Source organism: Silene latifolia, chromosome X (assembly GCF_048544455.1).
Source record: "Silene latifolia isolate original U9 population chromosome X, ASM4854445v1, whole genome shotgun sequence".
NCBI lineage: Eukaryota > Viridiplantae > Streptophyta > Magnoliopsida > Caryophyllales > Caryophyllaceae > Silene > Silene latifolia.
This window is the reverse complement of record NC_133537.1, coordinates 346,181,862-346,253,950: the sequence shown is the minus strand read 5'-3', so window position 1 is coordinate 346,253,950 and position 72,089 is coordinate 346,181,862. Positions and strand designations below refer to the sequence as shown.

The window sequence follows — 72,089 nt, the reverse complement described above, 5'->3', positions numbered from 1 at the left end:
CTCTTCCTCTGTCGGCAATACCCTTTGTGATCGTCTCAACTCGCGCAAATATTTCTCTATCTCAGGGTTTAATGGTACTAGTTCACCGCCCTGTGACCTGCGCATAAGAAGAAACTACAAAAAGAATATAAGAAAAGTTTAAGGAACGGATGTCCCTTAAACTAAGAAAGACTAAAAATAAAGACAACTAAAAATTAGAACAATTGCCTCCCCGGCAACGGCGCCAAAATTTGATACCCGTCGTTGTGAGTACCAAAAATAAAATTTATATTTCCTATTAAGACTAACCTAGGCTAGTGGTAACAGGGTCGAACCACAAGGAGGCAAATGTAATTTATAGCTGTCTATTTCTAGTCTAAGGTAACGATTGTGGGGGTTGAGTTGATTTGGTCTATACTAATGGCAATAAAAGACAATAAACTAAATAAAACGGATTAAACAGATAAAGAGGGGGTACTAGGATGGTCGGTTCGTTATAGTTTCGGCGGCAGCATACTAAGTCGGTCTGAATCAAACACATGTGAGGCGGGAAAACAAGAGGTCCTCTCGGTCCACTCTTAACAAATAACATCTTTCGATCGCGCTATAAGTCACTAATATCACTAATACTGACTCTCGTCCGGAAAAGTGACTAATAATCTAAACTTTACCTATCTCTCGATCTCAGCATAGTTTAGTCATTTTAATTGTTGGTCTGACAACTGTCCCTATCTTTCGATCTAATGGGTCAGTCAAATAATAAGCATCTAACTAGTCGCATGCATTCTATTCGTTAAATACAACATTAAAATCAATTAAAACGAAAGGTAACCTCACGTGGTCGGTCGATCGACCAGGTATGGCAGTCGATCGACTGACACGCGATTTCAGTCTAAAAAATTCTACGCCGCCTACGCTATAATTCCCCTACATCCTAGCACAATTAATTTAGCTACTCATGCTAAGGGTGATAACAACAATAAAACTAATGAAATAAACAGAAGAATTCATGCTTAAAGTAGTAGAACAAACAATTAACATAAACGATGAAACGGCTTCGGGAAACTAACTAGCAATTCTATGCTAACAATGAGATAAGAATAAATCGAAATACGGCAGAAAGAATACCGAGATTGCAAAGGAATGATTAAGAAATAAGAACGAAATTCCAATGCTAAACAATATTCCAAACCCTAATGAATGATAAAAACTGAATATTACTGTGTAAAACTTGGATGAAAATCCGATCCCTAAAACTGGTGTTCTATGTTACGTTATATAGCAAACATACGTAACACTTATTATCAAAACCTAAACTCAATGGGCTTGCGCTTCCTCGGTCTTTTAATTCTCGTCTGGGATAGCAGCTTGGTCGATCGACTAAGCATGGCAGTCGATCGATCGCTTCTTCCGTATACTGAAGAGTTTCGAACCCGCAGGTTGGTCGATCGACTGAAGGTAGTGGTCGATCGACTGCTTGAGCTGATACTTGGCTTCTATAATCTCGTGGATTTGTCTTTTGGGCCTTGAAATGCGCACCAAGCTCGTTCCTTAAGTGAATACTTCACGTCAAATGCAATGCAGGATAGTCAGGGACGGATTTAGCTCAATTTCCGTTGGATTCTTCACCTTTCTGCAATAAAGTACAAAAATACGAAAGTAGACGGAAATGGGGGAAATGGAAGCTTAAACTACACAAATGAGCTCTGAAATGCGTGTAAAATGAGGTGTAAAACATCATATAAAAGACACGCATCAGTCAGTACTAATCACACAATTTATATAACTCAACAATACAATAAACAACACGGCTCAATCGTCACAGATATACTCCGAACTCCATCATCAGCTTCACAATACTGACTACACACTAAAGTGTGTAGCCCTGTCAGAGTACCCATCGCAACAGGTTACTCCTCGCCGCCAATGGGGGACCGCAGCCATTCCCACCTAAACCCCGCTCATCTCCGTCGAGCGATAAACCCAAATCCATTAATGTGCACATCCCTTCTGTGGCGGGTTCCACAGAAGGCGAATAATGGGCGTGCAACCACTCCCGCAAGTGACTCCACTCAGCCAGGGATGCACCCCGAAAAACACTGACAGATACAATCAACCACAACTACTATCAACAATCAAAACCAACAACCGTCATAATAATCGTATGATAATATTCAACAATCACAAAGCACAACCAACACATCATGTGACTAATACTGAGTAGGGAAACCCTACCTGGAATGCAATATAATCAGACGGTCTCAACAGCTATTATCAAAAGGCCTCCTCTACGAATCCTCCTCCTAACATATGATCATACAATTACTAACAATCATAAAATACAACAAAACCCCCAAACCCCCAAATTAGGGTTTAAACAACCTTAACAAAATACCATAAAATCAGTACGTAGATCTTACCCTCGACGCAAGGATCACAAGAATGTAAAGAATGGTGAATTCCGACCTCCCAAGCTCCGAGATTTGTCAATAATGCGAAGGATGCGAAGTACGTAGGTTGCAATCTCTTTTAAATGTAATTAGGTTTGTAAAATCATTTTATGAAAGTGACGGAAAGGTTTAAATACTAATTCGCATTATTAACAAAACCCGACAAAACATTACCAGTAAACCGGGCTACTCGGTCGCGTAACTGGCGTACTCGATCGAGTGCCGCCTACTCGATCGAGTACCAAGGCTACTCGATCGAGTACCCTACAATTCATAAACTATTTTAAAATGCAAAACACCCATACTCGACAGAGTAAGACCCACTTGATAGAGTACCCAGACGCTCATAAAACCGTAGTATTACAGTCTTCCCTCCTTAAAAAGAACTTCATCTCCGAAGTTCTAAATCACAACAAAACAAAGACATACTACTACACTCCCGACACAACAACCAAATCAAAACTCAACATAAAAGCATGCTACTAACCAAACTCAACCCGACTCAACCACAACAAACATACCGACACAGCACAAAGAGGGTGTAAAAACTCTTAAAAACTCTTTGCGATCATCTCCTACCCCCCTAAAAGAAACAAGGTTACGTCCCCGTAACTATACATACCTGATAAAAAAAGGAAAGGGTAACGCTCTCTCATGGCCTCCTCTGCCTTCCATGTTGCTTCCTCAACCTCGTGGTTAGACCAAAGGATCTTAAGCAAAACTGTTTCACCACCCCTAGTCTTCCTAACCTTCCGGTCAAGAATCTGTTTAGGCACCTCAAGATAAGACAAAGACTCATCTAGCTCTATGCTCTCTGCCTCTAACACATGTGACGGATCGCTCACATACTTGCGCAATTGAGATACATGAAACACATTATGCACTATCTCCAACGCAGCTGGTAAAGTCAAACGATAAGCAACCTCTCCAACTCGATCTAAGATCTCATAAGGTCCGATGAACTTCTGACTCAACTTGCCTTTCTTCCTAAATCTCATAACCCCACGCATAGGAGACACTTTCAGAAGAACCTTGTCCCCAATCTCAAACTCTATATCCCGGCGATGTAGATCTGCATAACTCTTTTGCCTATCCTGAGCCGCTCTCATCCTTTCCTTGATCATCTTAATCTGCTCAACCATCTCATGTACCATCTCTGGTCCTAAAACCACTGGCTCAGTACTGTCGTCCCAACAAATCGGACTCCTGCATCTCCTCCCATATAAGGCCTCAAACGGTGTCATGCCAATACTGGTGTGATAGCTGTTGTTGTAAGAAAACTCAATCAAATCTAATCTCTGTTCCCAGCTACCACCAAAATCCATCACACAAGCTCGTAACATATCCTCAAGAGTCTTGATTGTTCTCTCAGTCTGACCATCTGTCGCAGGATGAAATGCTGTACTCATCTTCAAAGTTGTTCCCAAAGATTCCTGCAACTCTTTCCAAAACTTTGAGATAAACCTCGCATCTCTGTCAGACACTATGTCCTTAGGAACCCCATGTAACTTTAGCACATTCTTCCGGTAAGCCATAGCTAATTGTGCCTTAGTCCATGTATCTTTCATTGGCACAAAATGAGCTGACTTGGTCAGTCGATCCACTATTACCCATATCATGTTGTTACCCTGTTGACTTTTCGGCAAACCCACGATAAAATCCATAGAAATGGATTCTCACTTCCACTCAGGTACCTCTAAAGACTGAATCTTACCTTGTGGTCGTCGTTGTTCCCCTTTAAATCTCTGGCATGTCAAACAACGGGCCACAAACTCAGCTGTCTCTTTCTTCATCCCAGGCCACCAGAACGTATTCTTTAAATCCTTGTATAGCTTGTCACCACCTGGATGTACCGAATATGTTGTACAATGTGCTTCTTTCATGATTGTCTTTTTCAGCTCATCATCATTAGGGACACACCACCTCCCATCAAACCTCAAACTACCATCTGAATGAATAGAGAATCTGGACACTGTTCCTTTATCTACTCTAGCTCTCCACTCCACCATCTTAAGATCCAACACCTGTTTACCTCGAATATCATCATAAAGATCATGTTGTACTCTCAAATTTCCCATGGCATCCCCTCTCTGCATCATATGTATCCCAAACTTCCCCACCTCATCTCTCAACCTCATCAAAGATAAAGCTGTACACAAAGAATGTCACTCAATACTCGAGCATGAGAAAAAAACCCAAAATTTAGTCTGGAGTCAGCCTGGATCGGTGGAGCGTGATGGGACCTACTCTTGGTGGTAATAATCTGTCTTTGACTGATTGATTTCACTTGCAATTATATGAAGTCTGACAACCCAATGAAATTCTGAACCTGGTTGAAAACACTTGAATTATGTTACGACTATGATTCAGTCCGCACTTGCATTAAGTAATTAAGTAATCACGAGCTGATTGTTTTTCTTAATTTGATGACCGCGCTGTTGAAGGAGATGATTAATCAACCAATTTCTAAACATGATTAAAAGCAGTGAATTGTTCTATAGTAGTGGTAGAATATGAAGAGTAGAGTGAATCAGGTAGATTTAGTAACAAAGGGTAATTTGCTCAGTTTACATCTTTTTCATTGGAAAAGAGATTAGTTGCCAATGTGATTTGAAAAAGTAGATTGAAAATGATGTTTTTCCTAACTCTTAAGTAATATTGCTTTACTAATGTTATGCCAAATAAGTCATATGGAGTTATTTTAAATTGAGCAGGCTTAAGTTATTTCGGGGTGGAATCAAAGTATGCTTTTTAATTAAAATTAAGCTAATTCGGATCAAGTTAACCGATTCTTGAAGTGGTATGCTTAGACAGTTGGTTCCAGATATATTGGGTAATCTGGGCAAGTCATGTGAAAGCTCAGGGAATGAGCGGCTTTTGAGGTGTAGATACCTGCCTAGGTTGTGAACCAATTCTTGAATTAGTAAGATGGATGAATTCTGTAGATACTAGATAGGGGTGTATTAGTTGATTGAGAATGCAGGTTGTATATAGTTTGCTTGTGTAACTGTGTTAGTATAGTGGTAGTGCCTATGACTGTTATTATTAGTATTATAGAGTGATAATCTTGTGAACCGTATTATTAGGTTTAGTAAAAGTAACAGTCAAATTTTAGAACTTTAGACAATATAGGTTCAGTCCTCTTATGCGAGTGGTCCTATGCAATAAATTTAGGATAGGCCTAACCAAGGCTGTGCAGAGTGGCTGTTTGAAGGTTAGGGGCCTTTACTAGGATAAACAATGTCATGTTCCGGACTATTGATTTGCTTAAGGTGGGTTTTGAGAGGTCCATTGATTTGCTTTTCTGGTGGTTGGTTAGAGTAATGAAAAACAGAAGAATTCTACTGAAAATATTCCTACCAAGCTCTTCTGGAGTTTACCTTATTCTTACTGATACGTGCATATTGTATAGTCTTTTTAGCCTATTTTAGCACGTATTTCTATGCACTTTTGTACTGTTTATATAGTATTATGCCCCGAATTGGCTACTTTGGTTCGTTTTGTCCGTTTTGTAGAAATGAACGCGAAAGTAGTGGAATCGTACCATTTTCTGTCCTTTTTGCATGCATTTAGAGGATACGGGATTTTCCAGAGTAATGATACTGCATTGGAATGCGTGAAGGCACGGTTTACGAGGCAGTCGGGCATGGATTTGAGCTGAGTTGAAGACAGAAGACTCGATCGAGTAGTTTTACCACTCGATCGAGTGGTTTTCATGGTCCCAGTTGGTCGATCGAGTACTTTGTTACTCGATCCAGAAGTGGTTTTATTCCACTCGATCGAGTGGTTTCTGCTTTCATGGGCTTTAATTAGCCCGTGAGTTGTTTTATTTCGATAACTTAGTTATTTTTTTACTTAAGCACGGATTAGCTAGGTTATTAGGGATATATCTTTTATTCATTACTTAGCTTTTATCTATCATTCAAGACTACGTTGCTTTTTGCTCTTCACTGTAACCTTACTTTGGGATTTATTTCGCTCGGATTCGATTGTTCTTTACGGCGGATTCGCACGATTGTAATCTTTTCTTATTCTCTTAATAATAATCATTCGTTTGTTTGCTTTAATCGTTTGTTTTACTTCGTTTATTCTTTTGCCCTAATTTACTTTTTACGCAATTTAATCATCGTTTTAATATGTTGAATGCTGGTTATTTATCTGCTGTTAGTTTCGATAGTATTAATAGCAACATGAGTAGCTAAACTTCTTTCATGTTGGGATTAGGGGATCTACGGTAGAAATGTGACGATGTAGTAAATAGTTTAGATGAATTAATTGAGAGACTCTGTCACCATAGCAATTTAATTGTATTTTACCGACTTAGTTGAGTGCACGCTTCTGAGTCATCCTTTTCATCTGGCTAAAATTAATCCTAGATCGAAAGATTGTACTAAATAGGCCTGCTATGAACAGTAGACCACCCTGATGAGGATGAAAGTTAAGTTAGTGGTAATTTAGGATAGAAAGTGGACCGAAAGGACCTTTTCCATATCCGTCTCGCATTAATTTATCTAAGTTATTTACAGTTGAGTCACTGGACTACCGTAGTGAACCAAAATCTTGACATGTCCCTTCTCTATCTGATAGTTTAATCCTATTTCCTGCTTTTATTGCTCTTTTCTCTACTTCTCTTCCTTTAAAACCTTTAGTTTAGAAAATAATTCAAACAAACCTCCCCATTTGTGACCAAATAGACGGACTTCTACAGATATCTTGCCTCCCTGAGGAGATCACCTGACTTCCCTAGCTATATAGTTAGTTTAGTTAGTTTATTTTTGATAGGTATACGACAGACGTATTAAATTTTGGCGCCGTTGCCGGGGAGGCAATTGCCCTCTCTGTCTTTGTTTCGTTTATTTTATCCGTCTCAGGGAATTTTTATTCCTTGGGGCAGTTCTTATTTATTTTTTTTCAGTGTTGTTTATGCCCAGGTCAGACAGGTTTGAGTTAGTTTCAGCTGATTCAGAGCCAGAGAGACTATTCAGGCATAGACTCCGTCTGCAGAGAAAATCACGAAAGGAAGACTTGAGTACTTTCGAGCCAGAGCTACATCATTCTCTTTTCGCAGAAGACATTCAAATTTTTGCCGATCAACAAGTAAAGATGCCAAAACTTTCCAGTCATTCGGTGCCTAAAGCATCCTCAATTCCAAAGGGTTTCAATCTCCAGACTGAGGATGTGAATACATTCGACATCCGTCCTTCCTACATCAATCTGGTAGAAAGAAATCTGTATAGAGGTGTGGCAGGTGAAGACCCGAGGAAGCACATGGAGGTCTTTACAGACTACTGTTCTACTATCCCCGCCACAAAGGGGGTAACTCAAGATAAGATTAAGGAGGTTTTGTTTCCTTTCTCTTTGACCGATTCAGCCAGGGAGTGGCTGACTGATTTGGACCGCACAGCTGCAGGGGTTACAGATTGGGAGTCTCTTGCTCTTGCCTTTTACAAGAGATATTTCCCTCCACAGCGCACCAATCAGCTGAGGGCCAAGATTACCAGCTTCAAGCAAGCTTCCGATGAGACTTTATATGAGGCGTGGTCCCGATTCAAGAAATTGGTGAGGTCTATTCCTCACCATGGTTTTGACCCATGGTTTATATCTAACCAGTTCTACAATGGGCTGTATGATGACCACAGAGCCATACTTGATGCGTCATCTAATGGGAGATTCCAGGAAAATACCGACGATGATAAGGGATGGGCCCTTATTGAAGAGACGGCGAATCATAGTGCTGAGTATGGAAACCCGAGGGATGGTATTAGGACAGTTCATGCAGTTGATAAACATGTTGTGGCTCAGCTGGAAGCCATAAATGTTAGATTTGACAAGTTGGAGTTACATTCTGCTGGGGAGCCTCAGGCGGTCCATATGCTTACTAAAGGGGAGACCGTTACATGTGAGAGGTGTGGGAGCAATGATGGTCACACTGCTATTGGCTGTCTTATGGAGAAGGAACAAGTCCTTGCCTTTCAACAATATAGGCAAAGAGGGGGTTCCTATTACAACAACCAAGGGGCAGTCCATCCCAATTTGAGGTGGACTAGTCAAAATGTGCTCAATCCTACCCCTCCTCCGCACCAGCAGCAGCCATATGTTCCTCCACATAAGAATCAACAAGGCTTTCAGAAGCCTCCTTCCTTTCCTCCTCCCAATCACGGTGCATCATCTTCCGGTGGGGTGAGTGAGATAGGTGAGCTAAAGTCTATGTTGCAGTCTTTTACAAAGCAGTGGTAGCTGAATGATCAACAGAAAGATGCATCCATTAAGACACTTGAAACTCAAGTTGCCCATTTAGCCACGAATCAATCCACAAGAAATCAGGGTCAATTACCATCTCAAACTTAGAAAAATCCACATAAGACGGTAAATTTAATCAATTTGAGAAGCGGTCGTTCTTATGAGGGACCGGAAATACTGAAATTAGACCCGAGGAAGGTAAATATAGCTGATGAACAATGTTCTGCCAAAGGAAATGAGCTGACGGCTAAGAAAATACTCGATCGACTAGTTTCTGGAGGTCGATCGAGTAGATCTGATGAAGAAAGTGCTCGATCGAGTGGAAATTCTACTCGATCGAGTAAACAGGAAAAATAAAGTGCTCGATCGAGTGGAAATTCTACTCGATCGAGTGAACAGGAAAAGGAAGTTGTTCGATCGAGTGAATTTTCTACTCGATCGAGTGATGCTATTGCAGAAACTACTCGATCGAATGGGAATTTTGGTCGATCGAGTAGTATGGACAACGGATAGCTTGGTCGAGAGCCTGCTAGTGCTCGATTAAGCTAGAAATCGCCTGAAAGACCTCGTTCGAGAGGTAAGAAGCGTCCAAAGGATACAGAACTTGATCCGGCTGACACATTGGAAGAGAGAAATAAGGGACTCGAGATACCCATCACGGTTCCCTTCCCGAGGCGTCTATAGAATACTAAAGCTAATCAACAATTTGGCAAATTCGCCGAAATCCTGAGAAGCTTGCAGGTCACTGTACCATTCGCCGAACTGCTGACACAGGTACCCTCTTACCTTAAATTTATGAAAGAAATTTTAACACATAAGAGGCATATTAGTGATAATGAGACAGTAGCTTTGACTGAGGTGGGGACGGCCCTAGTTCAAAATAAGTTACCTCCAAAACAGTCAGATCCGGGTAGTTTCTCAATTCCGTGTCACATCGGTACCCATTTGATTGATAACGCGCTATGCGATCTTGGCGCTAGCGTGAGTGTCTTACCGTTGTCTCTGGCTAAGAGACTTGGTTTGACAAAGTTTAATTGCACCAACAAGATTGTTCAGATGGCCGACCGTAGTATATCACGGCCACTAGGTGTAATAGAAGACGTACTTGTTAAGATCGGGAGATTCTTTATTCCCGTTGACTTCGTTGTACTTGACATCCCCGAAGATGCACACACCCCTATTATTTTAGGGAGACCATTTTTGTCTACTGACCGTGCAGTAATAGACGTCGGGGGCAAGAGTTTGACTTTTCAGGTTGGGGATGAGGAACTGATATTCCATCAGTCTAAGTTCCGGAGGGCTCCCATGCAAGCTCAACCTTGCAATGCCCTCTCCTTTATTGACCCTATTATTGACACTCCAATTGAAAATTTGGAGCATTGTGCTGCTATTGTGACCCCTCCGCCTCAATTTGAGAGCAAAAAGGAGAAAGTTCGTCTGTTTTCCTTGCTGCAGGTACAGATGAAAACAAAGAAGGAGCTGTTAAAGGGCATTGTGCAATTAAAGTCAGTCAAGCTGGAGGTGACAGTGCTACAGCCGATGAGAACGGAGCAAGGGTGAGAAAAGTTCGAGCATATGTGGATGTGAACTATTCTCCTCCAAATGACTTAAGTTCAAGCTCATGGAAGCTTAAGAGGACGATCAATGTTGTTGAGGTGACGTCCTCCAGTCAGGAGCCCTCCGAGGGGCTACTGAATTGCTTTGGGAAGTGAGCGGGGAAATGCCCCGTGTAACACCTTGTAAAAACAATTTTTAATTTTCCGTCAAACTTCTTTTATTGCTTTTAATTAGGACAATTAGATGTTAGACATTTTTTTAGCGTAGATTTAAGACTATAGACTGTTACTTTGCGTATTTGGTATTTTGGGATATTCTTGCACGTGTTTTTATGCAGGTTTGGAAAAATTTTACGCAATTTAGAGGATGAATGACGAATTCAGGAGCTTACACGAGAAAAAGAGCTCGATCGAATACGTTTTGTACTCGATCGAGTGGATTCTGGTCGATTGAGTGACTCTATTTTAGTCGATCGAGTAAAGCACAAAAGGGGAGTTCTCGATCGAGTAAATTTTTACTCGATCGAGAGGCTGGACTTATGAAGTCCTCGATCGAGCAGTTCTAAACCACTCGATCGAGTGAAATGGGAAAAGACACGAGGGAGTTTTCTTTAACTTCCTTATTTTTCCTTTCTATTTCATTTTTTTCCCTACTTTTCGTCATCCCCTCCCTAATTGCGATAAAAAAAATCCCCAAATCCCTCATATTTCTTGCTCTAATACCAAATCCGCCACCTACAGCTTGTTGCTTGCTAATTAATCATTCAAAGCCCCTTATTTTCCCTTGATTTGTGCCATTTTACACGGTTTATTAGCGGGTTTAGGGTTTGCGGTTTTCGATCAAAAAAATCGCCATTTTTGCTTGTTAATTGAAGATTAATTGCATTTTGTAGGTTCACTCTCATCAAGTAAGTGATTCCCTCACCTCATTGAATTTTAATTTCATTAATTTTGCATTTTTATGAGGTAAATTGGCATTAGGGGTTCGAAATTCACTGTTTAGTCGAGTTTTTCGACTTATACTGTCATTGCTTGCCCTTCTTTACCATACTTGATGATCAATCCCCATTCCTCATTGCTTTAACATGTTCAAATTCGAATTTTACGCAAAATTTGTGATAAGGGTGATTTTCAGTCGGAATTCTCGACTGTCATACTGGGTTTTCGACTGTCATACTGGGTTTTCATGCTTTCATGCTTAATTTACCTCAGTTGTTGTTTAATTGCTGCTGTTGATACTTGCTATCCCGCCCCTATCGCTGTTTACATGCTTTAATTCGAAATTTTTGAGGAATATTGGGATTTTTTGTGCTATAAGTCGATTTTTTTTTCGACTGGTAGGGGAACTGTCATGCTGTTACCATGCCAATGGTCATACTGTTTTCACGCTCTCTCTTATCAAATTCCCCTGCCCTTTGTATACAGGATGGATTCTAGCTCTGTGCCCTCCACTAGCTCGTCTTCTAGTCCATCCTTGACTGAGACGGTGGTCCCTACTGTTACCACCACCTCCACTTCAGTGAGTATCGCAGCCCTTGTGTTCTTAGTTTTAGCTGTCGGTACCGTTTTTACCCCAGCTAACACCGCTGCTAGCTCCGTTTCGGCTGCCACTTTCGTTACGACCACCACCACTGCTAGCACTGCTGCTAGCCTTTCTTCGTCAGTGGTGGCCACAGCAGCCACATCCTCTACTCCAGCCGCTGTTTTCACACCTGTGGCGGACTCGCCTGCAGTTGCAGCTGCCTTTAGAGCGGCCCTAGTCCCTCGCACCGTCACTGAGCGGGCTTCTACTTTGGGTTCTAGAGGCCGGGGCCGAGGTCGTGGACGTTCCCGTTCTGCACAAGCTCCTGTTATCTCTACTTCTGCCGCTCCCTCTACTTCAGCTGCTTCTCCTTCTGGCACGGTTACCGTCCGAGGGGACACCTCCCTCGACTCTCACCCCGACTATCCGCAGGTAATTTTTACTAACGCCGTACATCTTAAGAGGTTTTATCACCTCCTAGGCTGTGAGTTTGTTCCTTCCCGGTTTTTAGATAAACCGGCACTAGAGAGACTCGGCTTCTACGAGTCAGTTTGTGAGCTACTACGGGGCACGGGGATGGCCGGACTCATAATTATGAGCAGCCGTACCTTTCTGGAGCCGAGCCTTGAGTTCCTCAGCTCCTTCACCTTCTCCTCTGGGGCACACGATGCTGCCCCCACTAGTCCTTCTATGTCTTTCCGGTTGTTCAACCGGACCTTTCCGATGACTTTGGAGGAGTTTGGTAGGAGACTTGGCCTTTCCTCTACCGGCGACACTATCGCCCCTAGGAGGGTCATCCGTCAGCTTTGGAGGACCTTGGCCCAGACCACCTTTCCCGAGCGAAAGCTCGTCCAGGTCCACCTTCCCCCTGCCCGTTACTTTCTTCGATTGATGGGGAGCACCATTTTCGCCCAAAAGGAGCCGAACAACATCACCAACACCGAGCTCTCCATCCTGGGCGGTTACCTGAACATTGACTGTGAGGGTCCTTTTACCCTCAATATTGCCTACCTGACCGCCCGGTACTTTCAGGCCCAGGGGCTGAAGGAGACGGGATATATTGCTTGCGGTGGCATAGCCACCATTCTTGCCCGTTCCCTTTCCCCGTCTGGCCTCGTGACTTGCAGTACCTCGAGGGAGAGAGGTTACTGAGTCTGGATGCCATGCTTTCTCAGCATTGGCTGACCCCAGACTACCAGACATGGAAGGTAGACGGTTCCTTGTTTGTGGACTTACCCTGTGCCACTCTCCCCCGTCTAGCCCCTTTGCCTACTGTCGCTAGGGGCGACCGACTGCCACCTCCATCGGACTACCACCTTTCACTCTGACCGCCTCCCACTTTACCCGCCGTCAAGAAGCGGCGTAGACTTGAGAGGGGTCCACCCCTTCAGGGAGTGCCCAGCCTTCCACGGCCACTCCCATTCCGACCCCTACTCCCACTCCCACTCCTAATCCCACTCCCACCGACCAGACACAGGCACAGCCGGTCCTACCGGCTACTTTCGTACTACCTCCACCCTTTGTGGCGTCCGCGGTCATGGACCAATGGCGCCGTGACGGTTTGTTGCTTGAGATTGTAGAGAGACAGGCTCGTATGGAGAGGGACTTAGCTCTTACCTTACACCCTCTGTACGAGTATCACTTAAGGCGACACCGTCCGATACCAGAGGGTTGGCCACACCCTTCCCGACAAGGTTTTCAAAGGCTCAATCGATCTTGATCGTGTGTTGCACAAGAAAAATTGTTCCTCTTGGTAAAGATACATAAAAATCAACCTGTCATTGTTGGGGTGCATTCCAAAATGCCAGACGGCACATATCTGCCACCCATCATCCCTCTTGGTTTGGTTGGCATTGCCAGTGCCAGTGCATGTACCCTGAAAACTTAACTTCCATATGTGGGGTACTTGATTTGGGTCCATTTTCCAAACCATCAACGGAAATTTAATGGTCCCCTCGTACTTGTTGTAGGACGTAGACTGATTTCCGATCTTGCAATCATTATGTATGACAAACAGTTGCCCCGAACACTCTCTAAGAAAGTCGCCCGCAACTGGTAAGGATGGGAGAAGCTTAGCCTCAATGTCAGTCGTTGTCTGGTCTACATCCAACGGATTAAAAGTAGCCAAACCTAAATAGTGGTTAAGGTAGATGACGCCATTACAAACAACCACCAGAAATTTGTAACTACTATTACCAATTTCTGGGTTGTCCTTTTTTGATGAGGTTACATTAACATCAATTTTCTTCCATTCACCAATTTCTGAACAATAAACCACCACTTGTTTGCGAAATGTAAAATAATCCGGGGGTTCGTTCCTCACAAGCACAACCCTAAACTTGTAATCTTGAGAGTAGTAGTCATCACGCGGGTCGTGTTGGCATATTAAAGCAGCCCATGGTTTCCACCAATACCCAACTGGGGCTGGTGGCAGAGCAACCCATTACTTAGTCAGCGGATTCGTAATGTAATAAACCCGACCTTCATCTTCACTACTAGAAGAACATAACACCAAGTCCATACAGGTTGCATCAATAGCGAAACCAAAAGGTAAATATTCAAGTGAAAATTTAGGGGATCCGAATACGGCTTCGTTGCTGCTAGCGTTACCCACACGCCATACATTTTACTTTTCATCCTTCATACTTGTAATAAACGTCCATGCTGGCTCTTCTGATTCCCAAGGGACAGTAGTAATATTTTTGCTCCTTTTTTGATCACGAGTATCCCACAACTTTGGGGTAATGAGTTTCCTCTTGTGATTCGAGAAGTGAGACGCAAATCTACGGTCGGAGAGTAAGGAACACCAATGTTTGTTTACAGCCCTGCATACTAACGCCGTTGCACAAGAGTCAAGTCGTAAAAATATTTGAGTTAGCATATGCTCATCTAAATCTTCCATTGTTGTGTGCTTCATGTTTTTCTGTATTTTCTTTTTTTTTGAGATCTTCTTTTCTACCATATCGTTAGAATAATTGTAAATATCTACAAATACACACCAATATATATATATATATATATATATATATATATATATATATATATATATATATATATATATATATATATATATATATATATATATATATATACACAAAAATATGATGAGTTTCTCGTTTCCTATTTTCCTAACTGCCCGATACCTCCACGATTCAGTTTGAAATCTTTCCTATTTTCCTTCAAATAATAATAACGTTTTTCTAACATGTGTCCTAATGGCAAATGATAATCAATACATATATATAAAACAGAAACTTTTTGAGCGATAATAGAGAGTCTAACTTTTTTTGAAATCCTAGCAAAAGTAGATTTCGAAAAAAGTTAAATAAATAAAATTATCCTAATAAAAGTATATTTCTTAGTATTTAAAACAAATTTTAATAAAATTATCCTAATATAAGTAGATCAAGTATATTTTAATAAAATTATCCTAATATAAGTAGATCAAATATATTTTACTAAAATTATCCTAATATAAGTAGATTAAAATTATCAAATAGATAATAGAAATTCATAATAGTTCAAGTTATCGTATTTATTTTCCCCAACTTATGGTCTCATACATTTTTAGTTTGTATTCTCGCATCAAAATTCAAGAAGTTGGCGGATAAAAGATGAATTTATTTATTAAGGTGTTATGTTAAGATGATGTAGTGTAATCTTACGTAATTACACGAAGTATAAATTACGATTTCATCAAAATGTAATCATTAAATAATCATTGGAGTGTGTGTATAGAAATCATAAACATAAATGCCTCCGTGTACATTCAAGGTATCAATACATAAAACATTTCGCTAATCTATATATGTTACTATTTTTATTTAACTAATTTACTTTCTATAAGAATGTGGAGATCATTAGATGGAGGAATGAAACCGAGAAAACCTGAAGTAGAATTTGGGGGTGTAAAGAACTCAAAGCTTTTGTGTAACAATGGAACAATTCATAGTGTTATTCATATGATGAATTGATGATCGATTGTAGACTCACGCATTAGTAGTATCACCTAATTTCATCTACTACAAAATTTCATATAAACCGCCAGCATATATCCAAGTAATTTAACAATTACGAAATAGTAGGTGCTACATACTCAAAATACACTATGTAACTAATTATATGGTATATTAATGTCATACACATTATTCATATACTATATCTTATATTTCATTATAAAAATTAACTGAAACCTAAAAAACGAGCTTAAAAGATAACTGAAAATTCGGAACCGATCAGTTAACCGATTAAATAAAAATTACTTTTTAAACTAACCAAAAGAAAGCTTTTTTTTTTTTTTTTATAATATGGCATAAAAGGACATTGTAAGTATTCCATATTTGATATTATAAATTGAAGTATTAAAAAAAACAGGTAGCTTATTTCTCATATGCTTCGCTTATTTTGGTAAATAATTTATCCACCAAATACTTACAACAAAAAAAATAAATGAAATTTTGATTAGATAAATTTAAGCTTATTTTTTCGAAACAGAGCCTAAATATGAGATTTTTAATTTCATGATCTCTTGACCTTTATAATATCAAATTAATTTCTTTTTGATATTTTTTTTACCCATGTTTATTTACTTTTGAACCTATTGTTAGGAGTTAATCTCATGTTCCATTTTTAATTTTATAAACTTGATTATTAAAATAAATAGCTATTTGTTCAGAATAAATATTAGCAATGAGACATTGTAACACAAAGTACGTATATATCATAATCATGAGAAATAGAATAAATAAGCAATTAGTTCAAAATAAATAGCGTTCCATATAAGAAAATTGTTAACTCTACAATAAAAAAACAAACTTGATCAAAAGGAAAATCTATCACAATTGTCCAATTATATCTCTTTTGTCTTGGATGCAGCGAATATAAATAAAGTTTATGACTCAAACTGAATTTTAAATCATGTCAACCATGGGACATGGGTAAATAAAATATCAGAAATATTTGAAAACTATAGAATAAGTGATAATATAACATTTATATGGAACGAACGATTTTAAGATCTACACAAGTTGATCTATGGCTTTGAAAATTTTTACTTGTGACAACTAAGGGCATGTAATTTTTCTAACTAATAATATGGGTATGAGAAAGCCTATATTCGTCATGTCCCTCGCCCGTATGACATCCTTGCTTTTAGGAGTCATTTTTTTTATTTCCTATTATTCGAGACTTGGTAGAGTATTTTAGTCCCGTTAGACTTTGGGAGCAAAATTCATTATCTTTTAGGAATTTCACACTAAATGTACATCATCCTCTTTCCAATGATCCTATGTAGTATTGTTTTTGCAGAGTCGTCAATACATTAGTTTGACCATGATTTTTGACATATTAATAGTCAAAGTTATAAACGACGTTTGACTCTTGAGAAGTAATGGGAAAGATGTTTATTAAGAAGTGAAGGGAGTATACATGATGAATTTTTTAACATAACTCATAATGGTATGTTTTACCAAGTGTGTGGTATGTCGGTTATGTTGTTGAGGAACATCAAGTCCGTAAGAGGACTATCTAAAGAGACATTGTCTTATTATCAATCGCCTTGGGAAATTCGAAATAGAAAGGAAGATAATTACGGGTTCCAAAGTTGGCAAAAGGTACTGAACCGAGCATAGGAATGTCTTCCTCGAATACAAATATTTCTTTCGTTCTTAAGCGGAGACAATATACAATGAGGCTATGCTTCGCTAGACAATAAACAAGAGTCAGGGACAATCACTTAATCGTATTGGAATTTATGTGCTGAAACCAGTTTTTAGTAATGACCACCTTTACGTAGAAGCGTCAAGAGCAAAGTCATCCAAGGGATTAAGGTTCTCATCGTGATAGAGACCAAATGTATCAAGGCCAAACGAAAGACATTATTTACAAAGAAGTTTTCACAAATTTATCAAATTATGTATCGTATTACGGAGTATATATTTTGTATGAAGCTTTTAAGGACAAGTAATCTTAATTATAAATTGTCAAAGACTATTTCTATTAAAAATCAATGACGCGTGAGATTATAAGAATAATAACTCTACAATCCAATTATATCTGTGAGTGTTATACAACTGATATAGTCAATACCAAATGCCAACATTTTTGTTGCGTTTTTGTGAGGGGAACTGATGATTAATCTCTCCTCATCTAAATCAACTCCCAAATTTTTGTTTGCTCTCATTTTCAGCATGGTTTGACTTTTTATTAAATTTAATAGTTTTCTATTACCAGACTATGGTAACTTAAATCAATGTTTCAGCGTTGCCATAAAATACTAACTTTGTAACTCAACGATTTTAAATGATGTCATAAAACTAATAAATGATGTTGCCCCATGCATTCTATGCAATAGAATCACATATATTTTTGAATGTTGTTTAGAGACTAATAATTCTATTGGAATTCAGTTTGGATTTTATGTTGCGAGAAGTTTATAAGGAGCAAATACTCTTAATTGTAAATATATATAATCAAGGTAAAATTATGTTTAAGAGATCTAACATTTTCTTTGAACACACTATATATAATTATGATAATTGTTGTTTTACGTAACAGCATTCGGTTTTACGTAGTTGTTGTAGGTTCAAATAATTTACAAGACTCATAAACGTCTGTATCCGTTATTAAGGATTCATTTTGGTGAACTGCACCATATTAACAAAGAAAGCGTTTTTTATTGAATTAAAAACCAATTTGTGTTTGCAACAATGAAAAAGCAAAGTACATATTATAAATAAATCACTTGATGTTATAAGTACTATTAAATGTCAATTTTTTACGGTAAAAGCACTAATAATTATTCAATCAACTATACCAACCATTAAGTTTTTTTCATCCATGATTCAACATAGTTAGACTTTTTTTTGTTAACTTAAGAATATATATTTTTACAGATAATCCTAATAGAAGCCCCGTGCATCGCACGGGCTTTCCAACTAATAAGCTTAGTATGGAAAGATTTTCAACATTATTTCACTAATTATGATAAATATGAGTTTCAACTCTAATTTTATCATGAAATATTCTCAATAATATTTCCTTAATAAGATTACTTGTTTTCTATCCTATTTTCCTTCAAATTTCCTACTCCCTCCACAATTCAGTTTGAGATCTTCTCTTTCCTATTTTCCTTCAAATAATAATAATAATAATAATTTATATGATGCAAGTATACAAAGGCATGCTCGGAAAGGTTCATTTGTAATACGACTTGATTCGCTTGAAAATGTTACCGGTTTCATATGACTTTGGGGGAATTGCCTTTCTTAAATTGGGGAGAGAGAAGAAATTAAAAAGACATATACTTGAAAATACAAACAATAATTAATATTAGTATTAATATATCCCATTGAAATTAATTTTGGGAGTATTACACTATATGTTCAAGGAATGGATATACGGTATACGATGTACTTAGAAAATAGTAGCATCACAGTAACTGATAAAAATTAAGCACAAAGTTGATGCTCATCCAATGAGCGAACATGCTATTCTCTTTGGCAAGCCGTTTACCTCTTCGTGAGAGCACGCGCGACGAGGGAATTATACACTGTTATCGACGGTGGACACCCCGGTTTACACCAAAAATAGTCTTCAATTTCCCACATGCACATTTGTTGTATCGTGAGCGACACCAATCACAAATTGAGTAATGTTCTATTTCTTCATCCCGACTTGTATATTACTAGATCTCAAGATGTGTATTGTCGAGTGTTAGTAATATAACAAAAAATATTTTCCAAAATAACCATTTTATAAATTTAATTACCAAAATGACCATATAAGTTCTAAAGTTCCACACAATCCTTATTACATTATTACTCATTGTCATATTTTTTTAATTATCAATACTTGATGGATTGCTAACATTCTCTTATCATATGGTATGTTTGTATTTTGTTAGGCTCCATCGAGACTTGGTAAGAGGTTTTTTGAAAAACGCATACGAGCTAGTGAGTTACGAGGGGCAGATACACATCACCCACAAGACGACATATCCGTTTGATCGTTGGAACATTAGAGAATTGGCAAAAGAGGCAGGTATGGAGTATGTGGTGGAAACTGAATTTAATAAGTGGGATTATCCAGGGTATTGCAACAAGAAAGGTGAAGGCTATGGAATTAGATGTGATGAGTCTTTCCTCGTTGGTGCTTGCTCCACCTTCGTCATTTCTATTGTCTCTCTTCTTTGATTAATTAATATTCGTTCCATAATTTTCAATTACGACTATGAATTTCAATTCGCTGTTATTGCATTTTTTTATGTATTGTGATACAGCTTAGTTTGAAACTAAAGCAGCTATTTAAATTTGCGTATCCGTTTGATTGTTGGAACATTTATGACAGTAACAATAACAGTATGTCAAAAGCACCTCAACTTGTATCACACCAATACACTTCGGCAACTTAAGTATACTATTGATTGGGAGTTGGGACGGTTGTATGAGCCTCCAGTGAACAATGTTGGACATTGTACCAAGAGTACATGACCTACCTAGAGGCTGATAAACCCCTTTTCCATGAGGTTTTCAATGGTTTCTCGGAGAGATACTTTAGTAGGAGTATACTCTATGCCCAAACCTTGAGATTTCTCCTTGGAAATTTGGTATGTCGGCTCTAGAGGTTTGTCATCAGCACACCTACATATATGAGAAATGATAGGTGTGCTTACGTTATACCGTTATGAATAGTGCAGTAGTAATTTCCACACAGACACAGTGTTTACTTTCTTTGACAGGACATAATTGTCAGAATTCTCAACCAACTTAATGCTGCAACTTGAATTCCAGTCCGATCATCACCACTTCTCCACTCTCATTTACCTTCAGAGGGTATTCCACCATATAAGTCTCATCTTTTCCCCATCTTTAATGGTCTTCATCTTTATTCCATTTGGCAGCAGCACATAGTTGATTGGGTCTATCAAATTAGCGTGGTTCCATTTCTTGGGTTCAACATTAGCTTGGTTTGCTGTAAAAGATTGGGGGAGTTGGAAGTGTTATATGACTCGAGCCAGACTTGAGGGTGCACGACTAAACCCGCCTCTTCACATAGTACGTGGCTAGTCCAGTAGTCCTGTTCAGACCACACCGGACCGATGTCGAGCCCTAGACATAACTACAAGTCTACAACTAGTCAAGGTGCCGATCACAGAGTTTAATTACTTGCAAATTCGGTTTCAATCACAAATTCTTTGTCCCCTTCATAATTCCCGCCATTACTTCTTTTCCACTCTCGTTCAGTCCACAACACAATCTCCCACAATTTTGATCACCAATAATCACACTCAAAAATCCGTCAACAATATAAACTCCTTCGTAATTTTTTTCATACTCAATCGAGCATGGTCTGAACAGAACAGGAAAATTTATTCTTGTGGAGACAATTGGGGCTGGCACGAGGATTATTGACCTGGCTAAGAGTATTAAAAACTTCGTGCTTGTCCTGGAAATGTTGGAAGAGTTGTAGATGCGCTGACGAATAGCTCCCAAAATAACAGTACAGCCGAATGCCCTTTTTTCAGATGCGTATATATACTTATCCACCCTTCACTCTCGCGCAAGGTTAATGGACAGGTATGTATAAAAAAATCAATAACATTAAGGCAAAAGCATTTACACAGTATAACAATATACCACCAGAGGTATGGGCGGAGATTTGAAAACACTTACCCGAAAGAGGTATTACCGCCATGACTGTAGCCTCCAAGTGATTTAAGATAAAGGTTATGGACGCGTGTCCTGATATATGCAAACAATTACTTGAAAGTTAAGGAACGCATTTGGATTGCGGGTAAACATGTGTTCATCATACTCTCTTTCTTTTTAGCCATAACATTTGTCATTTCCAATAACCATTTGTTCAATCAGAGGCCCCGTAAGGAAAAAAAAAATTACAGTATCTATATGAATATTGTCACAATATACTAAAATTTTGCCACGGTTTATCAATATTTTGTCACAAATATTGTTATGTTTATTAGTATTATGTCACAATTATTGTTATTATTGTTGTGGTTATCGAGGCTTTTTTTTTCCGGCCTTGCAAGGAGCTAGTAGAGTCTGTTTCCCTAAAAACATTTATTTACATAAATTATTGAATAAGAGTTGTTATAGACTTATAGTCCTATGTTGGAGTTAGGACTTATGACCTTATATAAATAATTAAGTGTCACTAGTCATGTTGAGAAGTAACCCCAACATTATTAATGAGTTAGTAACATGAGTCTTTATGTTTAGAATTATGTTTACGTTAATACTTTTTATATTTTAGATGTTTATGTTTTTTTTTTGTCTAAACCATCCGGTAATCCGAACCACATTGGGCCGACTAATCCGGATTTCGGGGATATTTTAGATGTTTATGTAATTAGTAGTATATTAATGTTAGGAGTTAGACTAGTAAGACATTAAGACTCTTAATGACTATGTTGGAGTTAGGACTGGACCTTATATAAATAAGGGTTACTAGTCATGTTGGATAGTAAGATGTGCGTATGCTTAATATTACGAGTTAGGCATAGATTAAAATTTTAGCTGCTTGCGAAGTGTTAGGGGATTGATTATATTATTGTTAGTGTTTGAATAATAATACAAATTGGGTTGTGAGTTAGTCTCATAAAAAATATTATGTCTTTGTATTTTTATGTTATTTGTACCAAAAACCTCAATAAACACAAATGATACTCTCTCATTGACTTCCTTTGTTTTCAATTGAATTTCGACCTTTTCCTACCATCAATTGTTTAAGTGGTTTATATTCCATCGTAAAGCAATTAAACTAGAGACAATTTTAAGTAACAAATAATAAAGTGAACATAAATAACATTCAATATTAAAACGGGTCAAATATTATCGCATTTGAACATATAAGTGATACTGGGTTTTATCGTGAAACCTACTGCAAACAATATTTGTAAACTCAACTACTATGTAAGTAGCGGTCGAGGTCGAACATGAGGATGGTGGGGTTAGATTGGGAATAAGTCTTTGCCTCGTCCTAGTTTAGTCGAGCAAGCAACAAGTGAATGAATACTATGCTAACAAACTAGGCTAGAACATGAAGTAAACACACAAGAACGAAAACAAAGAGAAGCTAGAGTCTTTGGGTTCGTCTAGATATGGAGAAGGAGATGCAAAGGTCAACAAGAAATGGGTAACGATAATGGTCAAGGAATTATGCATAAACTCTTAGTCACCTTGAGTTCATTAATAAGCTATCACCTAGGTAAGACGAAGTCATCAGACTCATGATATAAAGACCATCCAATTGCATAAGCACCCAGATAGGCCAAACATGTTAAAGAAAAAAAATCCAAACTTTCATTTGAACAATTCAACAAACACTTAATATGCATGAAACTAAAGATCGATTAGTCACCGTTAACAACTCATTATCATCTTTCATGTATATGCAAACCCCCTTTAAACCCTAGACATAATCTACTCGGACATGGCTAACACAAACAACATAATTAACACAATAATAATCATGCTAAACATAGTTAATAACAAGATTGAACAAACAAGATGAGAGGAATGAAATAACATGTAATTAAAGAGATAAAGATTAAATCTTTACAAACAATGAAGACTTAAACGAGAAAGGCAAGAACTTGTATTTAACACAAACATGGAGCCTTACATTTTCATCCAAAAACTCATAACAAACTAATTATTACAAGATTAAATTACTCTAAATAAAACCAAGTATATAAGATCCTAAAACTAAGTAAAACTAGGGTGTAAAATATTCCAAGTATGAAGCATATATATATCAATAGGTCTTGGTATAGACGGGTGGGCGAACAGACGGGTAAAAACCTCTAATAAAATGGGTAGAGGGATAAGGTGGGGCACCCCCCATGTGCTTCCCACTTTATGGCAAATGGGTATTTTGTGAGGGGAAGCGGCAAATGGGTATTTTGTGAGGGGAAGCGGTATCCGTCTATACGTATAGACGGATAGTGTCCGTCTACAATGAGAATTTGTGTATATATAGGGCATGAGAGGACTGCTTTGCGAGTTGATGTTCTGGCTGGACGCCGCCTTGGCCACCGGCACCGAGTACACTGCACAAATAAGGATAGGATGTCGTGAGTTGGTGTGGGAGTCGGTTGCACGGTAGTCGGTGTAGCGGCAGGGAAGACAAGGTGGTATGTTTATACGAGTTAGATGAGGAGAGGCATCGGGGGTCGGTTGGCCGGCCGTCGATGACCAGGCTGGCACCAAGACACTTTAGAAATGGAGATGGGCTTTCGGAAATGCTTCTAACTTGTTTGCTACCTTGATTGGCTAAACATTTTATAATAAAAAGTGACTAGTTAATGATAAAAAAGTTGTGATAAAAATTGTCATTTTTTCACAATAAACTGATTGTAATTTTTTATCTGAAATGTCAACATTGTAGTGTTTGATCACATTTTATATGTCTTAATTTCAGCTGATTCAGCCATCTTTGTGTAAAAGTTGTTATTAGAGTTTGGTGAGCAGTGAGCACGGAGCTTAGCTTTGTTGGGTCAGTTTATTAAGTGTTGTATTGTATGATGTCAAACAAAAATTCTGATTTCGTTACTCAGATCTGGTAAATCATCGAATGCATATGGAAACTAAGAGACAGATAAACTAACTACTAAGAGTTAGTTACAAAGAGTTTGTTATAGTTTGTTATAACCAATTAAAGTTAGTTATAGACTAGCTAAGTCGGTTTATGATTGTATATAAATACACCATGTACTAAAGCTACAGAATTACTTTTGATGAATGATAATTACAATTCTCTCATAAACATCTTTCTCCCTATCATGTTCATACTATCATATTTCTAATATGGTATCAGTTTCCGAATAAATCGATCCAAATTTCTTTCAAAACAAGATTTACGCTTCCGTTTCAATCAATAATCTTACAGATTGTTGAGTAAATCATCATTTCTTGATCAAAATTTTTGATTCAATCAACTATCATCAACAGTATGCCTGAAAATTCTGAAGAACAAAATCATAGCTACGACTATTATGATGATCCACATTATCTATCATCATCTGATCAGCCCTTTTCTCACTTGGTTTCACCACTGTTTGATGGAAATGATTTCCTGGGGTGGAAACAGGACATTGTCATGGCTCTTGCATCCAAGAACAAAGACGGGTTCATAGATGGTTCTCTTACTCAGCCGCCAAAGACAGATAGAAAGTACCATCAGTGGGTTCGTTGCGACTTAATGGTGATGAAGTGGATATTGAATTCACTGGATAAACCAATTCGTGATAACCTGAAGTATGTGAAATCTGCCAAAGAGCTCTGAGGAGAGTTGCTGGAACGGTATGGACAAGCCAATGCAGTTGAAGTTTACCAGCTCAAGAAGGATCTTGATGCTGTCAGTCAATCAAATTTATCACTTGTTGAGTATTACAGCAAGCTGAAGAACTATTGGGAGACATTGGACAGTCTTGACCCAATTCCTCAATGTTCTTGTGGTAAGATTGTTTTGTGTTCCTGTACTTTGATGAAAAGAATTGTAGCTCGCGAAAATAACTCCAAATTGATACAGTTTCTGATGGGGTTAAACAATGGGTTTGATAATATAAGAACACAAATCCTCTCGATGGATCCTTTGCCTACTATCAACAAGGCTTTGGGTTTGTTACAAAAGATTGAAAAATAAAAACAAGTTGTTGAGTCTGTTGAAGTCTTGAATGAGACAACTGCTTATGCTTCTTTTAAGGGTATTGATGCAAATAATAATGTCAAGAAAGAGAAGAAGTATTGTAGCCACTGTAAAATGAATAATCATAACTTGGATGACTGTTTTTGGGCAAACCCTTGTGAGAAATGTGGGAAACCAGGTCATAGGATTGCTAGTTGTTATCAGATTATTGGTTTTCCTGGTGATAAGGGTGCTAAACCATCTGTCAAGGCCAAATATAAACGATTTGGTGGGAAATCTGGTTTCAAGAAGAGTGCAAATACTGCTGACATTGTTGAGAATAATGACTCAGAAGAAGATAACCCTCTGGTTCAAGCTGCTGGTGCCAGTCATTCACAATCTTTTGATTCAAATATGATGGATGGTCTGGTTACATCTGTTGTTGATCAGGTTATTAAACGCTTAACAGACAATGTTCCTTCTTTATCCTCATCCAACTTTGCAGGTATGATTCCTACTTCTTTAGTTAATGCTGTTCATCTTAATTACTGCTTGCACGACTGGATTATTGATACTGGGGCATCAGACCATATGTCTTTCAATATACGTCTAATGCATAATGTTAGAAATCTCAGTAAACCAATTCTGATAGGTCTTCCTGATGGTAGTGTTAAGCATGTGTTTAGAGTTGGTGATGTTTGTTTAACTGCCAAGATTTTGCTTAAAAATGTGCTGCTGATTCCTGATTTTAAACAGAATCTTCTTTCTGTGAGTAAACTTATTGATGACAACAACCTGTTTGCTGTGTTTTCTGCTAAAACTTGTTTGTTTCAGGATCATTCAACTAAAATGACCATTGCATCTGGCAAAAGGATAGGGGATCTCTACAGATTTCAAAACTTACATACACAGGATTTAGTACATAGAGTAGTCTCACTTGTTTCAGAAGCTCTGCAATGTACTCCAATAGTTAATAAACTTTCTAATTCTGCAAATAAAAGTACCTCAATTTCTATGGATTTGTTGCATAAGAGATTAGGACATATAGGTTTTGATAAGCTCAAATTTGTAAGTACTCCTCATAGAAATGAAAAGCAACATCAGCATTGTGAAACATGTATTTTGTCTAAGCATCATCAATTGCCATTCCCACAAAGTACTTCTAAAGCTGCTTCTATTTTTGAATTATTGCATATGGATGTTTGAGGTCCATATAAGACCCCAACTATGACTGGAGCTAAATATTTTTTTGACAATACTTGATGACTTCTCAAGAAACACTTGGACTATTCTCTTCAAAACTAAGACCAAGTACATAAGTTAGTCAAAGATTTCTTTGCTTATATTACAACCCAATTTGCTGCTAAAGTGAAGCTCATTAGAACAGTTAATGGATCAGAATTTCTATTTCATGTATGTGGTAATTTGTTCAAAGACATGGGCTTAATTCACCAGACTAGTGTAGTAGGGAGACCACAGCAGAATGGGAGGGTAGAACGTAAGCACAGACACCTCCTAGAGACAGCAAGGGCACTTAGGATTCAGGCAGGACTACCCATAAAATTTTGAGGAGATTGTTTACTTACTGCAACACATTTGATAAATCTGATGCCTTCATCAGTTATAGGTTGGCAAATACCTTTTACTGTGATTTTTGGCAAGCCACCTCCCTATGATTCTTTAAGGGTCTTTGGTTGTTGTTGTTATGCAACAATGCCCCCCACTTATATTGATAAAATGGGTATAAGGGCTAGGAAGTGCATTTTTTTGGGTTATCCACATCAACAAAAGGGGTATAGACTGTATGACATGGCCACCCATAAAGTGTTTGTTAATAGAGATGTGATTTTTCAAGAAGATATTTTTCCTTTCAAGCAAGATAACAAGATTGTTCAAAATAATAATCACTTGGTCAACCCTGCAACATCTACTGTATTAGTACCAAAATCTAGTATCTCTTCAAACACCATTATTCCAACTATTGTACAAGTGCATACAAATACTCCAGAGACTGCAGTAACAGTCCCTGAGGAAGTAATTCACAATGATAGTATGCCACATAATAGTTCTCAAAATACAAATAGTACTAGTGACCGCTTGGTCCAAGTGGGTTCACAACCAGATCTTATCACCAGACGTTCCACAAGGCCCAGGCAGCCATCCATTCTTCTGCAACAGTATCATTGTCCTCTGAAATTGCCAAGTACAGCTCATGCATCTTCTGCTCATGTTGCAGTCCTGCAAGGTCTAGCTGATTTTACTCTTGCTTATGCTGCATCCTTAGTCAATGTCATTCAGGAATCAGAACCATACACTTTCAAACAAGCAAGTACTCAGCCACAGTGGATTGATGCTATGAACAAGGAAATCAAAGCCCTAGAAGATAACAAAATATGGGAGTTAGTTCAGCTGCCCATGGATAAGAAAGCAATAGGTTCCAAATGGATATTCAAGATAAAGTATAAAGCAGATGGTAGTATTGAGAGATATAAGGCTCGTTTGGTGGCAAATGGGTACAATCAAGTGAAGGATAGAGACTACAAAGACACCTTCTCACCTGTTGCAAAATTTACAACTGTTAGAGCCTTGCTAGCTTTGGCAGCAGCAAGAGGATGGAATTTGCATCAATTGGACATCAACAATGCTTTCCTTCATGGTTTTCTGGATGAAGAAGTATATATGAGTCCTCCACAAGGATACACAGTTCAGCCTGGTCAAGTTTGTAGATTGCTCAGATCATTGTATGGTTTAAAGCAAGCAAGTAGACAATGGAATAAGGAGTTAACCAAATACTTGGAAAGTATTGGGTTTGTGCAATCTAAAAATGACTATTCTTTATTTACCAAGCTTAATTCAGACACTGGAGATTTTGTGGTTGCATTAGTCTATGTAGATGATATTCTATTGACTGGTACAAGTGATGCTCAAATTGAAAAGATAAAGAAGGGCCTTGATGCTAAGTTCTCTATCAAAGATTTAGGGAACATGAGATTTTTCCTGGGATTGGAGATTTCACGAAATGCCACAGGCATTATGATCAATCAAAGAAAGTATATCTTGGATATACTCAAGGATATGCAGATGGAGGAGTGTAAACCAGCAGGTTTTCCCTTACCCACTGGTCTAAGACTGTCCACTGATGAGGGTCAGCTTCTAGACAATCCTGAAGTCTACAGAAGATTAGTAGGAAGACTATTGTATCTTAATTCAACACGGCCAGATCTGTCATATTCTGTACAGCATCTGAGTCAATTTATCAGTCAGCCAAGATTACCACACTTGCAAGCTGCTATACATGTCCTCAGATACTTAAAGGGTACCATCAATACTGGACTGTTTTACAGTGCTACATCTGATCTTGCCCTCACTGCATATAGTGATGCAGATTGGGGAAAATGTGCATTCACTTGTAGATCACTCAGTGGTTATTGTATCTTCCTTGGCTCATCATTGATCTCCTGGAAAACTAAGAAGCAACGCACTGTCAGTAAGAGTTCAGCTGAGTCTGAATATCGAAGCCTCTCTTACACCTCTTCTGAACTGGTTTAGTTAGACAATATTCTGCAGGATTTGAATGTTGTTGTTCCTAAACCAGTCCCATTACTATGTGATAATAAAGCAGCAGAGCATCTCACTCATAATCCAATTTTTCATGAAAGAACCAAGCATCTATCCATTGACTGTCATTATGTGCGTGAGAAGCAACAAGCAGGATTTCTTATAACAAAGCATGTCAGAACTGGACTTCAGTTAGCGGATTTAATGACCAAGGCACTTGGATCTGTTCAACACCAGTTTCTTTCCACCAAGCTTGGTTTGGTGTTCACCCCACCCTCAAGCTTGAGGGGGGAATATGAGACAGATAAACTAACTACTAAGAGTTAGTTACAAAGAGTTTGTTATAGTTTGTTATAACCAATTAAAGTTAGTTATAGACTAGCTAAGTCGGTTTATGATTGTATATAAATACACCATGTACTAAAGCTACAGAATTACTTTTGATGAATGATAATTACAATTCTCTCATAAACTGTAATACTCCGTATTTATAGCCTTGGGGGTACTCTATAGAGTAGCTCTTACTCTGTCGAGTAAGGGTAAGTGTCGCAGCAAAATAGTTTCTGACCTGTTGGGCACTCGATCGAGTAGCTCGGGCACTCGATCGAGTAGGGGGGGGGTACTCGATCGAGTACCTTGGGTACTCGATCGAGCGCCCCGGTTTTTACGGGGAGTTTTCGCGGGTTTTGTTAATTATGCGATTAGGGTATTTAAACCAATTCGTCTTTGTTTTAAAACACTTTTACCAAAACCTAAAACCTGTTTAAGAGAGAAAGCAGCAGTTCTTCTTCCTAATCGCATCCTTAACGATTCCCGGAGTTCAGACGGTCGATTCTCGTTGTTTTTCGTGTTGTTGGATTCCTTGCGTCGAGGGTAAGCTTCTAGCATATTTTTATAATGTTTTGCTAGTTTTGGTCAAACCCTAAATTAGGGTTTGGGGGTTTTATAAGTAGTAAGTAATTGGTAGCCTTTATGTGTTATGTGTGATAGGAGGAGAATTCGTAGAGGAGCCGTTTTGAGACAAATTGTTTAGATCGTCTGCGTGTTTGCTTTCCGGTAGGATTTCCTACTCGATTAGTCCCATAATGGGATATTGGTGATGTCTTTGTAGTTAGTCATTTGTTTGATTATGATTGTGATTGTGATTGTGATTGTGATTGTGATTGGTTGTGATGGTTCTCGAGATGCGTTCTCGGCTGAGTGGGGTCACTTGCGGGAGTGATCTCACGCCCTAGTTTCGCCCTTCGTGGAACCCGCCACGAAAGGGGATGTGCACATTAATGATACGGGTTATCGCTCGTATGATGAGCGGGGCTTAGGTGGGAACGGCTGCGGTCCCCCATCGGGCGGCTGGTCCAAAGGGACGATCGGTGTTGAGATGATGATGGGAGTTGGTGTTGTGTGTATGTGTGACAGTTCAAATTTGTCTGTTTGCCTTATTGTTATTATCTGTTTTGATTGTGTGATTAGTACTGACCCCGGTGTTGTTTTGTAAAACCTGCGGTGATCCATTCGGGGATGGTGAGCAGATATTGAGCAGGTATAGAGATGGTACTGGATAGCTGGGAATGGCCACGACATGACGATAGAGTCTTCCGCTGTAGTTTAGTCTTTATTTACATTTCATTTGAGAACAGTTAGTTGGAATAATGTATTGTACTTTCAGTTGGTTTGAGGATTGTAACTTTTCATTAAAGCACTTATAATAAATGTTGTTTCTATTTGTCTATTTGATTATCATACCTCGGGCAACCGAGATGGTGATGTCTCCATACCTGAGTGGTCCTGGTAAGGCACTTGGAGTATGGGGGTGTTACAAATGGTATCAGAGCGACGATCCTGAAACCTGTAACCAATGAACTTAATGAACATAGGGAGTCAATTAAAATGAACCCGGGGTAAAAGTTGTAGGAGCTAGTGCAAAGGCTTGGGAGACGTCCTAAAGTCGCGAGGGGTCGCCCTACAGCTTTGAACCGGTCACGTGGGGTAAATACGTGTTGAGTCATGTGTGTGCTTAGTAACTTGTGTAACAATGTGATGGAATGTGATGATGGATGGATGTTTAAAATTGAAAGTTGATGAGATGAAAGGAAGGTGATGATATGTATATAAACATTGTTGATAGCATGATGGAATGTTTTATAACGTGGCAATTAATAGCATGAATGTTATGATGTAATGTGATTTTATAAAGTTATCATGTTAGTATATGACGTAATATGCGGGTAGCTTTTACGTATTAGTGATACTTGATCGAGTGAGGCCGACTCGATCGGGTAGGTTTTTGGCAATTTCGAGGCCGTAATCGAGTTTTGGGGCACTCGATCGAGTAACTCGGGGTACTCGATCGAGTATAGCCACTCGATCGAGTAGCCTAGATACTCGATCGAGTGGGTTAGAGATCAGAAGGTCTGTTTGGTTCTGGAGTTTGGGTACTCGATCGAGTACATAGGGGCACTCGATCGAGTAACCCGTCACTCGATCGAGTGGGTTTGGGTACTCGATCGAGTGGGTTCTGGGCATCGTGTTTTCGTGTTTTGAAGTTTAGTACGTATGTTCATATCTACCCTTTCTTATATATGTATAGTTTCAAGATGCCGCCCAAGAGAAATGCCTTGTATGCACGAGCTGAGGTTATGACCCCAGATGATATCGTTAAGATGCTAGAGCACCAGGATGCTCTTACTGAGACCTTGAAGAGAGTGAATGAGGAAAAAGATAAGAGTAAGGAGAGGGAGGTTGATCCTTCTAAGATCAGTCTCTACATTGCGAGGTTTAACCCGAAAGAATACAAGGGGATTGAGGAACCTAACTTTCTTGATAGTTGGTTGAGGGAGATGGAGAACATACTGGATTTGGTGCGTTGTCCTGATGAGATGAGAGTGGAGCAGTCGTGCATTTTATCCGAGAGAGGCAAGCAAGTGGTGGGATTCAATGAAGGTGAGCGCTAAGGATATATACATCAACCAAGGCTTACCTGCAATACCTTGGGGAGAGTTTCGTAGAGCTGTGAGGAAGGAGTTCGTACCGGAGCATGTGAGGAGTAAGTTGAGGGAAGAGTTTGATAAGTTTAAGATGTCAGCTGAGATGTCTGTGGCCGAGTACTACAGGCAGTTCAATGAGAAATCTAGATATGCTGAGGATATGGGTTTGAGTGAAGAGAATCTGGCTTTGAGGTTTGAGCGAGGGCTAACTGCGAAAATTATGGATAAGTTACCCGTGGGAGTCCTTACTGACGTAAAGGAAGCATATGAGAGGGCTGGGAGAGCTGAGAGGCTAGTGGAGATGGCTCAGGAGAGGTCAGGAGGAGAGAAGAGGAAGTCTGAGAGTGAGGGTGGTGGCCAATCTAATTTCAAGAAAGGCAACCATAATCAATCTAAGGGATTTTCTTCTGGATCTGGATTTAGTGCTGGAACTTCCTTTGGGCGTGGCCGAGGGAGTGTGAGTAATAGTTGGGGAGTGACCTGCTTTGGATGTGGTAGCGTAGGCCACAAGAGGCATGAGTGCACGAGTACACCCGATCTTTTCGAGACCCGCACGAGCTTCGCGAGCAACAGACCGGGGGATCATGGCCAAACCGAGGAGGCCAGAGCTACCAGTGGGAGGCAACCGCAACGGCGGTAATTTTATCGAAGACACCGACGAACAACAACAACAATCAAGGGTCGGGTGCTAAGCCGACCGCATCGCTAGTCTTGTCCAGGGAGGTGGGCGGAAGACCAAAGGCAAGTTGTTCATGATGGACAAGACGGCAACGAGGAGGATGCGCACGTTATCACCAGTACATTCCTTGTTAATGGTATTCCTACGTTTGTTTTATTTGATTCGGGGGCTTCTCGGTCGTTTGTGTCTTCGAGTCATGTAAAACGATTGGGTTTGAGAGTATATGAGTCTCATTAGTGAGCGAGTTTTCATACCTTCGGGTGAGTCTGTACCATGTGGGAAGTTATTTAGAGATGTGTCTTTGATAGTTGGGCAAGTCGATTTCCCTGTAGACTTGTTAGAGTTTCCTTTTAATGGTTTTGAGATGATAGTTGGGATGGATTGGTTAGGAAAGTATAAAGCTAAGATAGACCGTCATCAAAAGAAAGTGTCCCTAAGAGGTCCTAAGGGTGTTAGTGTGTCTTACCGTGGGTTTTTAGTCAAACCCAAGGTTAAGTTGATTGCAGCTGTTACCTTGAAGTCTTATCTGAGGAAGGGATGTCCTTTGATCCTGTGCCATGTGAGAGATGATCGGATAGTGAGTCCAACAGTTGATGAGATACCTGTGGTGGGAGAGTTTGCGGATGTTTTTCCGGAGGAGATTCCGGGGTTGCCACCGAAGAGGGAGATAGATTTCACCGTAGAGTTGAAGCCAGGGACGGGGCCAATCTCTAAGGCACCGTACCGTATGGGTCCTAAGGAGATGGAGGAACTTAGGAAGCAGTTGGATGATTTGATAGAGAAGGGGTACATTAGACCAAGTGTATCGCCTGGGGGAGCCCCGCCTGTTCGTGAAGAAGAAAGATGGGAGCTTGAGGCTGTGCATAGATTACAGGGAGCTGAACCGTGTGACGATAAAGAACAAGTATCCTTTGCCAAGAATAGATGACCTGTTTGATCAGTTGAGTGGTGCAACAGTCTTTTCTAAGATTGATTTGAGGTCGGGGTACCATCAGGTGAAGATTAGAGATGTGGATATACCGAAGACGGCTTTCACGTCGAGGTATGGCCACTATGAGTATGTGGTGATGCCGTTTGGGTTATCTAATGCACCGGCAGTATTTATGGATTTGATGAACCGAATCTTCGACGCTTCTTGGACCATTCGTAGTGGTGTTTATCGATGATATCTTAGTCTATTCTAAGACTAAGGAGGAGCATGAGGAGCATCCGAGGATCGTGTTGCACCTTGAGAGATCATGAGTTGTATGCTAAGTCGTCCAAGTGCGAGTTCTGGTTAGAGGAAGTTGCTTTTCCGGGGCATGTAATCTCTAAAGATGGAGTAGCCGTGGATCCGGCAAAGATTGAAGCCGTGACAAAGTGGGAAGCACCGAAGAATGTCGGCCGAGGTGAGGAGTTTCTTGGGTTTAGCTGGATATTACAGACGGTTCGTGAAAGACTTCTCCAAGATAGCTAGACCGATGACGGCGTTGATGAGGAAAGAGAACAGGTTTCGTTGGGATGAGAGTTGTGAAAAGGCGTTCCAAACCTTAAAGGAGCGTTTGACCACGCTCTGTCCTAGCATTACCCGAAGGGAGCGAGAATTTCGAGGTTTATACGACGCTTCAAGAATGGGCTAGGATGTGTGTTGATGCGAGAATGGTAAAGTAATTGCCTATGCTTCTAGGCGCTGAAGCCTTATGAGGAGAACTATCCTACTCATGATCTGGAGTTGGGTGCAGTGGTGTTTGCTCTCAAGATTTGGAGGCATTACCTTTATGGAGCAATCTTTAAGGTATTTTCGGATCACAAGAGTCTCAAGTACATCTTCACGCAGAAGGAGTTGAACATGAGACAGAGGAGGTGGATGGAGTTGATTGGCGACTACGATATGGAAATCATCTACCATGAAGGGAAGGCCAATGTTGTTGCTGATGCTTTGAGTAGAAAGAGTGTGCATTCCTTATGTACACTCTATCTTTGATGAGGTGAGGGAGGAGGGTAGCGAGTTTTGGAATTCATATGATGCAGAAAGGAGATGTCATGGGTGATATGACGGTACATATGGAGTTTTATGATGACATTCGGGATAAGCGTGCTTTGGATCCTAAGATAGTTGAGTGGAGAGCTGGAGTAGAGAAAGGGACAGTGTCCCGGTTTTCCATTCATACAGATGGTAGTTTGAGGTTTGATGGTAGGTGGTGTGTGCCTAATGATGAGGAGTTGAAAAAGACAATCATGACAGAGGCTCATTGCACACCATATTCAGCCATCCAGGTGGAGACAAGCTATATAAGGACTTGAAGAACACGTTTTGGTGGCCTGGGATGAAGAAAGAGACAGCTGAGTTTGTGTCCCGTTGTTTGACATGCCAGAGAGTTAAAGGGGAACAGAGAAGACCACAAGGTAAGATTCAGTCTTTGGAGGTGCCTGAGTGGAAGTGGGAATCCATTTCCATGGATTTCATTGTGGGTTTGCCGAGGAGTCAACAAGGTAACAATATGATTTGGGTGATAGTGGATCGTTTGACCAAGTCAGCTCACTTTGTTCCAATGAAAGATACATGGACTAAGGCACAATTGGCTATGGCCTATCGAAAGAACGTGCTTAAGTTACATGGAGTCCCTAAGGACATAGTGTCTGACAGAGATGCGAGGTTTATATCGAAGTTTTGGAAAGAGTTGCAGGAATCGTTGGGAACAGCTTTGAAGATGAGTACAGCATTTCATCCTGCGACAGATGGGCAGACAGAGAGAACAATCAAGACTCTTGAGGATATGTTGCGAGCTTGTGTGATGGATTTTGGTGGTAGCTGGGAGCAGAGGTTGGATTTGATAGAGTTTTCTTACAACAACAAACTATCACACCAAAGATTGGTATGGCGCCGTTTGAGGCTTTGTATGGGAGGAGATGTAGGAGTCCAATCTGTTGGGACGATAGCGCCGAGGCAAAGTGGTCTTAGGACCAGAGATGGTACATGAGATGGTGGAACAGATTAAGATGATCAGGGAACGGATGAGAGCAGCCCAGGATCGACAGAAGAGTTATGCAGATCTACATCGTCGGGACATAGAGTTTCCGGTTGGGGACAAGGTTCTTCTGAAGGTATCTCCGATGCGTGGAGTTATGAGATTTGGGAAGAAAGGCAAGTTAAGTCAGAAGTTTATAGGGCCTTATGAGATCTTAGAGCGAGTCGGGGAAGTTGCTTATCGTTTGGCGTTACCACCGCATTGGAGAGAGTGCATAATGTGTTTCATGTATCGCAACTGCGGAAGTATGTGAGCGACCCGTCACATGTGTTAGAGGCAGAGAGCTTAGAGCTGGATGAGTCCTTATCATACCTTGAGGTGCCTAAGAAGATCCTAGACCGGAAGGTTAGGAAGACCAGAGTGGGGAGACAAAGTGTTGCTTAAGATCCTTTGGTCTAACCACGAGACTGAGGAAGCTACATGGGAGGCAGAAGATATCATGAAAGAGCGTTACCCTTTTCTCTTTGATCAGGTATGTATGGTTACGAGGACGTAACCTTGTTTCTTTTAGGGGGGTAGGAGAGGATCGCGAGAGTTTTTAAGAGCTTTTACACCCTTCTTTTTCATGTTGTGTCGGTATGTTGTCGGGATAAGTTGGGTTAGTGTCATGCTTTATGTTGTGTTTTGTTTGACCTTCGAGTCGGGAGGCTTATGGGAGTACCTTTGTTTAGTAGTGGTTTGAACTTCGGGGACGAAGTTCCTTTTAAGGAGGGAAGACTGTAATACTCCGTATTTATAGCCTTGGGGGTACTCTATAGAGTAGCTCTTACTCTGTCGAGTAAGGGTAAGTGTCGCAGCAAAATAGTTTCTGACCTGTTGGGCACTCGATCGAGTAGCTCGGGCACTCGATCGAGTAGTAGGTACTCGATCGAGTACCTTGGGTACTCGATCGAGCGCCCGGTTTACGGGGAGTTTTCGCGGGTTTTGTTAATTATGCGATTAGGGTATTTAAACCAATTCGTCTTTGTTTTAAAACACTTTTACCAAAACCTAAAACCCGTTTAAGAGAGAAAGCGTGAGCTTCTTCTTCCTAATCGCATCCTTAACGATTCCCGGAGTTCAGACGGTCGATTCTCGTTGTTTTTCGTGTTGTTGGATTCCTTGCGTCGAGGGTAAGCTTCTAGCATATTTTTATAATGTTTTGCTAGTTTTGGTCAAACCCTAAATTAGGGTTTGGGGGTTTTATGAGTAGTAAGTAATTGGTAGCCTTTATGTGTTATGTGTGATAGGAGGAGAATTCGTAGAGGAGCCGTTTTGAGACAGATGTTTAGATCGTCTGCGTGTTTGCTTTCCGTAGGATTTCTACTCGGTATTAGTCCCATAATGGGATATTGGTGATGTCTTTAGTTAGTTAGTTGATTGATTATGATTGTGATTGTGATTGTGATTGTGATTGTGATTGGTTGTGATGGTTCTCGAGATGCGTTCTCGGCTGAGTGGGGTCACTTGCGGGAGTGATCTCACGCCCTAGTTTCGCCCTTCGTGGAACCCGCCACGAAAGGGGATGTGCACATTAATGATACAGGGTTATCGCTCGTATGATGAGCGGGGCTTAGGTGGGAACGGCTGCGGTCCCCCATCGGCAGTGGCTGGTCCAAAGGGACGATCGTGTTGAGATGATGATGGGAGTTGGTGTTGTGTGTATGTGTGACAGATTCAAATTGTCTGTTTGCCTTATTGTTATTATCTGTTTTGATTGTGTGATTAGTATCTTGACCCGGTGTTGTTTTGTAAAACTGCGGTGATCCATTCGGGGGATGGTGAGCGATATTGAGCGGTATAGAGATGGTACTGGATAGTTGGGAATGGCCACGACATGACGATAGAGTCTTCCGCTGTAGTTTAGTCTTTATTTACATTTCATTTGAGAACAGTTAGTTGGAATAATGTATTGTACTTTCAGTTGGTTTGAGGATTGTAACTTTTCATTAAAGCACTTATAATAAATGTTGTTTCTATTTGTCTATTTGATTATCATACCTCGGGCAACCGAGATGGTGATGTCTCCATACCTGAGTGGTCCTGGTAAGGCACTTGGAGTATGGGGGTGTTACATAAACATCTTTCTCTCTATCATGTTCATACTATCATACTTCTAATAGAAACCCAGAAATATCGACAAGTCGACTTGATCGATAGACATGAGCACACATACTGGTTTCTAAGTTTACCTTATTCCAACTTGACATGAAACATTACCAAGAAAAGAAAATAAAACCATTCGTTCTAACATAAATCGGGCATTTCTGGAGATGAGATATTACATTTTGGTCCAACATAAACCTCTTGAAATTCTCACCAAAATGAAATATATGATGGTAACAATAACACTATGTGAAAAGCACTTCAACTTGTACCACCATTACACTTCCCAGTTAGAGGTAACTTTAAGTATACTATTGATTGGGACGATCGTATGAGCCTCCCGTGAACAATGTTGGACATTGTACCAAGAGTACAGGACCTAGCTAGAGGCTGATAAACCCCTTTTCCTTGAGGTTTTCAAGGGTTTCTCGGAGAGATACTTTAGTAGGAGTATACTCTATGCCCAAACCTTGAGATTTCTCCTTGGAAATTTGGTATGTCGGCTCTAGAGGTTTGTCATCAGCACACCTACAATTATTATTATTAGTAAGATTAGGTTTGGGCATATATGAGAAATGAATACAAGACAAAGAAAAAGAGAAGGATCAAGTTGTCATATGATTGATTATGCTTGTTATTTTGTACTAGTAAGAAAAGAAAAGAACAATAACTCACTTATTTGGAAGTGTAAGAGTAGGATAAAGTTGGCGCAACATCTCCACAATCTGAGACATGTGAGCAACGGTGTCGACTAGGCAGTATCTACCTTGTGCAGAAGGGACCTCTAATGCAAGTATATGTGCAATGGCCACATCTTTGACATCAACCCAACTAAAAGTTGCATTTGCATATGTTTTTGGCTCTGCAGGCAGCAATCATATTACATGAGTACCAAAAACAGAATGCATGAAGGGAGAAAGATGGGGAACTAACGGGTTAGCTACCATTGATAAAGTTGGATATTGTAGCTACACTTTCATTAAGCGTTGGCTGCAACATAGGACCTAGAACCCTTCCTGGGATTATCGAAACAAGCTCTATATTATTCTCTTTCGCAAACTTCCACGCTGCTTCTTCTGCCAAAGTCTTTGAAAGCTCATACCACTTCTGTAAAGTGTAACCCAACCAATTACATAAACCACGGTACTAGTTACTAATTTAATTAGTACATGGTGCGAAAAGTGTTTCAACTAAATGAAATGCGTGACAGCAGGTTGACATACCGCCTTATTCTTACAGAAGTCGGGATCAGAAAACCAGGTTTCATCGACGACCACATGAGGAGCTCGAGGTCTATCTGACTGTACAACAGCAGCAATTGAAGATGTCAAAATAACTCTAGTGACAGAAGGTGTTTTGCTGCAGGAGGTGAGGACATTAAGCGTTCCCTTGATTGCAGGATCAAGCACATCAGTCTGAAACAAACACAGTACGATGCATAAAAACACACGCACAGCTTCAAGTAAAAACAGTTGGGTCTCCAGCTAGAATATAGGACAGAAAAGGGAAACCTGAGGATCATGGAAATTGAAAATAACAGGAGAAGCAGTGTGAAAAACAGCGTGACACCCGAAAATGGGAGCATCAAAAGAACCCTCTTCCAGTAAATCAGCTTTGAATAGCTTAAGTCTCTCCTTTGCTCCCTCTAATTCCCTTAAATGTTTTGTTTTCCTTGCTTCATCTGTTTGTTTTGTTTATTTTTGTGACAAATTACATAAATTGAATACAAGTTGTTATAATCTGGAACAAAAAATCCGATAGTGAACCAAATGACCATTATGATTTGCAATAGTAATCAAAGTATGGCAATAGGAATTGGGATACAAACTTGTCTACGACTTTATCCTATAATTGGGTTGGCATAATAATAATAATAATAATAATAATAATAATAATAATAATAATAATAATAATAATAATAATAATAATAATAATAATAATAATAATAATAAAAGAATTAAAGAGAAAAGAGTACTTGGAGAACGAAGAGCAGCATGAACAGTATAACCACGGAGGAGTAAAAACTTGACGAGCCAAGATGCAATGTAACCTGATGCTCCTGTCACACACACCACCTTCCCTTCTCCACTCATTTCTTTTTCTGTGTGTCTCTCCCTCTCTTCTTTTTTATTTATAATCTGATTATTATACTCATTGTCAGGGCTACACTGACGTAGTTGCTTACTCCCTGTCTCCCTCCATTCAACTCCACACTACCACTTTCTTTTTTCACGTTTGCCAACGCGTCTTTTACGCCCTAAATATCGTAAGCTACGTATTTGCAAAAAATATAAAAGTTAGATATTTTTAATGTACTCGTAAAGACGAATCAAACAAGATCTCACATAAATATATTTCTACTTATGTATTGAGAGAAAATTGAAATTGAATGATTAGTTGTGAATAGTGTATAAAATAGAAAGTGGTAGTGTGGAGTTGAATGGAGGGAGTACTAAATACTGAGTGTGTGTCTCTTTGGACCATCTAGTTATAACGTTAAGAAAAACATTGTTTCAGACGACTGTTTCTCGTCTAAAATAGGACGGGTAACATGTGATCATTTTATAATGAAATGTTGTTATTTCCTGATAACATGTTACCATTATTTTTCATATTATTTTCAGGGTAAATTAAATGGCTATATTTTCTTAAAAAAATGGCAATATTTTATCTGTCTTATTTCAGATGGGAAAACAGCCCGTCTAAATAAAAATTTGCGTAAGAAAAATATTGGACCCTTTAAATAATTAACGGGGTAACCTTTCACAAAAAAGTTACGGAGTAGCTTCCAAAACCCTGTCCCATCCTATTTTAATAAGGATTGCGCAGATTAAATTAGCTCACTTATTCTCATTTTAAATGGACTATTGTGTCTAAAAGCTTCAATCTATTGTAATAATTGGTGTTTTAGCTCAGATAATTTCAGAGTTTGTAATGGTGTTGTCTCTCCTTCTTATTGAAATATGACAACCTATTTATACAGAGTAAAAGGAGCTGCTTAAGAAGATAAGTATGCAACTCTCATAAGTAATCCACCATTGCCGTATAATTTAAAAGTGCTACTGTTCATACACAATTACTTAGCATTATCTTACTGTTCATGGTGAAGTGGAGAGGTGAACTTTCACCTTACTTCTGGAAGTAATTATAACACTCCCCCTTGAATGTTCACCTTTCATGTATAGGATTGTGTGTTTTATACGCTTTCATCGACTACCTCATTAAAAACCTTGTTAGGAAAACCCAAAGGGATAAAACCTAATGAAGGGAAAAAGAGTGCGACGTATGAAACTCCCCTCGATTCGAAGATTTGTCTCGAAGGTGGCACATTCCAATATTCTTTACTAATTCTTGAAATGTTGTTGATGGGAGTGACTTTGTGAAAAGATCTGCCAAGTTGTGTTTTGATGAAATTTGTTGAATATCAACCACACCTTCCTTTTGAAGTTCATGAGTAAAGAAAAATTTTGGTGCAATATGCTTGGTTCTGTCTCCTTTGATGAAACCCTCTTTCATTTGATGAATGCAGGCCGCATTATCTTCGTATATAATAGTAGGTTGATCAGTTATTGTTTTTAATCCACATTCCTTCTGAATATGATGTATCATTGATCTTAACCATACACATTCACGAGCGACTTCATAAAGAGCAATTAGTTCAAAGATGATTTGATGATGTAGCGGTCAAAGTTTGTTTGGTTGATTTCCATGATATCGGTGTACCGCCATAGGTGAACAGATACCCATTTTGAGACTTTGCTTTGTGTGGATCTGATAAATATCCTGCATCGGCATAACCAACAAGAGTTGCATTTTTTCTTCCTTGGTAAAATAGCCCAAGATCTTGGGTTCCCTGAAGGTAACGTAGGAGGTACTTAATACCATTCCAATGCCTTCTTGTTGGTGTTGCGCTATGTCTTGCTAGAAGATTAACCAAAAAGCAATATCTGGTCTTGTATTATTTGCCAGATACATTAGTGCACCAATTGCACTAAGATACGGTACATGAGGTCCGAGAACTTCCTCATTTTCTTCTCGTGGACGGAATATATCCTTTTTCAGATCAAGATTGCGAACTAACATTGGTGACTTCACAGGATATGATTTACCCATATTGAATCTGTGTAAGACTCTCTTAGTATATGTTGTTTGATGAACAAGAATCCCATCTTTCAAATGTTCAATTTGAAGACCAATACAAAACTTAGTTTTCCCTAAGTCTTTCATCTCAAATTCTTTCATCGATATTTTGCGGTAATATCAAGTTCATCGTTTGTTCCAATGATATTTAAATCATCAACATATACTGCAATAATTGCAAAACCCTTTTCAGAACGTTTTATAAAAACACATGGACTGATTGGATCATTGACATATCCTTCCTTAAGAAGATATTCCTTAAGGCGATTATACCACATTCGCCCTGATTGTTTCAGTCCCATATAAGGATTTTTTCAATTTTACACTGTATATTTCTTGTGGGTTTGAGTTATGGGAAAAAGGTAACTTTATCCCATCCGAACTCGCATATATATTTCAAAGTGTCAAGTGTTCCGTATAAATATGCAAGAATAACTACATCCATTAAACGCATTTGCAATGATTCGAACATACTAAACTTGTTAAGAACCTTAAGGTTGTTGCATCAACAACCGGAGAATATGTTTCATCATAATCTACTCCCGGTATTTGTGAAAAACCTTGTGCAACAAGTCTGGCTTTGTATCGTACAATTTCGTTATTTTCATTGCGTTTACGGATAAAAACCCATTTGTACCCAATCGGTTTTACACCTTTAGGTGTTTGGGTTACTGAGTCCAAAACTTCTCGTTTTTCAAATGATTTTAATTCTGCCATCATTGCCGCTTTCCATTTTGGCCAATCATCTCTTTGTCGACATTCTTCAACAGATTTTGGCTCAATATCATCGTTATCAATGACAACTTCAACAGCGATATAATGGGCAAAAATATCATCAATTTTTGTTATTTTTCTATCCCACTTTGTTTTCCCGTATATGCATAATTCATTGATATTTTTTGATTATCAATGCCTTCATGTTCTTTAGTAAGTACATGATTATCCCCTTCAATAAGGGTTTTAGTGGCATTTTCCACCTTTTGTACTTCATTTTCTTCTTCGAACATGTAATGATTTCTTCATCGCAGGGGCATTCTTTTGGACTTTCTAGGTTTAAGATCTTTTGATCCAATCGGTCTACCACGTTTCTTACGAGTAGGTTCACATACCAATTGATTTCCCGATTGTTTTTGGGGAATCTGAATTCTTGACGGAGCATTTAACGCAGTATATGTGACTTTGTCACTTGTTTTATATCTCAAATGCATCTGCAATTGGTTTGCTATGTTTTGAAGATGTATAATTTTATACACTTCTTGTTCACACATATTTGACTTAGGGTCTAGATAAGATAATGCTTTGGCATCCCATATAATGTCCTTTTGACATGGAATCATCTTATCTCCCCCTAAACATGGGAAATTTATTTCATTAAAATGACAATCATCAAACCTTGCAGTGAACAAGTCACCTGTCATTGGCTCGAGATATCTTATGATTGATGGAGATTCATATCCAACATAAATTCCCACTTTTCGTTGTGGGCCCATCTTGGTACGATTGGGCGGGGCAATAGGAACATAAACGGCACATCCAAATGTTTTTAGATGTGCAATACTAGGTTCCTTTCCGACGACTAATTGCATCGGAGATAATACATGATTAGCAGTAGGCCGAAGCCGTAACAAGTTTGCTGCATGTAAAATAGCATGTCCCCAAGCAGAAGATGGAAGCTTACATTTCATCAATAATGGTCTAGCAATCCATTGTAATCTTTTAATTAATGATTCTGCTAACCCATTTTGTGTGTGAACATGAGCCACTGAATGTTCCACATCTATTCCGAGTGACATACAATAGTCATTGAATATTTTAGATGTGAACTCTCCAAATTATCAAGCCTTATTTTCTTGATTGTATGGTCCGGAAATTGTGCCCTTAATCGAATGATTTGTGCCAACAATTTGGCAAAGGCAACATTTCTTGTGGATAATAAACTAACATGACACCATCGAGTAGATGCATCAATTAGCACCATAAAATATCGAAATGGTCCACATTGTGGGTTAATTGGTCCACAAATATCTCCTTGAATCCTCTCTAGAAACATAGGAGATTCAATTCCGACTTTAGTTTTGGAAGGCCTGATAATCAATTTGCCAAGTGAACAAGCCGTACAAGATTGTTCCTTAAATTGTGGAACTTTAACTTTAGTTAAAGGATGTCCAGTTGAACTTTTGATAATTTTTATCATCATACTTGTTCCAGGGTGACCCAGTCGGTCATGCCATAAGGAATAAAGCTCTTGGTTGTCTGTTTTCACTTTAGACACCAAATTGATTTCAAATGGACGTATATAAGTATAATACAGTCCAGAAGAGTATCTTGACATTTTTTCAAGTATGTATTTCTTATCATTCTCTACTTTGGTAAGATACATATACTCCTTATCATCTGACTCAATGGTTTCTATATGATAACCATTTGTCCGTAAGTCTTTGAAACTTAATAAGTTTCTACGAGTTTTACTCGAATACAGTGCATCATTTATTATGACTTGTGTCCCTTTTGGGAGCATTATACAAGCCTTTCCTGAGCCTTCAATTAATGTTACAACACCAAAGAATTGTGGTAACATTAGCCCTAATGGGCATTAGTTCAATAAAATAGGCTTTATTGCTCGAGAATGCTATGAGTTGTGGCACTCGTCAATCGGCATTGTTCTCGCATTTCTTTGTTGAATTTCCATATCTTCAAAATAAATAAATATGAATAAATTAAATAGTTATGAATAAATTAAACAGAGAAAGAAAATTCAGTTTTATTTATGATACATAATAAACATGGTAAAGGGAAATATTTTACAACTGTCATTATTTATTAACATATTTTTTTTTTTCACATAAAGTAAACTTAAGTTGATGGTCCGCAACCATTATCTATATCATCGATAAGATAATCGAGACAAATCCGAGACTTAGAACTGGAGATGTTTCTTTCACGAAGTTTGTTTCAACTTCCTTTCCTTTTCCCTTTTGGGAAGTCAGTATAAAGGTCAACCAAATGTTTAGCGATTCGACACTCTTTTGCCCAAAGTGTCCAATACCACATTTGAAACACTTGGTGGTTTGATTTGGCTTTCCTTTATTAGGCGTAAACTTCTTTTTCCCCTTAAATTTGGGATTTAGGGGTTTGAAGTTCGGACGCCATTTTCCTTTCCCCTTATGAAAGGTGGTATTTCCCTTTTTGAAATTTCGCCATGGTTGTCCAGATTTAACAACATATGTTTCAGGAGGAGCAACAGTCCCTGCTGGCCTTTTGTTATGATTGTGAAACATAACTTTCATATTTGCTTCAGCCATCCTTAAAATGGCAATTAGATCACAATATCGATTATAATGCCTTTCACGATATAATTCTTGTAAGACTGCATTATCGGCATGCATAGTTGATAGAGTTTTCTCTATCATGGTCGCATCGATTGTTGCTTGTCCGCATAACCTTAACTGTGAAGTTATACGAAGCATAGCCGAGTCATAATCACTAACAGAAGTGAAATCCTGGAATCGTATATTCATCCAAATCATACTTTAGCTTTCCCCAATAATTCTCTCCAGGCTTTCAAACCTTTGGCAGAGATTATCCCATAACTCTTTGGGATCCTCCACAAACAGATATTCAATTTTTAAATTTTCATGGAGATGATGCCTTAAGAACACTATTGCTTTTGCTTGTTCTTGTGAAGTAGAATTTCCATCTACTAAAATTGTATGCTCTAGTCCTTTGGCTTTTAAATTTGCTCTAGCATCCACCCTCCATTGAAGGTATTTTGTGCCATTATTATCAAGGATATCAAAGTCTCGTTTCGTCATATGTGCCATTTTCTGATTAACATATTTAACAATAAGTTAATAGTGATAAACTTAATTAGACGATATATGAAATTTACTTTACAAAAGTAATCACATGGAATGACAAGTCATAGTGGTCCGAGACGTCTGACCTTTATAAAAAGTCAAGAGTTCAAATCTTGATATAACAAAACTTATATGAATAAGATAAAAAGATACAGATCAAACCCTTTTATAGCGGTATGAGTTACTGTACATATATGGTATATAATATTGAAGTATAATATTTATACTCATTATAGACCCATATAAAACTTATGTCTTGTCATATTACCTTACAGAACAAATTTTGAAAGATAAATTTTGAACAATAAAAATGGCCAAACTTCATAAGATGTTACGTACAAAACAAAACAATTAATACCCAAAAGAATTGTTTATGTATATGGTGGACCTATCACCTCCACTTTTCCTTAAAATATTGAATTGTTTATCAATATTATTTAGTGGGGTGGGTAGTAGACTAGTAGTAGAGCAATTAGTACGCATGCTTTGAAGAACATTACATGTGTCCTTAGTAGTGTATTTCCACTACACTTTGTTTCACATCATTGCCTATAATTACCTACTAAGAACACACCTTTTGATAGTGGAAAATGTTGAAAAAAAAAAAACTTGGTCTTTTTAAATGGTGCTTTGGCCGAATTCAAGAATGTCACGAGACCAATTTTTTTCTGATTTTCTTCATCATTATTTTTTTTTCTCTTCTTCCTTCAGTTAATATAGCATAAACTTCCTTCAAACATATTATCATCATGTTAATAATAACCCAAACATACAACGATATGTGATAAGAGTAACTTAACAAAAGGGTGATGAAAAGATAACAAGAAGTGTAAATATTTTACGGGCGACCGTAATTCCTTCTGCTCTATAAAATTTATATATAGAGTATTTTCAAGGTTGATCCGGTAATTTTAATAAAACCGGTTGTCGCCGCCGTCGCCGCCGCCAACACCACCTTATTATGCATCCTTTTTTTTTTATATGCACAACATGATGAGACGGTCCCGGAATATCTTCCGGTCGGATTTCGGAACCTGGTTTTTCAACACTAGGCTCACTATTAAGGTCGATATTTTTCCGATCTTAACCTTTTTGTGCGGGAGGTGCAACACCATCCAACGGTCCCTCCGACGTGCGAATATTACGTGGTTGAGTACCACGAGCACGCGGTGGATTATCACAAAAGGTAAATTATTATCTTTTATGGTAAGATGTATATTAAGAAAAATATGTAACTTAAAAACAAATTAATACCATTACACTGATGGTCCATTTTTTTTTTTTTGTAAAAAATGATATATTGTGAACAAGTTACATATATAATACTCCGTAGTTATGTTATTATAACAACTCAATACCTTGAACCTTTGAAGTTTTTGAGACTTTCGTGCTGATAACGTATTGTAATAATTGGTGTTTTAGCTCAGATAATTTCAGAGTTTGTAATGGTGTTGTCTCTCCTTCTTATTGAAATATGACAACCTATTTATACAGAGTAAAAGGAGCTGCTTAAGAAGATAAGTATGCAACTCTCATAAGTAATCCACCATTGCCGTATAATTTAAAAGTGCTACTGTTCATACACAATTACTTAGCATTATCTTACTGTTCATGGTGAAGTGGAGAGGTGAACTTTCACCTTACTTCTGGAAGTAATTATAACACAATCAGCTTTATGCCTTTATGTGATTATTTTTATTTTTATGGCATAACTTTGTTTGTTCATTCCTTCCACTTGCTTGATCCTTTGTAAAAGTAGTCTTAAATCTTCCTCTCGGTCCTTTCTAAGGATTTCATAAACCAAAGGCTGACGCCCTGTAGAATTGGTACAGCCCAATTTAAAACCTTATGTCTAAGTTGTACTCCGGTTTTTCCTCCTCGTACCTTTTAGGCCCTTCTCTATTGCGATGGTTGACCTCTTCTTTGACAGACCATTGGATGAAAGGACTCAAACCGAGGCAAGGATCACAGGGATTTCCTAGTGATAACTAGGAGCAGAAGGCCAGGCTATTACCATATTATGTAAGCCGAAAGAGAGTCAGCTTTTCATTCCCATCTCGAAATGCGGAGTTCAGAGCCTTAATATGTTCCTTTTTGCCTTAGGGTAAGTATGAATGAGACATTTCTTGGAACTAAATAAAATTAATTAGTACTAGCGTAAGATTCATGAAAATTCACGGAATTGTTTTAAATTTTAAAAAATACTATAGATGAATGTTACATACACTATATATTTAATCATTATAAGTCGACGATTTTCAACCTGAAAACCGCTTTCACATCTAACCGATTTAAGACCGTTTAGGTGAAGTCGGACTCTAATTCAAAAGATTATGTTGTTGAATTTCCACCATTTTTGGGATTGAAATCCAAGATCCAATGAGCATAGTAGTAACAACACCAGTGTATGAAAAGCTCAAAAGCACATCAACCTGTATAATAATATATGGCCCTCACAGTATGAAAATTTGATACTCGATTGAATTGAATTACAGAGGAAAAAAACTAGGAGACAACGCGAGACATAGTATCTTGGAACTTATACAATTAATCAATATGTCCCCTTGAAATAAATTTGTGTTGGAAGAAACATTACTATGTTCATGAAAATTATGATGGATATACGATTATACGGGCACTACATAAGAAACGAAGAATCACACTTAATTAATAATACATTAAAAGTAGGTGACATGCATTACTTGGTGTATATTTCCAATGCTTTGGAAGGTGAAAAGTGTTAATAATTGATTTGCATTTCATATTTTCATCATACAACAATTTGTGTATAAAATAGCAAATTAATTGGAAATACAAAGTCGAAGATAATAGGAAAAAAATGGAGAATGTTGTTAATGATCTAGTGTCAGACATTGAAAATAAGTTGAAGATAAAAGATAAAAGAATAATGCATTACCGTAGTAATGAGAAGATATTGCTAGTTGGCGAGGGTGATTTCTCCTTCGCTACCTGCTTAGCTAATGCTTTCGGAGATGCTTCTAACTTGTTTGCCACCTCGCTTGACTCATATCGTATGTTTCGTCTCTAACACCCTATTTTCATTGTTTCATATATATTCCGTATGTATAACTATAATGCATGCCATTAGAATATTGGATGTACTTCATTGTATTATTTTTTTTAATACTAATGATGCAATAATTTTATAATTTATATATATGTTGTTGCAGGTCAGGTAATAGAGAGGTATGCTAATGCGAAAAGGAATATAGAAGTCCTTAAGGAAAAGGGTTGCGTCGTGTTGCATGAAGTCGATGCTCATACAATGAGCAGACATGCTATTCTAAGACAACATTGTTTTGACGTTATTGTCTTCAATTTTCCACACGCAGATTTGGTGTATCGTGAGCACGACCAATTCCAAATTGAGTAATGTTCTATTTCGTGTGATTATCACATTATTTATTATATCGTTGTTTTTCATTATTCTAAATTTTATTCGGCACTACTTACAAGTTACTCCGTATGTACAAAGTTAATTTGTTTGTCACTAATTAATTAATTATCCACAATCCACGTAAATTCACTTATTATCATCTTTTTTTTATATATATTATCCATAAAAGATCGCTAACATTTCCTTAATTACCATACGATATTTGTTTATTTTTTAGGCTCCATCGAGACTTGGTAAGGGGTTTTTTGAAAAACGCATACGAGCTAGTGAGTTACGAGGGGCAGATACACATCACCCACAAGACGGCGTATCCATTTGATCGTTGGAACATTAGAGAATTGGCAAAAGAGGCACGTATGGAGTATGTCGTGGAAACTGAATTTAATGAGTGGGATTATTATCCAGGGTATTGCAACAAGAAAGGTGAAGGCCATGGAATTAAATGTGACGAGTCTTTCCCCGTTGGTGCTTGCTCCACCTTCATCATTTCTATCATCTCTGTTATGTAATTACTTAATTGTTCCTTCTATATTTTTCAATTTACGACTATGAATTTCGTTGCTATTGAATTTTTGATGCATTATTTCAAGATAACGTGATAATATCTTTTAGGAGTATCATTCCCTAGGACTCTCTACTACTTTACGACTTTCTACATACAGCTCTGCCGTAATTAATCTAGCTATTTTATACTGTACAATATTTACCCAAATTCTCTACTACTTTACGACTTTCTACATACAGCTCTGCCGTAATTAATCTAGCTATTTTATACTGTACAATATTTACCCAAATTTTTGTTATGACATAGGGAGATATCTGTTTTACTATTAAAATGGATTAAATACTAGTATTTGATAAGACGTGTTTGGGGTCTAGGTAAATATCTTAGCTTTACTATCGTATACTCAGTACAAGTATATGGTATGGACTACGGAATATTATTTAATTATGTTTTAAGAATAAAATAAATATTTCTATCCTAATTAAGATTAACTGTTAAATTTATTAGGAAGCGCGATTATAACATTTACGTCCAAAGATGTTTTATCACAAATTCTCATTTAAGATGGTTCTATCCATCTTAATAAGCTTAAAATGTGTCAGGTATCATATACCACTTGTGTGTATATATATAAGACAAATATATTACTTTTCAACATGCATTCATATGAAAAATTCATGTGTGTTCCGAGAGAACCATATTCCTTACACGGTTACACTTAAAACTTTATAATATTCTCTTTGGTGAATTACCTTTAGTTATAAGGGGGACACCAAAAAAGTTCACATATATATATAAAATTATAAATTGATATGTATTTGATGACTTTTTTTTTTTTTTTTTTTTTTTTTTTTTTTGACAACTGTAAATAAAGGTGATGACTCTTAAATTAGGGACGTAGATTTATTGACGTTCTATTAGGTCAAATCATAATTATCTGCATCTTATTATTTATGGGGCATTGCATTAGCAGTTTAGCACTATAGTAGGCCGTAGGCGACGGCGTTCCTTGAGAGTTGAAACTATCTGCATGTAATGCAACTATCAAGAAGTCCCCTCGTAATAAATTATACGAGTAGTCATCATTATGTTCATGAGAAAACTCAACGTCGAGCATCTAAGCTTACCGCCAAAAGCAAGTTGAGTATGCAGTAATTCTTATTGCACAAAATCTCTTTTGTGACGGCACGTATTCGTCACTTTGGAGTGACGGATACTATTTTCACTCACAAATGACCCAAATAGAGGAGAGACGGAAGCACTTGGGGTGCCCCCACCTTGTCCCCCGTATCCGTTTTGTGAGTGACATTATCCGTCACTTGCTCCGACCCGTCTTCAGCAAGACTAATTGTTCTTATTGTGGTGGGGATTTTTATAAAAGGTAAATACTATGCAGTAATTCTTATTGTTGTGGGGGGTTTTTATAAAGGTAAATGGTTAATTAGTACGTACTCTAATTTAGCTACCAAGTAATTCGACTCTAATTTAGCTACCAACAGATATTGTTTTTACCGGTTTTCTTTACAAGGCTAATACGTGTTTTAATTAGATTCTATATTTAACTTAAATGTATTATTAATGTCTTAAATTATTCTTATTAGTAAAGTACTTCCTCCATTATTTTATATATGACGTTTTCGTTTTACGAGGTAAACCTTTGACTTTGATTTTTATGAAAAAATATTCTAGAAAAAATTATAAAAATCATTTTGAGAAATATTGAAGGGAAAAGTGGCTCATTCGTGTGAAAAACACGAATTGGCCTGAGCCTGTTCATGTGATTTACACGAATCAGCCTAGGCCAGTTCATGTAAATCACAAGAATGGGTCTGTGCCTGTTTACACGAACAGGCCTAGGCCCATTAGTGTGATTTACATGAACTGGCCTAGGCTGATTCGTGTAAATCACATAAACATGTGCAGGCCAATTCGTGTTTTTCACATGAATGAGCCACTTTCCAATTTTTTTTTTTTTTAACCATTGTGTTCGTCTTGAAAAGTTATGCGATTTGAAAAAAAAAAATCGTCAAAATCGGACACCCGAGCATAACGTTATGGCCGTTTAAAATTCTGTTCTTTTCTAATCGTCAATTTTGTTTTTAATTTAATCGTTTTTTGGTTATTAATTATCCTTGTTATTAATGATCGTTTATTAATATATGATATGAAAATCAACTTACTAAAATATGTAAAAAAACTAAAAGTGATATCTGTTTTTTTTTTCGGTTTTTTTTGCTATTTTTTTGTTATTGTTGTTCTTGTACACGTTTTTTTGTTATTTTTGAAGCGGGTTTTTAATTTTTGAAGCGGAATTAGTTTGAATACGGAAATGAAAATAAACAAGATGGTAGTGTATAATGGAGCAAGGGGCAAAATAGTAATTTGTTATGGGCGACATGAGTAAAACTAGGGGCGACGTTTAGCAAACCCTTTTAAAAAAAAGAAACATTAAAAATACTTTTAAAGCAAGACCAAACACACACTTAAGGCCGTTTTACGGTAAGATCTCTCACACCATCTTAATTTAAGATTGTCTTACCTCTTAACTAATACTTTGTGGTTATTTATGTTTTCGTAGGAAGCTGAAAAATGCTACTAACTCTCTACAAACAATTGGTCTCCCTTGTGACGGGTTACCATTTGTGACGGATATTTTGTGAGATAAAATGGTAACAAAATGGGTTAGTGGAGAAAGGGGGCCACATGAATAGTGTTGCAGAGAGAGAAAAAGTGGGTACATTGTGAGGTAAAATGGTATCCGTCACAAGCTTGTGACGGATATGTCATGTCTTCAATGAGAATTTGTGCTCTACAAAAGGGTGGAGTAGTGAAAGGCAACTGATAATCAAAGCCGAGATGAGAGGGAAGAAAAAGAAAGTAGTGGTAATAAGGTGTATAAAACATTACAGAAGTGACCAGAAAATATTGCTAGTTGGGGAAGGTGATTTCTCATTTGCCCTCAGCTTAGCTAATGCTTTCGGAAAAGCATCCAAAATTTTCGCCACCTCGCTTCATTCCCAAGGTCACTATATTTCTTGTCCCTTTAATTCTCTCCTATTTTGGTATCCAAACAAGATCGATCTTATGAAATACTTGGCTATAATTTGTTATTTTACTGCAGATGAGGTAATGCTCAAGTATAGGGCGGGTGAGAGTAATCTGGAAGATCTCAAGGACAAGAATTGCACCATCCTTCATGAAGTAGATGCTCATACATTGAGTTCACATGCTGTTCTCCGACAACATCGTTTCGACAGGATTATCTTCAACTTCCCCCATGCAAATGTCCCTCTTGTTGTTGGTGGCCATCATATGTTACGCCCAGAGGATGATTACCTCCAAATTGAGTATGTTTCACTTGTTGCAAATGTCCCTCTCTTGCTGAACTTCTTTTATTTTTAATCCATTTGATTGTACGGAGTAGTATATGTTTTCTTATTAAGTTTATTGGGGAAATATTTAAAATCGTATACAATTAAATGGAACATGTTTATCAAATTAGAAATGGATGGTCGATGACAACATGTATATCAATTTATTTAATAACTGGCATAGTGGCATGTTGCATGCAGGCTTCATAAAAATTTGATCAAAGGGTTTTTCAAGAGCGCATATAAGCTATTATCAAAGACGGGAGAGATAATACATGTCACTCACAAGACTTCACATCCCTTCGATCGTTGGAACATTACGGAACTGGCTGAAGAAGAAGGTCTAAATTTGGTAGATGAAGCTCCCTTTTATAAGTGGGAATATCCAGGGTACACTAACAAGAAAGGGGAAGCGCATGGTAGTCGATGCGACCGTACTTTCCCCGTTGGAGCATGCTCCACCTTCATGTTTTCCGTTCAATAAACTTCCATATATGGTCGAACCACTATAACTTTTTGTGAAACCCGATTATACATGCATATGCATGGGGTAGGTTCTTATTACTAGAATGTTTTTTGTAAGATAATCATCATGTATTTTCATTTTCAAGTTGTTGAATTGTGTTGCATGTTAATTATCAGAGTACACTCCGTAGTGGATGACTAGATGTAAACTCGTGCAAGACTGAAGTGTATGTTTTTATAAGCTACTAGTACTGTATGATATTTCCATATTTGAAAAGTAGTCATTCTCCAATGTTGCAAGTAGAGATACATATGGCTAACTCATGAGTATGTAGAGTGCTCACTAATCTTCCTACTTCAATTCCTATCAATCCAACTAGGTGTGTATGTAATGTATGATCTAAATAACGCAAATTCTTGTGTACCATGGAAATATCTGCCTTAATCTTAAGATGAGATATATAATATTATATTTATTTTCGTCTTAAGAGAGTCTAATTGAAAAAATAATTAATGAGGTATGCACTCAAGTATAACTTTTTAGAAATTGATGGTGACCTCACCAAACTAATCTGTCCCAAATTCGTGAGCTCACATGTCGAACAAGAATAATAACAAGCCGAGGAGTTGGGGTTTGAGTGTTTCACTTAGGTAGTATAGCCTAGCACAAATGAGTCTTGTGATATTAGTGGAACACAAAATCTCATTTGTGATGGTACGTATCCGCCATTTTGGAGTGACAGATACCATTTTCTCTCATAAATGACCCAAATAAAGGAGAGAGGGAAGCACATGGGGGTGCCCCCACCTTGTCCCTCCTATCCGTTTTGTGAGTGACATTACCCGTCACTTGCTCCGACCCGTCTTCAGCAAGACTAATTGTAGATCAGTAATTCTTGTGTGAGACGGTCTCATGCTGTGAGATCATCCTAATATATAAAAAAAAAACACATTTATTAACACTAAATGAACCAACTTTTTTTTAAAAAATAGACCGTCTCAAGGTGTGAGACCGTCTTATTCGAAAATTCGTGGTTCACCAAAAGTCATATTAGAATATGACGAGTATAAATTTAGAGAATATTAGAATATTAGAATATGACGAGTTTTGGTTAAAAGTATAAAGATTTATTAGAATATGACGACCCGTCTTCAGCAAGAATAAAGGTAGCCCGGGCGTAGCCGGGCACCAAACCTAGTACTATCTATAACACGAGCTATGATATATACTTTCTATAACACGAGCTAGTGAATAAGATGAAGATTAATACTGTATATATGTATATACTTTCTAAAACCCTACTTTCTATAATACGTAATATTAAAAATCTGATAATCTAGGTCAAGATATCTATTGTCAAAGTAGAATGAATTGAAATTAAGTTAAGTCGCAAGTGCAAAACTTGTTATTCATTACCTCTTTTCCGTTGATTTAACAGCAATTTATGTTACGAGTATTATATTTTTATCTTTAAAAATACATAGGATACGTAAAATTGATCTCATCTGCCAATGGTCATAAATTGAGATAGTCTTAACCCTACATTTTGAAGTTAACCAGTTTTTTAAAGAGGTCACCACATCTTTAAACAAAAAATATTTTCGAAAAATATTAATTTCAAATTATTTATCAATACTAAATGGGTTTTTCTATCATGTGCACAATAGACACATGCTAAGGAGCCATTTAAAGAAAAAATTACAACAATATCTCATGAAATTTTGAATTATAATGTGATAATTACCATATTTAGAGGATTATACTAAATTGATAATGCTCAACTTGAAAAGAGTGAAAACCACTTTCACATCTAACCGATTTAAGATAGTGTAGGTCAAATCGAACTCTACGTCTTAAAATCAAGTTATTGAATTTGCACCATTTTATAGGGTCTTAAATTAATGAAACACATCTTCACAAAGTGTAAAGCTCTCACTTAACTCGCTTATTTATTACTCCAATCAACTAAACCTTATACATTCCATTTCTTCTTACTCCTTATTTATGTTTATATTAAATTTCATAAAAATGAAAAAAATGATGCTCAAAAGTCATGAACCTTGATTCATATTTATACTTATATTAAATTTGATAATAATGAAAAAATGATGCTCAAAAGTCATAAACGCATCTTCAATTGTTTATATATTTTTATTGGAAGGCAAAATTTATAACCACAATTTTTCTCATCCCTATTGTTAGTAAAACTAAATGTGTCACTAATCTTCCTATTATTCTATTCCAATTAAGGTAAATGTATTAAGGTTTTAGATGAAGTTTTGATCACATTTTTCAACTTCATCGTATGTATTTGTTTTGTTTTCATTTAGGGTCTACCAAGATTTATGGTGTTGACCTATTCAAAGGTGAACACACTTACATCTCTAAAACTTCATTCATATTCCCTCTTTCTTTCTCTATTTAAGAGGAAGTTTAAGTTAATAACGATAATATTGTATAAAACAAATTATACTGTTTTGTTGGTTAATTCGCACTAATTACTGAGTTACTTTTTTATAAGGACGATTCATTGGAGAAAGAAGACTATATGGAGAAATTAAATATTATGATTGCTTAAAGAACTATATATAAAAACTAAGTGCAAGATTGACGACATCAACGTAAATGAGTAATAGTTTTTTAGTTTTTTTTTTCAACTGTATTTTTTATTTTGGTATTTGTTGAATTTTTTTCATCATTTTACCTTTGAAAAAATAGCGCTCTTTAATTTATCGACTTTGATCTTTATGTTAACATGTCAATGCCCGTATTTTTATTACATGATCTATCATGAATTATTCATGAGGTAATCTTACTATGTGATTTGATATTTTATAAAGTCTCAATTACTAAAAATACTAAAAATAACACACTAAAAATAAAATATTTCGTGAAATTCACGGGCCACGAAACTAGTCACTTCTTATTTTGCTTACTTCTTATTCTGCAAACCAATTTATCAGCATCAACTCATTATGAATGTGGATCAAAGCATATGAATGTGGAGCAACGCATGACATAATACCGATAAATTGTGACATAATACTAATAAACATAACAATATTTGTGAGAGAATACTGATAAATCGTGGCAAAATTTCAGTATGAAATGGAGATGTTTTTTTCAACATGTAGGGAAAGTAGCATCAACTCTCGTCATGCTACAAATAAAACTCTATTTCAATCATGACCACATCACAATCCTATATGTCTTATCGAAATCGAACCTCATATCACCGTCTTTATCATCCTATCAATTTCACAAGCAAAAATTAATACATTATCATCGGATAAAATTCAACATAAACAAACAGAAAAAAACAGAGAAAAACCTTAAATTTGAAAGAATCGGCATCAATGCGATGAATGCTTGAGCTAGAATCATGATCTTTGATTTCTCTAGAGCTTAGTGGCCGGAATCAAGCGCAAACATTCGACATTGCTAAAATCGTATGCGAGATCGAAATTTGAGCGCAAAGAAATTACCGAGAAAATATTTTGGAGTGATTGTGTTGTAAGAAATATGGGCCTTTATATATGGCCAAATTATTAGTTAAGACGCATGACCTTTAGTCCTTTACTAGGCAGGAGGACCAAAACGAGTTGGATAGCTAGGTTTGAAAAAAAAAATGGGAGCAACTCTGCTATAGAACCGTTCTATAGGATATGACTGACCCAAAAGAAGAGAAGCCCAAAAACAACACCTAAGTTAATTAATATTCTAAATTTATTTTAACAACGTGATATCTTATCATAAAAACTAACATATTTAAATATACAATTTATTATTATAAAATTTTAGGTTATCAAAATAAAATATTTTTTGTACAAGTATATTAAGGGTTTTGGGTTTTTTGATTATAAAAGGGAGATTTAAGTAATTGTTTGTAGTGATCCCCGCTTCCACCATCCCCGATATAACCATTGGAAAGAAGGACTACGAGGGAGTCGTCGCCCCGCACAGCGACCCGCTTGTAGTCCACCTGGATATAGCCAACCACTTGGTCAAAAGGTGTCTGATTGACACAAGCGCCTACACGAACATCATGTTCAGGGAGTGCTTTCTTAATCTCGGTCTGAAGATTGGAGACCTGAGCCCCTGCATTAACCCGCTATACAGCTTCTCTGGGGCCGGCCTGGTACCCCTGGGGTCAATCAGACTGCCGGTTATGTTCGGCCAAGAGGATGCGGCTAAAAATGTTTTATCTGAGTTCGTGGTTATCGATGGTTCGTCCGCCTACAATGTTCTCATAGGCCGGGTCACTTTGAGCAAGGCCGATGCAGTGATGTCTATCCGGGCCCTGACATTAATGTACGTCTCGGACCGGGGGGAAGCACAAAAGCTCGTCTCAAAGGACGAGAAAGATGAAATAGTCAATATCAAAGTGTCTGCCAGGGGGTGCAACATGCAATCCCTCAAAGTGGCGAAGAAATCGGAGAAAGGGAAGAGCCCATCCTTGCAGCAGGAGGGCGAACCGATGAATACTAATGTCGGCATGGTCGAAGGAGCCGAGACCGAGGAAGTGGAAATTGACCCAGGGCGCACCGTAAATCGCTTCGGTGTCAACCGGAGCCAAAATTCGGGCTGATCTCCTAGACCTGCGAGGAAGAACAAAGATGTCTTCGCATACTCACCGCCGAGATGCCGGCGTGAGCCGAGAGGTGATCGTTCACAAGCCGAACGTACTCTCCACCGCTCGGGGTCAAAGCGAAGATGAGGAACTCCTCGGCCGAGAAGGATGAGGCCATCAAAGCTGAAATAGACAAATTATTAGCGGCGGGCTTTATCATACCTTGTACTTACCCTGAGTGGCTAGCAAATATTGTAATGGTGAGAAAATCGTCAGGGGCGTGGAGGATGTGTGTTGATTTTACCAATCTTAATAAAGCGTGCCCTAAAGATTGCTATCCCTTGCCTCGAATAGATGGTTTAATTGACGCCACGGCAGCTACACTATGCTAAGCCTGCTAGACGCCTTCTCGTGGTATCATCGGTATTTATGGCCGAGGAAGATATGCCTAAATGCGCATTAATCACCAGTCACGGCACATTCATGTATAAAATGATGCCGTTCGGTTTGAAGAACGCTGGCGCAACTTACACTAGGTTGGTGGACAAAGTGTTCCAAAATCAAAAAGGGCGAAACATCGAGGCTTACGTCGACGATGCTATTGTAAAAAGCAAGTCCGACAAATGAGCACTTAGCCGATTTAGGCGAGACATTTTGTTCACTAAGGAAATATAAAATGAAGCTTAACCCAAATAAATGTAACTTCGGTGTCCGGCCGACAAGTTCCTCGGCGTGCTTGTCGTCGCCGGGGAATTGATGCCAATCCGGAGAAAGTCAAAGCAATACTAGACCTACCGGAGCCGAGAAATCGAAAAGAGGTTATGACGCTGACCGGAAGGATGGCGGCTCTCGCCCGCTTCATCTCTCGGTCGGCCGACAAGAGCACTCCGTTCTTTAAAGTGCTGAAGGGGAATAAAAACTTTAGCTGGGGGGAGGAACATAGCACGGCTTTCAGACAACTGAAAGCCCACCTTCTGACACTGCCGACCCTGTCCAGGCCGACGCTAGGGGAGACGCTATATCTATACTTAGCAGTTACCTCGGCCCCGGTCAGTGCCGTAATCGTCAGGGAAGAAAATAAGCAAAGAATACCCAATTTACTTTATCACCATATACATCGCTGGCCGCCGAAAGAAATTACCCACTAATCGAAAAGGCAGCCCTCGCCGTCGTCGTTGCCGCAAGGAAGCTGAAACCCTACTTCGACGCACATCCCGTGACGGTCTTAACCGACCAGCCATTGGAGAAAGCATTAGAAAAATTCGAAAAATCCGGCAGACTTATCAAATGGGCAGTGGAGCTCTCGGGCTTTGGCATTCAGTACAAGTCGAGGCCTTCGATAAAGGGGCAAGCGCTTGCAGACTTCCTGGCCGAGTGCACGTATCAAGAAGAATCACATCCCGGCGTGTGGGAAGTGTATACCAACGGGTCCTCCACGGCGAACAGCTCAGGAACCGGCATCCTTATCATCAGCCCTAACGGAAATGAGTTTGAGTACGCCTTGAAGTTTACCTTCTCGACCTCAAATAACGAATCCGAATATGAGGCGGTGATAACTGGAGTCGAGTTAGCTAGAGCTGCCGGGGCGGAGCATATTGTGTTGAAAACAGACTCGCTCTTAGTGACTAATCAAATCCGAGGAGAGTATGAGACTCGAGACGATGGGATGGTAAGGTACCTGGATATGGTAAAAGCTGACACCTCAAAATTGAAATCTTTCCAAATACAGTGCATCCCAGTGTCTGCGAACAACCGAGCCGACGCTCTCTCAAAACTTGCAGTTCCAAGATCAAAAATGTCAGTCGAACCGTGCTGGTGGATATCAGAAATGCTAAAAGCATCACTGAGACCGTCGGCATGGTGGGCGACATCGAAGCCGAGACGACGTGGATGACTCCGATAATGAAATACAAGCTGACAAAAGAGTTGCCGGAGGACCGCAGTCTGTCTCAGAAGATAAGAAGGATCGCTGCAAGGTACTTAGTGTTCGAAGGAGAATTGTACAGAAGGTCCGTAACAAGACCACTCTTGAAATGTGTCGGCCCACCGACGCGAGCTTATACTCGACAGAGATTCACGAAGGCATCTACGGACATCACATGGGGGCGAGAACGCTAGCCCACAAAGCTCTCCGAGCCGGCTACTTCGGCCTACTATGCTTTGAAAGATTCCAGGGTAAAAACCAAGAAGTGCAAGAATTGTCGATGCATGCTCCGTGTACATGCACCTTCCCGAGACCTCGCAACCGATTAATCCCCTACCATTTGCACAAAGGGGGGATGGATTTATTAGGACCATTTCCGACGGCCTCTGGAGGAAGGAAGTACCTGATTGTCGCCGTTGACTACTTCACCAAATGGGTCGAGGCGTCGCGGTACTGCCAAGACCACGGCGGCCGTAAGAAAGGTGATTTGGGAGAACATCATAACTCGTTTTGGGTTACCCCAAGTCATTGTATTTGACCACGACCGAGAGTTTTGGAGCGACATGGTGATGAATTGGTTGGAAGAGCTCGGTATCAAATTTGCATACTCTTCTCCGTCATCCGCCACCCTCGTAGCAACGGGCGGGCGGAGGCGGCTAATAAAACAATACTGAACGGGTTGAAGAAGAAGGTTGAAGATCTAAAGGGAAGATGGGCCGATGAACTACCCGGCGTCCCGTGGTCCCTTCGAACCACGGAGAAAGAAGCAACAGGGGTAAAGTCCATTCCACCTAGTCTATGGGTCCGAGGTCGTCCCCGCTAATTGAAGCGGTGCCGACATTCAGAACGCAAACCTTTAACCCAGTCGAAAATGAAGAAGGCCCGAGAGCCTCCCTAGACCTGGTCGAAGAAAGTCGAGATACGGCACGGCTCAACTTGACAAAGATATCAAAACCGAATGAGAAGAGCCTACAACCGTAGGGTCCACAAAAGGGACTTGAGAGTAGGAGATCTAGTCCTGAGAAAGTCGGCCGCAACCAACAAAGGAAACATCCATGGTAAGATGACGGCCAACTGGGAGGGACCCTACAGGGTGGTTGAAGAAATGAGGCCGGGGACATACCGGGTGGCGACACATGGAGGGTGTGCCTCTAATGAGCCATTGGAACACAGACAACCTTAGGAAATATTTCGTATAGCGGCGGAGGTGTCCTAGACTGTTGTGGGCACCCCAACGCGTGATTATATCTTATGAAGAATGATCCAAGTTTTCCATCGAAATGCTTGTCCCCTCCGTAGTCGTACCAAAGTAGACGCCACAACAAAGCCGGCAAATCACTACAAATGCAATTGATACTCATGCGAAAGCGACCAACATGCTTAAGAACGTATAAGTACAGTTGAGAAACGCAAATCGATCGCCTCGGCCAATCCGGAGTGGCAGAGGGAAGCGATCAATATGTCTATAGATACGAATGCAGTCGAGCCGTAACCTCGATTGCCTCGGCCAAAGCCGGGAGTGACGGGGAAACGACCGATATGCTAACATGTTTACAACAGCAGTTGGGAAGCGCAAATCTGACCGCCTCGGCCAGACCGATAGTGGAGGAGGAAGCGACCGACATGCCAACATGTTGCTGAGCAAATTGGGAAACGTGAATCTTGCTACCTCGGCCTGCTTAGGTGCAACAGAGGGCACGACCAATATGATAAAAACGTTTAAGTACAGTTGAGATACGCAATCTAGTTGCCTCGGCCAAGCCGAAGGTAAAACGAAAAAAGCGCTCAATATGTTTAAAAACGTAAGAAGACAACTGAATGGAGGATGAGATCAAAGCCTCGGCCAAGCCGAAGGAAAATAAACAAACATCATTAAAAATGTTTACAAGTGAGACAAAATAAAGTCGACGGCCGTCCCCATAGGGATAGCCTAAGCTCAACCTACCAAAGTTTAACAAAAAAGAAGGAACAACAAAAATTACAACATTAAGACATGAAGCGCCAAAAGGATGGCAGGGAGGAAAGGCTCAATAGTTGGCCCCCGAACAGCTGAAGCTGTCCGAAGGGCCATGTGAATCTGGTGACGACCGCCCGTCTCCCTATGCTTGTTGCCGCTCGCCACCGGCAGCAGCAGCAGCATCACCATCGGTGGGCGGCCCAGAGGACGACTTGGCAGCTTCACGTGCCTTTGCCTTCTCAGCCTCCTCTCTAGCCTCCTTCACCTTAGCATCATGGGCCACCTTGGCCGCAACTTCCTGAGCAGCCTTCGCCGCCTTCGCCTTGGCCGCGGCCTTGGCCTCTGCAGCAGCCGCCTTCTCATCCAGAAGCTTGTCAAAATCTTGCCACGGAAAAGTGCCTTCAGGAAGGAGCTCCTTAATCGCATCCCTTGTAGCATCTTCAGCTTGGTCCCGGTACCGGGCACACATTTCAGGGATGATGACGGTTTTCAGCAGCTCAATATCCTTCTCCCTCTGAGCAAGGATAGCCTTCGTGCCCTTATGTTCCTTCGCCTCGGCCGAATGCAGGGTTTTCCATCTTTCCCTCTGCTCAACCATGGCCTTATAACCGCCCTCAAACTTGTTTCTCTCCTCCCGCAACTTAGCGGCATCAGCCAACGCGGATTCAACCTTAGCTCTCTCGGCCAGGACCACCTTCTCAGCGTCTTCCTTAAGCTTTCGCTCAGCGAGGAAGTCCTGCTTCGCCTTCTCGGCCTTCTCCCTAGAAGCGACAAGCTCAAGCCTAAGTCGTTCGAGCGTAGGGGCAGTTTGAGCCACGAGCTTTTCTTGCTCAATAAGATGAGTGCCGGCAACTTCAGCCCACTTCACCAGCCTTTTGGCCAACCTAATGCCGTCCGCCCTGAGCTGAATGAAGGAAGCCTTCTCGGACGAGGCGTCGGCGGCGACATTTTTATCGCCCATCTGCACAGGCTGCTTCTCCAATTGCCGTTCGGTGAGAGCAACAGCTGGCGAAGCTGATCTAGAAAAAACCCAGACAAAGCGTCCATGTCAACATTCATCGACATATCAGAAAGCCTGTCATCAGGAATGCATAAGGAACCTGCTAAATCCGAGCCATGGGTTAGATCCGTACCAGTCCTAGCCTTCTTGGATTGAGGGCCGGCTGACCCCTTCTCTTTCCCTGCCTCGGTAACAGCAGCAGCAGCAGGCGTTGTTTCTTTCCTCTTATGTGAAGAAGGAGGACCCTCCAGAACGGTGACGTCATCGTCAACATTGACGACCTCCTTATCTTTTTGGACTGTGGGGATTGGAGATCGAGTTGGAGTTGACGTCGTAGCCGCCGAAGACATTGCTTTTGGTTTTCGGCGCGGCACGTTACCGCCAATCTCTGCTTGGGTCGCCCCCACGTCCATTGATTTCAACGCCTGCTCCATGAGTTCGTGCGGGGCCTGCTTGCGATCACGCGGCGCGGCCTTAGGGTGCAGCTCAACAACTCTCCTGTCCTGGTCAAGTCCCAACTTGTTTAGGATGGAGATAGAGAGATCCCGGCCAAATCGATCTGCAAGAAACAAAGCAGGAGTTAAGCGAAAGAAGTAAACCGAGGCTCAAATATCGAAGCATAAAAGTAAAGAGGGGCCTCATACCGACCCCACTCACCCTGGCTGAGGGCCGGTATGAGGCCGACGTGACAAAGCGGCTCGTCTTGAAGGACGATCTGCGTCGGAGGCATCCATCCTTTCGGCGTGCCATCCTTCTCAGCCTCGAACATGCTCATTGCCCGCACTTCGTCGTCCTTAAGATAGACCTTCTTGACGTCCATCTTAATCTTATTACGGGAGACATATCTTTCATGCTCCCCCTGACTCTCACAACGCAAATTGACGCGGCGCTGGAAGGACCGGCAAAGGATAGTCCTCCGGAACCTCGACATATACCCACCGCCCCTTCCAGTCTTTGCAGGATGTCAGCTTGGAGACGGTCACGTAACCCGGCTCTGTCTGCACGCTGTACCACCCCATGACGCCTTGGGTAGACAACCGAAGATGGTGGAGCCGGCGGAAAAGGTTCACCGTTGGGGCCTCCCCCTTAAAGAGACAAAGCCATACGAAGCCAATAATCGTCCTAATGGCCAACGGGTGCAGTTGTGCCACGGCGACATTCATGGCTTTGATTATGGCCGAGACGTGTTTATTAAGAGGAAAACGGAGCCCATACTCCAGATGTCTAATATACACGCCTATACAACCTTTGGGAGGGCAACAGACTGCCTGATCACCCACAGGGACAATAATTCTATACCCCCTGCCGAAGTTGTAGTGGTCTTCGAAGAGTTCAGGCCCGGAGACACGAGCAAACTTGTTCGTCCAAACGGAATCAGGTTTTATCGAGCAGGCTTCGCCGTGCCACAAGTAATGCGGCCTCTCTGAATCGGATTGGGTCTTTTCCTCCTCCTCATCATCAAAATCCTCGAGATATTTCTCGTCGATTTCAGGAGAAGACGACTTGCGACCCCCAAACCCTACCGGGGTGACAACCAGTGGCTCCTGTTCATCGGGACGCGGCGGTTCGCCCCCCGCGGTTGAGGTACTAGGCGGAGCGTCAGCTGCAGACATGGTGGCAACGAATACTTAACAAATAAAAGTTGGGGAAGAATTTGTTTTTACCTTGAAAGAAAGTGTTACGCCGAGTAACGCTTCGAAGATTAGAGAGAGAAAACTCTTCGAAAACTAGAGAGAGGAAATTTTTCAAGAAAAAGAAGTTTGCGCAGAAAAAATGGGGGGCATACTGCTCTATTTATAGAGAAAAGCCCATTCAATGGACCAATCAGAGCAAAGCCCATGAAGCGTCCACCAATCAATACCAGGCCACGTGTCAAGCATGCAGCCACAGAATGTCAATCGACATACAGTGATCCATCTTCTTCGACACGCTCCTTGGTATCTTCTTGCCAACGGCCAGCTGATCAACCAAGCTTGGCAGCACCGGCCGGGGGCAATCAAAAGCACACGGCACTCCCAACCTTGGTCTCGGCCAGCGCCATTTTCTTTTCCACATACGATGTCCATTACACAACAATGTGGAGGGGGGATAGGGTACGACCTGAACAGGACCAAGCCGAGGAAGAAGTTCGACATGCGCAGAATACGCTCAACACACATCGAAGGTCCATGCCACGGCATAGACTACGCTGGGGGCAAATTGATGGGGCATATTCTGCACCCGCTGACCAAGTCAACATATTGACCAAGGTCAAAGCTAAAAGACAACAAGTCAAAAGAAAAACGGCCTAACCGACGAAGCATGTCGGCCCGTCACTTGGGTCTCGGCTCGACAACTAGCCGGCCGAGAGGCATATCCGTATACTCACATCCAGCCCCCTCGGCATGGAGTCAACCAGCCTGCCAGCCTGTCATGGGTCCCTCGGCCGAGGGTAAGACAGTCTTTCCACCTGCTACGCCACTTGGCCACTTGGCCACTACGTGACAAAAGGTGAAAGTCTATAAATACTCCACATCTCTCATTGAGAAACTAACTGGAAATCTGGTATAAACTCCCTTATCTCTCTACAATATACTTTGCCAAGTTAAACATACAACTTACCCCTCTAAGTTTACTGACTTGAGCGTCGGAGTGAGTACGCTCGGCCCCAAGCCGAGCCCTCAGTTTGTTCATCTTTACAGGAAAGAGTGAAAGGAAGAGATGAACAACGACATCATTCTACAAGCTTAAGTGGTCACAATCCTGCTCCGGAATTACACCCGGAACACTAAATATCTTAACAAAAAAGCCTAAAAACATGACTCACATTAAAGTACTCATTTTGATCGCCGGCTATTCGTTGAATGTCCACCATGTGAAACGTAGGAGCAACTTCAAAAACCCGATGACAAGGGAAAAAAGAACAGGAACCATAAAGACAAGTTGGGATTAGTTACCATCAATGCTACTCTATTCTCATATGCGCAAAGATAATCAGAACTATGTTAACTATTACACATTTAAAAGAATAAGCCGATATCAGTGCAGGCTTTTGGCTTTCGGCGCTGTATGGAAACGACTGTTGGTACTGTTGCTAAATTAACGTAGAAGATAGAAGATGTTTGGGGAAGTTGCCGCAATCATAAATGTAGTGATTTGTTGTGGTTCCACACATGACACATGTTGGAGAAGAGAAATGGTGACACAAACAGCAACATGTACAAAATCTATCATGTAGATGCAACTGGCAAGTTAGACTTAGCCTTCAAATACATTCAACAGTATTATCCTCCGCCTCAAAGAGTCAAAGGCCTACATCACATTCAAGTTTAGATTATTCTCTATGATATATTCTAGTATACCGTTATGAATAGCGCAGTAGTAATTTCCACACAGACACAGTGTTTACTTTCTTTGACAGGACAGAATTGTCAGAATTCTCAACCAACTTAATGCTGCAACTTGAATTCCAGTCCGATCATCACCACTTCTCCACTCTCATTTACCTTCAGAGGGTATTCCACCATATAATTCTCATCTTTTCCCCCATATTTAATGGTCTTCATCTTTATTCCATTTGGCAGCAGCACATAGTTGATTGGGTCTATCAAATTAGTGTGCTTCCATTTCTTGGGTTCAACATTGGCTTGGTTTGCATATTTTATGAGCAGTTGTGGACCTGTTTTGGTGACCACCTTAGTAGACTCGAGGGCCAAATAATCGCTGAATAAATCTTCAAGTTGGAACCTATTGAGCGAAGAATGCCTCAATGAGAAGATGTGGAGGCTGAATATTACAGCTACAACTTGGACAAGGAAGTACAAAACTCTCTGCATTGATTGTTAGTAGTTTGTTAGTAATGAGAAGCAAGTTGATAAGGCTGAAAAGAAAAAAGAGTATTGATAGAACGATTTTTTCACCGGCAATCCATATGCCCTCATTCACCCTTTCAATATTTTGGATAGGATGATTATCAATGCTCGGAGAGACCTGCACATTGTTGCTGAGATAGGTGCCTCCCATCAATATACTCTTTGTTACTTTGGTTTTAAAGCCCTTATTCCCATAAAACATGGCCGCTGTGTAAATATAGCAAGCAAAGTTCAAACATGTTTATATATGTTGTTTAATCAAGTTAACTAGTTTTGTGACCCATGAAAAATCACGGGTGTCATTTAAAGTTATGTTTTTATCAAGACATTTTTCTTAATCCATTGTACATCATTTTACATAAATTCATGCTACTGACTTAGTGAGTACCAAATGATGATATTTGGTGTTGTATTAATGCTAATAGGTTCGTCTAGTAAGATCTAAATAAACACGCACTAATGAAAGTAGGAATACAACGATACATAAGCCAACTAAATTACTGTGGTAACATACCAATCAATTGAGCGTAAAATGATACATGATACGGATTTAATAAATAACCAAATTATTTCCATAGTCGTTATCTTTTCGATATCCAGAACCATAATGGCCCAAAATTATTGTCATGTATTGGTTAAAATAGGAAATCTCCCAAAAAAAAATTCTGGGAAAAATTTGAGAAACATGCTTGTTGGATATGATGGCTGTAAAAGCCAAGGTGATTTGTCCAACTATTCTTTTGCTATCCCACATTGGTAGAATAGCTTGGCTTTCTTGTGTTTATATTAACTAGTGTACTCCACTTGTTAATTGTGTGGACCAAGGAGGCTTTTGTTGGGAGTATTGGGCCAGTGGGTTTGGGTCCAAACACACACGCGCGCGCGCGCCGGCTCGGGCTCGGGCTCGGGTAGAGCACCTGCGGTGCGGGCCAAAGGCCCCCTTTTAATCTTTTTTTGGGCTTGTGTGTAGTGGGCTGTCCACATTCAGTGTACTGGAATTTGTAACAGTCAGTCAATTAAGACTGGTAGTGGAGCGATTAAAGAGCTGCTAATGCTCCACTAATTACGTTTGACTGCTGCGTTTGTGGAACAGTTTTTGGCTCCGCTGTTGATCTATTTTCGCTATAAATAGATCAACACGCTTCTCTCCAGAATACACAATCAATACTCTCCTCTCTTCTTTCTCCTCTTCTCTACTTATAATTTCTGGGTAATGATTATTATTTCCGTTCCAAGTCTCACAGTTCCGAGTGGGCGTTACTGAGTGGAGACTGTAGTGTTATCCTTGGGGAACTACCGGCACTAGCTGATCGCCACCACGGTCGTACCGGAATATAGTTTTCAAGGCAGTGGCTCCGTTACCACGGCACTACGATTCGGGTTATATCTCTTCTGTTTTTTCGCTTTTCATTTTTACTGCATCATTTACTCCAACAATTTGAAAACTATATATCTGTTGTTGTTAATTGCTGTAACAATGTCGTCTATTTTAGCAAAAACCCTTCCTGATTTGACTAAACTTGAAAAATTAGACGGTCATAACTATAAGCGTTGGTCACGTAAAACTGATGTTTTTCAAACAACCGGAAATTGATTATGTCTTTGTTTAGTGACCCGCCGCTCTCCCGTTAAAGAGGTCGCCTTACGAGACCGTAGAGAACACCCCCCTGCTAAATCTGGGCATTAAGTCAAACGAAGAGGATATTAAGAAATTTGATAAGGACAATAAACTTGTTAGATGCCAGCTTCTAAACAACATGACCGACACCCTTTTTGACCTATTTATGGTTCATAAGTCCTCCAAACTGATATGGGAGTCCTTAGAGGCCAAGTATGGGGCTGATGATGCGGGGAAAAAGAAATATGTTGTGGGTAAGTGGCTGGAATTTCAGATGGCTGACGGGAAACCCATCATGGAACAAGTTCATGTCTACTACAGAACCTATGTCTGCGATGTCGTGAATGAGGGTATGAAACTAGATGACATCTTCGTGGCTAATGTTCTGCTAGAAAAGTTTCCTCCCTCCTGGTCTGACTATAGGAACCACCTTAAGCATAAGAAAAAGGACCTGTCTCTCCAAGAACTAGTAGGACACATGAGGACCGAAGAGGCACTTACCTTAAAGACAAACCCGTTAGTCAATCATAAAACTTCGTTCTTGCTTGATGCTAATCTGGTTGAGTCCGTGGTCCGTCTTATCTTTGAGAAGTTCAAGGGTAAGGGTAAGGCCAAGGTTGGTCAGGGTAAGAACCAGGGTCGGGCTAAGAAGAATGGTCCAGGGAAGCATACCAAACTTTGCTAAGATTCAAACCAAAAGGTCCCATTGTTTGCTATGTCTGTGGAAACCTGGTCACAAAGCCTACCAATTACCGAAAAGAAGATCGCTAAAGCCAATGTTGCTTTGTGATGATGATGTCATTGTTGTGGTTGTGGAAGCTAATCTGGTGGGTAATGTTGTTGAATGGGTCTTGAATCTTTGGCGCTTCCAGGCATCTCTGTGCTGATAAGGGATTATTTGCTGAGTTCGAGGAGGTAGCTGATGGGGAATGCGTCTACATGGGTAATTCTTCATCTGCAATGATCACAGACAAAGGCAAGATCTTTCTCAAACTCACCTCGGGGAAAACACTTGCTCTCACCAATGTTTTATTTGTACCCTCATTGTGTCGAAATCTCGTGTCCGGTGCCTTATTGAACAAAGCTGGTTTGAAACTTGTTTTTGAGGCTGACAAGGTTGTAATGTCGCGTAATGGGGAATTTGTGGGCAAGGGTTATCTTTCCGGGGGTCTTTTTGTATTGAACACTGATTCAGTTTTTAATAATATTGCATCTACTTCTGCTTATATTGCTGAGTCTATTGATGTTTGGCATGGTAGATTAGGTCATGTGAATGTTGACTATATTAAAAAACTTAGAACTATGAGTTTAATTCCAAGTTTGACGAGTCAAGAATTCTCTAAATGTGCTAGCTGTGTTGAGGCTAAATTCACAAAGAAACCTAGTAAACCTGTCACAACTAGGAATACGAGTCTTCTTGAGTTAATTCACACCGACCTAGCTGACTTCAAAAATGTGGCAAGTAGAGGTGGAAAGAATTATTATGTCACCTTTATAGACGACTGTTCAAGGTACACCCGTGTTTATCTGCTTAAGACTAAAGATGAAGCAGAACAATCGTTTATAATCTTTAAGAATGAAGTTGAGAACCAACTTGACAGAAAAATTAAAAGAGTAAGGTCTGATAGAGGTGGTGAGTATAAATCCAGTTATCTAGCCGACTTTTGTGCTACAAACGGTTTAATACATGAGACTAGTCCACCTTACTTACCCCAATCCAATGGCGTAGCTGAACGTAAGAATAGAACTTTAAAGGAGATGATGAATGCTATGCTCTTAAGTTCTGGCCTTTCTGACGACATGTGGGGGGAAGCGATACTTTCTGCTTGTCACATTCTTAACCGTGTACCTCATAAGAAAATTGACAAGACACCCTATGAGATTTGGAAGGGCTATCCTCCTAACCTAAGTTACCTTAGAGTGTGGGGGTGTTTGGCTAAAGTAGGCTTACCTGACTTTAGGAGACCTACCGTTGGACCAAAGACCTATGATTGTGTTTTTATAGGTTATGCTCAAAATAGTTCTGCTTATAGATTCATGTCTTTAAGTGATCGCTCTATATCTGAAGCTAGAGATGCTGTGTTTTTTGAGCATGTTTTTCCATTACAGAAGAATGTTGACTCACCTCCTAGTTTACCTTTTACATCTGTTGATATCTCTTCACATGCTAGTAGTAGCTCTTCTATTGATCATGTTGTTGAACCTAGAAGGACCAAGAGACCTAGATGTCCAAAGAACTTTGGAGCTGATTTTGTTTCAACTTTGTTTGCCCAACATGGATACACTGTTTGTGCTAGTGATGAATTTGTTTCAGCGTTTTTAATAGAAGATGACCCAAAAACGTATAGTGAGGCAATGAAATCCATTGATGCTAATTTTTGGAAAGATGCTATTAAAAGTGAACTTGACTCTATTGTGTCAAATCAGACTTGGGAGTTGACTGATTTACTTAAAGGTAGTAAACCCATTACAAGTAAATGGATCTTTAAAAAGAAAATGAGACCTGACAGTACAATAGAGAGGTTCAAAGCTAGACTTTTAGTTAGAGGCTTTACACAAAAGAAGGGTATTGATTATTTTGATACCTACTCCCCTGTGACCAAAATTTCGACTATTAGGACTCTTGTCGCCTTAGCTGTTATTCATAACCTTATTATACATCAGATGGATGTTAAAACTGCTTTTTTGAATGGTGAACTAAGGGAAGAGATCTATATGTCTCAACCTGAAGGTTTTGTGATTGAGGGTCAAGAGAGTAAAGTGTGTAAACTGAACAAGTCACTCTATGGATCAAACAAGCACCTAAACAAAGTATGAGAAATTTAACAACACTTTGATAAGTAATGGCTATGTGGTTAACAATTCTGATTCATGTGTTTATTCAAAAGTAATAGAATCTGATTGTGTGCTTATATGCCTTTATGTTGATGACATGTTAATACTTGGTAATAATTTAGAGGTGATAATTAGAACCAAAGAATTTTTGTCATCACAATTTGAGATGAAGGACTTAGGAGAAGCTGATGTTATCCTAGGAGTTAAGGTCATCCGAAACCCCAATGGAATCTGTCCAAGTCAATCTCATTATGTTGAAAAAGTGTTGAGAAAGTTTAACTGCTTTGATGATGTGCCTGCTAGAACACCCTATGATCCTAGTGTAGCATTTTGTAAAAACTTGGGCAAGAGTGTTTCCCAAGAAGAGTATGCTAAAATCCTAGGTAGTGTGATGTTTTTAATGAACTGTACTCGACCATATATTGCTTATGCAGTTAGTAGACTGAGTCGTTATACACATAACCCTAGCAATGAACACTGGACAACTGTGACACCCTTAAATCTAGCCTTAATTAATTACGTAAATTCTACAGAAAAACTGGTAGGATATGTTTGTAAATGGTTCAACTAGTCAAAAACCTGCAATTTCAAAATTTTTCTAACTAAACCATTCACAACCAATCCAACTCAAGAAGTCCAACATTCCCAGAAGCGGGTGCCAAAACCCTGCAAAAGCTGATGAACTACTTTACATACATAACTAAAGACGCGGAAATATAAGGATACAAACCAAAAATAGAAAAGGGAGACATATGTCCCTTCAAATTATATACAAACCAAAAGTGTAAAAGGTTTCTACAAAAGAAAGCCAACTAGGTCCAAGGTTCCTTGCTCACTAGCTCGTCTGTGACCCCAACTAGCATCAACAA

At 39.4% G+C, this 72,089-nt stretch overlaps 4 protein-coding genes across 5 annotated transcripts; 2 read left to right on the top strand and 2 right to left on the bottom strand.

Moving 5' to 3' along the window:
• Positions 1-20,047: 20,047 nt before the first annotated feature.
• On the bottom strand, positions 20,048-39,881 carry LOC141619850 (phenylacetaldehyde reductase-like). Of its 2 annotated transcripts, none has more exons than XM_074436869.1 (6): positions 39,684-39,879; positions 39,220-39,389; positions 38,932-39,123; positions 38,653-38,815; positions 38,384-38,570; positions 20,048-20,386 (listed from the first exon to the last, which is right to left on the bottom strand). In XM_074436869.1, exons 1-6 carry the CDS (start codon positions 39,799-39,801, stop codon positions 20,242-20,244), a joined length of 975 nt encoding a protein of 324 aa, XP_074292970.1. In that variant the 5' UTR covers positions 39,802-39,879; the 3' UTR covers positions 20,048-20,241. The 2 variants fall into 2 exon arrangements, with proteins under 2 accessions (XP_074292970.1, XP_074292971.1); XM_074436870.1 differs by lacking the exon at positions 20,048-20,386 and adding an exon at positions 37,852-38,236 and having other exon boundaries at positions 39,684-39,881.
• A 4,846-nt stretch (positions 39,882-44,727) lies between these two features.
• On the bottom strand, positions 44,728-45,669 carry LOC141621109 (uncharacterized). Its single transcript, XM_074437813.1, has 2 exons — positions 45,416-45,669; positions 44,728-45,331 (listed from the first exon to the last, which is right to left on the bottom strand). Exons 1-2 carry the CDS (start codon positions 45,667-45,669, stop codon positions 44,728-44,730), a joined length of 858 nt encoding a protein of 285 aa, XP_074293914.1.
• A 614-nt stretch (positions 45,670-46,283) lies between these two features.
• LOC141621108 (uncharacterized protein At4g26485-like) lies at positions 46,284-49,806 on the top strand. Its single transcript, XM_074437812.1, has 4 exons — positions 46,284-46,891; positions 47,636-48,752; positions 48,897-49,095; positions 49,341-49,806. Exons 2-4 carry the CDS (start codon positions 48,545-48,547, stop codon positions 49,630-49,632), a joined length of 699 nt encoding a protein of 232 aa, XP_074293913.1. The 5' UTR covers positions 46,284-46,891; positions 47,636-48,544; the 3' UTR covers positions 49,633-49,806.
• Positions 49,807-52,484: 2,678 nt separating this feature from the next.
• On the top strand, positions 52,485-53,756 carry LOC141621107 (uncharacterized protein At4g26485-like). Its single transcript, XM_074437811.1, has 3 exons — positions 52,485-52,650; positions 52,750-52,975; positions 53,201-53,756. The coding sequence occupies exons 1-3, from the start codon at positions 52,485-52,487 to the stop codon at positions 53,481-53,483; spliced, it is 675 nt and encodes a 224-aa protein (XP_074293912.1). The 3' UTR covers positions 53,484-53,756.
• The last annotated feature ends 18,333 nt before the right edge of the window (positions 53,757-72,089 follow it).

Excerpts from the sequence above, each read along its gene's own strand:
- LOC141621107 (XM_074437811.1), top strand. The coding sequence starts at position 52,485 with ATGAGAGGGAAGAAAAAGAAAGTAGTGGTAATAAGGTGTATAAAACAT. Across the intron at positions 52,651-52,749 it reads CACCTCGCTTCATTCCCAAG|ATGAGGTAATGCTCAAGTAT; the intron begins GTCACTATATTT and ends ATTTTACTGCAG. Across the intron at positions 52,976-53,200 it reads GATGATTACCTCCAAATTGA|GCTTCATAAAAATTTGATCA; the intron begins GTATGTTTCACT and ends TGTTGCATGCAG.
- LOC141621108 (XM_074437812.1), top strand. The coding sequence starts at position 48,545 with ATGGAGAATGTTGTTAATGATCTAGTGTCAGACATTGAAAATAAGTTG. Across the intron at positions 48,753-48,896 it reads ATATCGTATGTTTCGTCTCT|GTCAGGTAATAGAGAGGTAT; the intron begins AACACCCTATTT and ends ATGTTGTTGCAG. Across the intron at positions 49,096-49,340 it reads CACGACCAATTCCAAATTGA|GCTCCATCGAGACTTGGTAA; the intron begins GTAATGTTCTAT and ends TTTATTTTTTAG.
- LOC141621109 (XM_074437813.1), bottom strand. The coding sequence starts at position 45,669 with ATGGCACATATGACGAAACGAGACTTTGATATCCTTGATAATAATGGC. Across the intron at positions 45,332-45,415 it reads TGGGATAATCTCTGCCAAAG|TGATTATGACTCGGCTATGC; the intron begins GTTTGAAAGCCT and ends CACTTCTGTTAG.
- LOC141619850 (XM_074436870.1), bottom strand. The coding sequence starts at position 39,801 with ATGAGTGGAGAAGGGAAGGTGGTGTGTGTGACAGGAGCATCAGGTTAC. Across the intron at positions 39,390-39,683 it reads TGCTGCTCTTCGTTCTCCAA|ATGAAGCAAGGAAAACAAAA; the intron begins GTACTCTTTTCT and ends CAAAACAAACAG. Across the intron at positions 38,237-38,383 it reads ACTCTTACACTTCCAAATAA|GTGTGCTGATGACAAACCTC; the intron begins GTGAGTTATTGT and ends TAATAATTGTAG.